The 65,000-nt window shown below is 45.0% G+C and overlaps 1 protein-coding gene across 1 annotated transcript; it reads right to left on the reverse strand.

Annotated features, from left to right (window-relative positions):
* Nucleotides 1–3,584: 3,584 nt before the first annotated feature.
* Nucleotides 3,585–47,735, reverse strand: LOC123730387 (proline-rich protein 36-like). The gene is made up of 7 exons (XM_045706828.1): nt 47,678–47,735; nt 6,551–6,705; nt 6,263–6,416; nt 5,936–6,176; nt 5,610–5,803; nt 5,020–5,481; nt 3,585–4,141 (listed from the first exon to the last, which is right to left on the reverse strand). The coding sequence occupies exons 1-7, from the start codon at nt 47,733–47,735 to the stop codon at nt 3,585–3,587; spliced, it is 1,821 nt and encodes a 606-aa protein (XP_045562784.1).
* Between the last annotated feature and the right edge of the window lie 17,265 nt (nt 47,736–65,000).

Below are 65,000 nucleotides of genomic sequence, written 5' to 3' on the forward strand. Positions count from 1 at the left end.
TGTGATTATTTTTGGCAGGGTACTCTCCTGACGTAATCTAATGTTTTGCTTTCACTGTAAAGCCTTTTTGAAATCGGACAATGTGGTTAGATTAACGAGAGTCTTGTCTTTAAAATGGTGTAAAATAGTCATATGTTTGAGAAATTGAAGTTATAGCATTTTTGAGGTATTTGTATTTCGCGCCACGCGATTCCACTGGCTGTTGACAGAGAAAAGAGTTGGCCCAAGAATTGAACCCTGTGGCACCCCCATAGAGACTGCCAGAGGCCCGGACAACAGGCCCTCCGATTTGACACATTGAACTCTATCAGAGAAGTAGTTGGTGAACCAGGCGAGGCAATCATTTGAGAAACCAAGGCTATTGAGTCTGCCGATGAGGATGTGGTGATTGACAGAGTCGAAAGCCTTGGCCAGGTCAATGAATACGGCAGCAAAGTATTGTTTCTTATCGATGGCGGTTACGATATGGTTTAGACCTTGAGCGTGGCTGAGGTGCACCCATGACCAGCTCTGAAACCAGATTGCATAGCGGAGAAGGTGCGGTGGGATTCGAAATGGTTGGTAATCTGTTTGTTGACTTGGCTTTCGAAGACCTTAGAAAGGCAGGGTAGGATAGATATAGGTCTGTAGCAGTTTGGGTCAAGAGTGTCCCCCCCTTTGAAGAGGGGGATGACCGCAGCTGCTTTCCAATCTTTGGGAATCTCAGACGACACGAAAGAGAGGTTGAACAGGCTAGTAATAGGGGTTGCAACAATTTCGCGAGATAATTTTAGAAAGAAAGGGTCCAGATTGTCTAGCCCGGCTGATCTGTAGGGGTCCAGATTTTGCAGCTCTTCCAGAACATCAGTTGACTGGATTTGGGAGAAGGAGAAATGGGGAAGGCTTGGGCGAGTAGCTGTGGGGGGTGCAGTGCTGTTGACCACGGTAGGGGTAGCCAGGTGGAAAGCATGGCCAGCCGTAGAAAAATGCTTATTGAAATGTTCAATTATAGTGGATTTATCGGTGGTGACAGAGTTTCCTATCCTCAGTGCAGTGGGCAGCTGGGAGGAGGTGTTCTTATTCTCCATGGACTTTACAGTGTCCCAGAACCTTTTTGAGTTTTTGTTGCAGGAAGCAAATTTCTGCTTTAAAAAGCTAGCCTTGGCTTTTCTAACTGCCTGTGTATATTGGTTTCTAACTTCCCTAAAAAGTTGCATATCATGGGGGCTGTTCGATGCTAATGCAGAACGCCACAGGTTGTTTTTGTGTTGGTTAAGGGCAGTCAGTTCTGGAGAGAACCAAGGGCTGTATCTGTTCCTGGTTCTAAATTTCTTGAATGGGGCATGCTTATTTAAGATGGTGAGGAAGGCATTTAAAAAAAAAAAACAGGCATCCTCTACTGATGGGATGAGGTCAATATCCTTCCAGGATACCCGGGCCAGGTCGATTAGAAAGGCTTGCTCGCTGAAGTGTTTCAGGGAGCGTTTGACAGTGATGAGTGGAGGTCGTTTGACCGCTGACTCATTACGGATGCAGGCAATGAGGCAGACACACACCTCTGTCTCTCACACACCTCTCTCTCTCACACACACCTGTCTCTCACACACCTCTCTCTCTCTCACACACACCCCTGTCTCTCACACACACACCCCTGTCTCTCTCACACACCTCTCTCTCTCCCATAGACATTCCTGTCTTTTCTATAGATGTTATATCCTTGTATTCGTACTGCTGTAATCATCAAAGGTGCTGTCTAACTTCTATGGGCTAGGTGGGACGGTAGCGTCCCACCTGTGGGACACAGCCAGTGAAATATCAGGACAGAAAATTCAAAAACAACAAAATGTCATAATTCAACTTTCTCAAACATATGACTATTTTACACCATTTTAAAGATACACTTCTCGTTAATCTAACCACATTGTCCGATTTCAAAAAGGCTTTACAGCGAAAGCAAAACATTAGATTATGTTAGGAGAGTACATAGATAAAAATAATCACACAGCCATTTTCAAAGCAAGGACATGTGTCAATAAAACCCAAAACACAGTGAAATGAAGCACTAACCTTTGACGATCTTCATCAGATGACACTCCTAGGACATTATGTTACACAATACATGTATGTTTTGTTCGATAAAGTTCATATTTATATCCAAAAACAGCATTTTACATTGGCGCGTGATATTCAGAAAATGTATTCCCACCAAAACGTCCGGTGAATGTGCACATCAATTTACAAAAATACTCATCATAAACGTTGACAAAATACATAACAATTATTTTAAGAATTATAGATAGACTACCCCTGGATGCAACCGCTGTGTCAGATTATAAAATAGCTTTACGGAGAAAGCACATTTTTCAATATTCTGAGTACATAGCTCAGCCATCACGGCGAGCTATTCACACACCCTATTCACGCAACCTAAACTCAGAATTAGTAATAGAAATATTGTATTACCTTTGCTGATCTTCGTCAGAATGCACTCCCAGGACTGCTACTTCCACAAGAAATTTTGTTTTTGTTCCAAATAATCCATTTACCTCCGTTTTGTTCGTGCGTACAGATCACTTATCCAAAGGCATAACGCGCGAGCGCGGAACGAGAGACGAAAAGTCTAAATGTTCCATTACCATACTTAGAAGCATGTCAAACGCTGTTTAAAATCAATATTTATGGTATTTTTAACGTAAAATTGCGATAATATTCCAACCGGACAATAGCATATTCATTCAAAAAGAAAAAGGGGGGGCGCGCTCACGGGACCACGCATATCCAATCCCTTTGTTGCCAGGCAGACCACTCAGTAACTGAGCTCCTATTATCTGCCCAGTGACAGGAGCTCAAACCACTTTCTGAAGGCTTTAGACAGCCAATGGAAGCCTTAGGAAGTGCAACGTCACCCCACAGACACTGGAGCTTCGATAGAGAATCAAAAGAAGAACTACAATTCTCAGACTTTTCACTTCCTTCTTGGATTTTTCTCAGGTTTTTGCCTGCCATATGAGTTCTGTTATACTCACAGACATCATTGAAACAGTTTTAGAAACTTCAGAGTGTTTTCTATCCAAATCTACTAATAATATGCATATTCTAGTTTCTGGGCCAGAGTAGTAACCTGTTTAAATTGGGTACGTTTTTCATCCGGATGTGAAAATACTGCCCCTAGCCCAGACAGGCTAAGTGAGTCTCAGAAATGGCTAATATATTCATATTATCTAAGATTAGCAATTTAGTACCCTGATGAACTTTGTTTCTGAGGCCACATATAATTCTATGAGCTAATGTTAACCCTTTCCTGGGTAGTTTATCTAAAATTAAACTCATATTGTTGTTGTATTTCCAACAATTCTATTTCTGATAATAACAAAGATGGAATTCCTGAATATTTTGAGTAGATAATGTTCGGTAGAAGGTTTGTCTGGTTTAGCTCAACTGCAGCTCTATATATAGCTGTCTTGGTAGACTGTTGCTCTCCTCTGATTGGGATGTTGTCCTGTTAGGATGGAGAGTAGTGGGTGGGGGGGGGTGCATGCTGTCCACTCTGGAAGGAACCTGATGCAGGGTGGTGTTGGCTTCTCCGTAGGGTGGTGCTGGTCTCTCTAAATGGGGCCTGGTGATGTAGGTCTCTCTGGATGGGGCCTGGTGGTGCAGGTCTCTCTGGATGGGGCCTGGTAGTATAGGGTGGTGCAGGTCTCTCTGGATGGAGCCTGGTGGTGCAGGTCTCTATGGATGGAGCCTGGTGGTGCAGGTCTCTCTGGATCGGGCCTGGTGGTGCAGGTCTCTCTGGATGGGGCCTGGCGGTGTAGGTCTCTCTGGATAGGGCCTGGTGGTGTAGGTCTCTCTAGATGGGGCCTGGTGGTGTAGGTCTCTCTGGATGGGGCCTGGTGGTGCAGGTCTCTCTGGATGGGGCCTGGTGGTGCAGGTCTCTCTGGATGGGGCCTGGTGGTGCAGGTCTCTCTGGATCGGGCCTGGCGGTGCAGGTCTCTCTGGATCGGGCATGGCGGTGCAGGTCTTTCTGGATGGGGCCTGGTGGTGCAGGTCTTTCTGGATGGGGCCTGGTGGTGTAGGTCTCTCTGGATGGGGCCTGGCGGTGCAGGTCTCTCTTTATGGGGCCTGGCGGTGCAGGTCTCTCTGGACGGGGCCTGGAGTTCGTGATCTTGTATGACAGAGTTCCTCTAATTTAGTTTTTGTTTCGTACCAGTGCTGTGTTTCAGTTTCCTAGCCAACACCTTGACACCCTGTTTGTTCAAGTGTACTCGGTGGTACTACATCTGGGGGTGAATGTCACGGTGGTTTGCTAGGTAAACATTGTCCAGGAGAGCACAGCTTCTAGACAGCTCAGCGTTGTTACTCTGAATAATGTGGAAGGGCTCATCTCCTCTAGACAGCTCAGCGTAGTTACTCTGAATAATATGGAAGGGCTCATCTCCTCTAGACAGCTCAGCGTTGTTACTCTGAATAATGTGGAAGGGCTCATCTCCTCTAAACAGCTCAGCGTTGTTACTCTGAATAATGTGGAAGGGCTCATCTCCACGTGGCAACAGGGTAATAAGTATTTTAATGTTAGGACATCTCTCTGCAGCTCTGGCTGCCACTTGATGCATTGCAGTAGCTACATGTCTTCTCATTGCCATCATATCATTAGTACCTGTGGGAAATATAATATGTTTGGCCCCCATTTCATTTTTCCCTTGATAGACTTTTCAAGGCACTTTTTGTTGTTGGGCACCATAGCTTTCTGACTGACATGCTAGGGAAAAGCATATTACAAGACACGGCATATGATGGTGCAGTGAGTTACCTGATAGCTTGGATGATACTTTTATCGTCAGTCATCTCGGGGGAAAAAACAAACAAAATACTTAAAACTGTAAATCAACCAATCATCATCCATTGTTAACACAACGGAAAAAGGTCAAATGCTTTATTATCTGAATGTTGAAAGTGCGTGTGGACAAAGGAGAGAAACAAAATGGCGCAGTTTGAGGTCATGTGGCGGAAGGTGATGCCGGTGCTGGAGATGGGGGTGTGAACAGGTGGGTCTGGAGGTGGGGGGGAGCAGGTGGGTCTGGAGGGGGGGGGTGAGCAGCTGGGTCTGGAGGTGGGGGGTGAGCAGGTGGGACTGGAGGTGGGGGGTGAGCAGGTGGGTCTGGAGGTGGGGGGGTGAGCAGGTGGGACTGGAGGTGGGGGGTGAGCAGGTGGGACTGGACAGGGGGTGAGCAGGTGGGTCTGGAGGTGGGGGGTGAGCAGGTGGGACTGGAGGTGGGGGGGTGAGCAGGTGGGTCTGGAGGTGGGGGGTGAGCAGGTGGGACTGGAGGTGGGGGGTGAGCAGGTGGGACTGGAGGTGGGGGGTGAGCAGGTGGGACTGGAGGTGGGGGGTGAGCAGGTGGGTCTGGAGGTGGGGGGTGAGCAGGTGGGACTGGAGGGGGGGTGAGCAGGTGGGACTGGACAGGGGGTGAGCAGGTGGGACTGGAGGTGGGGGGTGAGCAGGTGGGTCTGGAGGTGGGGGGGGTGAGCAGGTGGGTCTGGAGGTGGGAGGTGAGCAGGTGGGACTGGACAGGGGGTGAGCAGGTGGGTCTGGAGGTGGGGGGGTGAGCAGGTGGGTCTGGAGGTGGGGGGTGAGCAGGTGGGTCTGGAGGTGGGGGTGAGCAGGTGGGACTGGAGGTGGGGGGTGAGCAGGTGGGACTGGACAGGGGGGTGAGCAGGTGGGACTGGACAGGGGGGTGAGCAGGTGGGTCTGGAGGTGGGGGTGAGCAGGTGGGACTGGAGGTGGGGGGTGAGCAGGTGGGACTGGAGGTGGGGGGGTGAGCAGGTGGGACTGGACAGGGGGGTGAGCAGGTGGGTCTGGAGGTGGGGGGTGAGCAGGTGGGTCTGGACAGGGGGTGAGCAGGTGGGTCTGGACAGGGGGGTGAGCAGGTGGGTCTGGAGGTGGGGGGTGAGCAGGTGGGACTGGAGGTGGGGGGGTGAGCAGGTGGGACTGGACAGGGGGGTGAGCAGGTGGGTCTGGACAGGGGGGGTGAGCAGGTGGGACTGGAGGTGGGGGGTGAGCAGGTGGGACTGGAGGTGGGGGGTGAGCAGGTGGGTCTGGAGGTGGGGGGTGAGCAGGTGGGACTGGAGGTGGGGGGTGAGCAGGTGGGACTGGAGGTGGGGGGTGAGCAGGTGGGACTGGACAGGGGGGTGAGCAGGTGGGTCTGGACAGGGGGGTGAGCAGGTGGGTCTGGAGGTGGGGGGTGAGCAGGTGGGACTGGAGGTGGGGGGTGAGCAGGTGGGACTGGACAGGGGGGTGAGCAGGTGGGACTGGACAGGGGGGTGAGCAGGTGGGTCTGGAGGTGGGGGGTGAGCAGGTGGGACTGGAGGTGGGGGGTGAGCAGGTGGGACTGGAGGTGGGGGGGTGAGCAGGTGGGACTGGACAGGGGGGTGAGCAGGTGGGTCTGGAGGTGGGGGGTGAGCAGGTGGGTCTGGACAGGGGGTGAGCAGGTGGGTCTGGACAGGGGGGTGAGCAGGTGGGTCTGGAGGTGGGGGGTGAGCAGGTGGGACTGGAGGTGGGGGGGTGAGCAGGTGGGACTGGACAGGGGGGTGAGCAGGTGGGTCTGGACAGGGGGGTGAGCAGGTGGGACTGGAGGTGGGGGGTGAGCAGGTGGGACTGGAGGTGGGTGAGCAGGTGGGACTGGAGGTGGGGGGTGAGCAGGTGGGACTGGACAGGGGGGTGAGCAGGTGGGTCTGGAGGTGGGGGTGAGCAGGTGGGTCTGGACAGGGGGGTGAGCAGGTGGGTTTGGACAGGGGGGACGTTGTGGATGTTGGTGAGCGTCTGTATGCTGTCGTTCCGGAGGTTGACCTTGAGAAGCAGTGGTACTGCCGATGAGGGGACGTGAGGGTGTGGTAGTGAGGGTTGTGGTAGTGAGGGTTGTGAGGGTGTGGTTGTGAGGGTTGTGGTAGTGAGGGTTGTGGTAGTGAGGGTAGTGAGGGTTGTGGTAGTGAGGGTTGTGAGGGTTGTGGTTGTGAGGGTGTGGTTGTGGTAGTGAGGGTTGTGGTAGTGAGGGTAGTGAGGGTTGTGGTAGTGAGGGTTGTGAGGGTTGTGGTTGTGAGGGTGTGGTTGTGGTAGTGAGGGTTGTGGTAGTGAGGGTAGTGAGGGTTGTGGTAGTGAGGGTTGTGATTGTGAGGGTGTGGTAGTGAGGGTTGGGGTAGTGAGGGTTGTGAGGGTTGTAGTTGTGAGGGTGTGGTAGTGAGGGTTGGGGTAGTGAGGGTTGTGAGGGTGTGGTAGTGAGGGTTGGGGTAGTGAGGGTTGTGGTAGTGAGGGGTGGGTGTGAGGGTGTGGTTGTGGTAGTGAGGGTTGTGGTAGTGAGGGTAGTGAGGGTTGTGGTAATGAGGGTTGTGAGGGTTGTGGTTGTGAGGGTGTGGTTGTGGTAGTGAGGGTTGTGGTAGTGAGGGTAGTGAGGGTTGTGGTAGTGAGGGTTGTGATAGTGAGGGTTGTGAGGGTGTAGTAGTGAGGGTTGGGGTAGTGAGGGTTGTGGTAGTGAGGGTTGTGAGGGTTGTGGTTGTGAGGGTGTGGTAGTGAGGGTTGGGGTAGTGAGGGTTGTGAGGGTGTGGTAGTGAGGGTTGGGGTAGTGAGGGTGTGGTAGTGAGGGTTGTGGTAGTGAGGGTTGTGAGGGTGTGGTAGTGAGGGTTGGGGTAGTGAGGGTTGTGGTAGTGAGGGTTGTGAGGGTGTGGTAGTGAGGGTTGTGAGGGTTGTGGTAGTGAGGGTTGTGGTAGTGAGGGTAGTGAGGGTTGTGGTAGTGAGGGTTGTGAGGGTTGTGGTTGTGAGGGTGTGGTTGTGGTAGTGAGGGTTGTGGTAGTGAGGGTAGTGAGGGTTGTGATAGTGAGGGTTGTGAGGGTGTGGTAGTGAGGGTTGGGGTAGTGAGGGTTGTGGTAGTGAGGGTTGTGAGGGTTGTGGTTGTGAGGGTGTGGTAGTGAGGGTTGGGGTAGTGAGGGTTGTGAGGGTGTGGTAGTGAGGGTTGGGGTAGTGAGGGTGTGGTAGTGAGGGTTGTGGTAGTGAGGGTTGTGAGGGTGTGGTAGTGAGGGTTGGGGTAGTGAGGGTTGTGGTAGTGAGGGTAGTGAGGGTTGTGGTAGTGAGGGTAGTGAGGGTTGTGGTAGTGAGGGTTGTGAGGGTTGTGGTTGTGAGGGTGTGGTTGTGGTAGTGAGGGTTGTGGTAGTGAGGGTTGTGAGGGTTGTGGTAGTGAGGGTTGTGATAGTGAGGGTTGTGAGGGTGTGGTAGTGAGGGTGTGGTAGTGAGGGTTGTGGTAGTGAGGGTTGTGAGGGTTGTGGTTGTGAGGGTGTGGTAGTGAGGGTTGGGGTAGTGAGGGTTGTGAGGGTGTGGTAGTGAGGGTTGGGGTAGTGAGGGTGTGGTAGTGAGGGTTGGGGTTGTGAGGGTTGTGAGGGTGTGGTAGTGAGGGTTGGGGTAGTGAGGGTTGTGGTAGTGAGGGTTGTGAGGGTGTGGTAGTGAGGGTTGGGGTAGTGAGGGTGTGGTAGTGAGGGTTGTGAGGGTGTGGTAGTGAGGGTTGTGGTAGTGAGGGTGTGGTAGTGAGGGTTGTGAGGGTGTGGTAGTGAGGGTTGTGGTAGTGAGGGTGTGGTAGTGAGGGTTGTGAGGGTGTGGTAGTGAGGGTTGTGATAGTGAGGGTTGTGGTAGTGAGGGTGTGGTAGTGAGGGTTGTGAGGGTGTGGTAGTGAGGGTTGTGGTAGTGAGGGTGTGGTAGTGAGGGTTGTGAGGGTGTGGTAGTGAGGGTTGTGGTAGTGAGGGTGTGGTAGTGAGGGTGTGGTAATGAGGGTGTGGTAGTGAGGGTTGTGAGGGTAGGGTAGTGATGGTTGTGGTAGTGAGGGTTGTGGTAGTGAGGGTGTGGTAGTGAGGGTTGTGATAGTGAGGGTTGTGATAGTGAGGGTTGTGATAGTGAGGGTTGTGGTAGTGAGGGTTGTGATAGTGAGGGTTGTGGTAGTGAGGGTTGTGGTAGTGAGGGTGTGAGGGTGTGGTAGTGAGGGTAGTGAGGGTGTGGTAGTGAGGGTTGTGAGGGTGTGGTAGTGAGGGTTGTGGTAGTGAGGGTTGTGGTAGTCTTTTGGTCTGTCAAAATTGCTTGAAATGTATAATTTACAGGGGGCACCGGGACAGAATCAATGTGTGGGGGCACCGGTTAGTGGAGTTAGTTGAGGTAATATGTTCATGTAGGTAGAGTTAAAGTGACTATGCATAGATAATAAACAGAGAGTAGCAACAGCGTAAAAGAGAGGTCTGGGTAGCCCTTTGATTAGCTGTTCAAGAGTCTTATTGCTTGGGGTTAGAAGCTGTAAAGAAGCCTTTTGGGCCTAGATTTGGCGCTCCGGTATTGCTTGCCGTGCGATAGCAGAGAGAACAGTCTATGACTAGGGTGGCTGGAGTCTTTATCCATTTTTAGGGCCTTCCTCTGACAACTCCTGGTGTAGAGGTCCTGTATGGCAAAAAGCTTGGCCCCAATGATGTATTGGGCGTACGCACTACCATCTGTAGTGCCTTGCGGTTGGATGCCGAGCAGTTGCCATACCAGGCGGTGAAGCAAACAGTCAGGATGCACTCGATGGTGCAGCTGTAGAACCTTTTGAGGATCTGGGGATCCCAGCCAAATCGTTTCAGTCTCCTGAGGGGGAATAGGCTTTGTCGTGCCCTGTTCACGACTGTCTTAGTGTGTTTGGACCATAATAGTTTGTTGGTGATGTGGACACCAATGAACATTGAAGTTCTCAACAACCTGATGTCACAGGAAGGCCAAAAAGATAATCAAGGACATCAACCACCCGAGCCACTGCCTGTTCACCCCGCTATCATCCAGAAGGTGAGGTCAGTACAGGAGCATCAAAGCTGGGACCGAGAGACTGAAAAACAGCTTCTATCTCAAGGCCATCAGACTGTTAAATAGCCATCACTAGCCGGCTACCATCCGGTTTTACAACCCTGCACCTTAGAGGCTGCTGTACATACATTTGAAGTCGGAAGTTTACATACACTTAGGTTGGAGTCATTAAAACTCGTTTTTCAACCACTCCACAAATTTCTTGTTAACAAACTATAGTTACGGCAAGTCGGTTAGGACATCTACTTTGTGCATGACACAAGTAATTTTTCCAACAATTGTTTACAGGCAGATTATTTCACTTATAACTCACTGTATCAAAATTCCAGTGGGTCAGAAGTTTACATACACTAATTTGACTGTGCCTTTAAACAGCTTGGAAAATTCCAGAAAATGTCATGGTTTTAGAACCTTCTGATCGTCTAATTGACATCATTTGAGTCAATTGGAGGTGTACCTGTGGATATATTTCAAGGCCTACCTTCAAACTCAGTGGCTCTTTGCTTGACATCATGGGAAAATCAAAAGAAATCAGCCAAGACCTCAGAAAAAAAATGGTAGACCTCCACAAGTCTGGTTCATCCTTGGGAGCAATTTCCAAACGCCTGAAGGTACCACGTCCATCTGTACAAACAATAGTACGCAAGTATAAACACCATGTGACCACGCAGCCATCATACCGCTCAGGAAGGAGTGTCTCCTAGAGATGAACGTACTTTGTTGCGAAAAGTGCAAATCAATCCCAGAACAACAGCAAAGGACCAGTAAAACGAGTCCTATATCGACATAACCTGAAAGGCTGCTCAGCAAGGAAGAAGCTACTGCTCCAAAACCACCATAAAAAAGCCAGACTACGGTTTGCAACTGCACATGGAGACAAATATCGTACTTTTTGGAGAAATGTCCTCTGGTCTGATGAAACAAAAATGGAACTATTTGGCCATAATGACCATCGTCATGTTTGGAGGAAAAAGGGGGAGGCTTGCAAGCCGAAGAACACCATCCCAACCGTGAAGCACGGGGGTGGCAGCATCATGTTGTGGGGGTGCTTTGCTGCAGGAGGGACTGGTGCACTTCACAAAATGGATGGCATCATGAGGATGGAAATTATGTGGATATATTGAAGCAACATCTCAAGTCATCATTCAGGAAGTTAAAGCTTGGTCGCAAATGGGTCTTCCAAATGGACAATGACCCCAAGCATACTTCCAAAGTTGTGGCAAAATGGCTTAAGGACAACAAAGTCAAGGTACTGGAGTGGCCATTACAAAGCCATGACCTCAATCCTATAGAAAATTTGTTGGCAGAACTGAAAAAGCCTGTGCAAGAAAGGAGGCCTACAAACCTGACTCAGGTACACCAGCTCTGTCAGGAGAAATGGGCCAAAATTCACCCAACTTATTGTGGGAAGCTTGTGGAAGGCTACCTGAAACGTTTGATCCAAGTTAAACAATTTAAAGGCAATGCTACCAAATACTAATTGAGTGTAGGTAAACTTCTGACCCACTGGGAATGTGATGAAAGAAATAAAAGCTGAAGTAAATAATTCTCTCTACTATTATTCTGACATTTCACATTCTTAAAGTGAAGTGGTGATCCTAACTGACCTAAAACTGGGCATTTTTATTAGGATTAAATGTCAGAAATTGTGAAAAACTGAGTTTGAAAGACTTGGCATCACTGGTCATGTCACGACTTCCGCCGAAGTCGGCTCCTCTCCTTGTTCGGGCGGTGTTCGGCGTTCGACGTCACCGGCCTTCTAGCCGTCGCCTCTCCATTTTTCATTGTTCCATTTGTTTTGTCTTGTTCACCGCACACCTGGTTTACATTCCCTAATCACACTGCATATATATATTCCTCTGTTTCCCCCCCCATGTCTTTGTGTGGAATTGTTTTGTTACATGTTTCGGGTTAGGCACCAGACTGTTTTTTTTCCCGGGTATCGTGTTTTGACCCGTAGTATGTTTATTGTCATACATTTGCATTATTGTGAGTGTTTTCGTGCTTATTCACTTTTGCCATTGGCTGGAGGTTTTTTGACACAGTTGCGTCTGTCTTTTGTGCTTCTGCCAAATAAAGTGCACCTGATCACAACTCTCTGCTCTCCTACACCTGACTTCTTACCAGTAGCGCACAACCTTGACAGGTCACTTTAATAATGTTTACATACTGTTTTAGTCATTTCATATGTATACTGTGTTATACTGTATTTTAGTCAATTCCACTCCAACATTGCTCGTCCTAATATTTATATATTTCTAAATTCCATTCTTTTACTTTTACATTTTACTTTTACATTTTGCTACACCCGCAATAACATCTGATAAATATGTGTATGTGACCAGTAAAAATGTGATTTGATGTCACAATGATAGAGAGATAGAGAGAGAAAAATATGTGATGTGCTGTACTATATAAGAGACTGGTCTCTACGGGATCATTACTGGTCTCTAATGATTCTCTACTGGTCTCTACTGGTTTCTACTGAGTCTACTGGTCTCTACTGGTCTCTACTGGTCTCTACTGGTTTCTACTGAGTCTACTGGTCTCTACTGGTCTCTACTGGTCTCTACTGATCTCTACTGGTCTCTACTAGTGTCTAGTGGTCTCTACTGGACTCTACTGGTTTATACTGGTTTCTACTGAGTCTACTGGTCTCTACTGGTCTCTACTGGTCTCTACTGGTCTCTACAGAGTCTACTGGTCTCTACTGGTCTCTACTGATCTCTACTAGTGTCTAGTGGTCTCTACTGATCTCCACTGATCTCCACTAGTGTCTAGTGGTCTCTACTGGTCTCTACTGGTCTCTACTGGTCTCCACTGGTCTCTACTAGTGTCTAGTGGTCTCTACTGGTCTCTACTGGTCTCTACTGGTTTATACTGGTTTCTACTGGTTTAAATTGGTCTCTACTGAGTCTAGTGGTCTCTACTGGTCTCTACTGGTCTCCACCGGTCTCTACTGGTCTCTACTGGTCTCTACTGGTTTATACTGGTTTAAATTGGTCTCTACTGGTCTCTACTGATCTCCACTGGTCTCTACTGGTCTCTACTTATCTCCACTGGTCTCTACTGGTCTCTAGTGGTCTCTACTGGTTTCTACTGGTTTCTACTGGTCTCTACTGGTCTCTAGTGGTCTCTACTGGTTTCTACTGGTTTCTACTGGTTTCTACTGGTCTCTACTGGTCTCTACTGGTCTCTACTGGTCTCTAGTGGTTTCTACTGAGTCTACTTGTTTCTACTGGTCTCTACTCCTCTCTAGTGGTATCTACTGGTCTCTACTGGTCTCTACTGGTCTCTACTGTTCTCTGCTGGTATCTATTGGTCTCCAATGGATCTCTACATACGTACCACCCCTTGCCACCCCCCCAACACTCTCATTAACATACAACAGATAACCACACACAAACTCACCCCTCCAAACACACGCACCCCTCTCCCCCCACCAACTGACATCACAACATGCATAATCCTTTATGCACTATGTCCAGACTGACCAGGCTGAGATTAACGACTCCTCTCTACTCCTTTATAATGTCTCTCCCAGGGCCTCCTCTCTACTCCTTTATAATGTCTCTACCAGGGCCTCCTCTCTACTCCTTTATAATGTCTCTCCCAGGGCCTCCTCTCTACTCCTTTATAATGTCTCTCCCAGGGCCTCCTCTCTACTCCCTTTATAATGTCTCTACCAGGGCCTCCTCTCTACTCCTTTATAATGTCTCTCCCAGGGCCTCCTCTCTACTCCTTTATAATGTCTCTCCCAGGGCCTCCTCTCTACTCCTTTATAATGTCTCTCCCAGGGCCTCCTCTCTACTCCTTTATAATGTCTCTCCCAGGGCCTCCTCTCTACTCCTTTATAATGTCTCTACCAGGGCCTCCTCTCTACTCCTTTATAGTGTCTCTCCCAGGGCCTCCTCTCTACTCCTTTATAAGGTCTCTCCCAGGGCCTCCTCTCTACTCCTTTATAATGTCTCTCCCAGGGCCTCCTCTCTACTCCTTTATAATGTCTCTCCCAGGGCCTCCTCTCTACTCCTTTATAATGTCTCTCCCAGGGCCTCCTCTCTACTCCTTTATAATGTCTCTCCCAGGGCCTCCTCTCTACTCCTTTATAATGTCTCTCCCAGGGCCTCCTCTCTACTCCTTTATAATGTCTCTCCCAGGGCCTCCTCTCTACTCCTTTATAATGTCTCTCCCAGGGCCTCCTCTCTACTCCTTTATAATGTCTCTCCCAGGGCCTCCTCTCTACTCCTTTATAATGTCTCTCCCAGGGCCTCCTCTCTACTCCTTTATAATGTCTCTCCCAGGGCCTTCTCTCTACTCCTTTATAAGGTCTCTCCCAGGGCCTCCTCTCTACTCCTTTATAATGTCTCTACCACGGCCTCCTCTCTACTCCTTTATAATGTCTCTCCCAGGGCCTCCTCTCTACTCCTTTATAATGTCTCTACCACGGCCTCCTCTCTACTCCTTTATAATGTCTCTCCCAGGGCCTCCTCTCTACTCCTTTATAATGTCTCTCCCAGGGCCTCCCCTCTACTCCCTTTATAATGTCTCTCCCAGGGCCTCCTCTCTACTCCTTTATAATGTCTCTACCAGGGCCTCCTCTCTACTCCTTTATAATGTCTCTACCAGGGCCTCCTCTCTACTCCTTTATAATGTCTCTCCCAGGGCCTCCTCTCTACTCCTTTATAATGTCTCTACCAGGGCCTCCTCTCTACTCCTTTATAATGTCTCTACCAGGGCCTCCTCTCTACTCCTTTATAATGTATCTCCCAGGGCCTCCTCTCTACTTCTTTATAATGTCTCTCCCAGTGCTACTCATTTACATAGAGCAGATAACCACACACACACACACACACACACACACACACACACACACACACACACACACACACACACACACACACACACACACACACACACACACACACACACACACACACACACCCCCATCTCCAGGACCATTTCCACAGACAACCCGGTAGGATAAAACATTTCCATTAGACAAAGGTGAAATGGATCAATTTCCTCTGCCAAGATAAATCTCACGTTTTACACCGACAGGGTCATTACGCCGGGGCACATCTCAGAAATAATGTATTTAAATATCGAGACGACAGTGGAGAATGTTTTCCCCCCACTCTCCAATTACCTTTAAAGAAAAGCTTATTCTGTGGACAATAAAGCACATTACGGCACAATATGATACAGTCCATAAAGACCCTGGTGTTTGATGAGAGGGGTTAGAGACGGCTCAGCAATATGATACAGTCCATATAGACCCTGGTGTTTGATGAGAGGGGTTAGAGACGGCTCAGCAATATGATACAGTCCATATAGACCCTGGTGTTTGATGAGAGGGTTAGAGACGGCTCAGCAATATGATACAGTCCATAAAGACCCTGGTGTTTGATGAGAGGGTTAGAGAAAGCTCAGCAATATGATACAGTCCATATAGACCCTGGTGTTTGATGAGAGGGGTTAGAGACGGCTCAGCAATATGATACAGTCCATAAAGACCCTGGTGTTTGATGAGAGGGTTAGAGACGGCTCAGCAATATGATACAGTCCATAAAGACCCTGGTGTTTGATGAGAGGGGTTAGAGAAAGCTCAGCAATATGATACAGTCCATATAGACCCTGGTGTTTGATGAGAGGGGTTAGAGACGGCTCAGCAATATGATACAGTCCATATAGACCCTGGTGTTTGATGAGAGGGGTTAGAGACGGCTCAGCAATATGATACAGTCCATATAGACCCTGGTGTTTGATGAGAGGGTTAGAGACAGCTCAGCAATATGATACAGTCCATATAGACCCTGGTGTTTGATGAGAGGGGTTAGAGACGGCTCAGCAATATGATACAGTCCATATAGACCCTGGTGTTTGATGAGAGGGGTTAGAGACGGCTCAGCAATATGATACAGTCCATATAGACCCTGGTGTTTGATGAGAGGGTTAGAGACAGCTCAGCAATATGATACAGTCCATAAAGACCCTGGTGTTTGATGAGAGGGGTTAGAGACGGCTCAGCAATATGATACAGTCCATATAGACCCTGGTGTTTGATGAGAGGGGTTAGAGACGGCTCAGCAATATGATACAGTCCATAAAGACCCTGGTGTTTGATGAGAGGGTTAGAGAAAGCTCAGCAATATGATACAGTCCATAAAGACCCTGGTGTTTGATGAGAGGGGTTAGAGACGGCTCAGCAATATGATACAGTCCATATAGACCCTGGTGTTTGATGAGAGGGGTTAGAGAAAGCTCAGCAATATGATACAGTCCATAAAGACCCTGGTGTTTGATGAGAGGGGTTAGAGACGGCTCAGCAATATGATACAGTCCATAAAGACCCTGGTGTTTGATGAGAGGGGTTAGAGACGGCTCAGCAATATGATACAGTCCATATAGACCCTGGTGTTTGATGAGAGGGGTTAGAGACGGCTCAGCAATATGATACAGTCCATATAGACCCTGGTGTTTGATGAGAGGGGTTAGAGACGGCTCAGCAATATGATACAGTCCATATAGACCCTGGTGTTTGATGAGAGGGTTAGAGACGGCTCAGCAATATGATACAGTCCATATAGACCCTGGTGTTTGATGAGAGGGTTAGAGAAAGCTCAGCAATATGATACAGTCCATAAAGACCCTGGTGTTTGATGAGAGGGGTTAGAGACGGCTCAGCAATATGATACAGTCCATATAGACCCTGGTGTTTGATGAGAGGGGTTAGAGACGGCTCAGCAATATGATACAGTCCATATAGACCCTGGTGTTTGATGAGAGGGGTTAGAGACGGCTCAGCAATATGATACAGTCCATATAGACCCTGGTGTTTGATGAGAGGGGTTAGAGACGGCTCAGCAATATGATACAGTCCATAAAGACCCTGGTGTTTGATGAGAGGGGTTAGAGACGGCTCAGCAATATGATACAGTCCATATAGACCCTGGTGTTTGATGAGAGGGTTAGAGAAAGCTCAGCAATATGATACAGTCCATATAGACCCTGGTGTTTGATGAGAGGGTTAGAGACGGCTCAGCAATATGATACAGTCCATATAGACCCTGGTGTTTGATGAGAGGGGTTAGAGAAAGCTCAGCAATATGATACAGTCCATATAGACCCTGGTGTTTGATGAGAGGGGTTAGAGACGGCTCAGCAATATGATACAGTCCATAAAGACCCTGGTGTTTGATGAGAGGGGTTAGAGACGGCTCAGCAATATGATACAGTCCATATAGACCCTGGTGTTTGATGAGAGGGGTTAGAGACGGCTCAGCAATATGATACAGTCCATAAAGACCCTGGTGTTTGATGAGAGGGTTAGAGACGGCTCAGCAATATGATACAGTCCATAAAGACCCTGGTGTTTGATGAGAGGGGTTAGAGACGGCTCAGCAATATGATACTGTCCATATAGACCCTGGTGTTTGATGAGAGGGGTTAGAGACGGCTCAGCAATATGATACAGTCCATATAGACCCTGGTGTTTGATGAGAGGGTTAGAGACGGCTCAGCAATATGATACAGTCCATAAAGACCCTGGTGTTTGATGAGAGGGGTTAGAGACGGCTCAGCAATATGATACAGTCCATATAGACCCTGGTGTTTGATGAGAGGGGTTAGAGACGGCTCAGCAATATGATACAGTCCATATAGACCCTGGTGTTTGATGAGAGGGGTTAGAGACGGCTCAGCAATATGATACAGTCCATATAGACCCTGGTGTTTGATGAGAGGGGTTAGAGACGGCTCAGCAATATGATACAGTCCATATAGACCCTGGTGTTTGATGAGAGGGTTAGAGACGGCTCAGCAATATGATACAGTCCATATAGACCCTGGTGTTTGATGAGAGGGTTAGAGACGGCTCAGCAATATGATACAGTCCATATAGACCCTGGTGTTTGATGAGAGGGTTAGAGACGGCTCAGCAATATGATACAGTCCATAAAGACCCTGGTGTTTGATGAGAGGGTTAGAGACGGCTCAGCAATATGATACAGTCCATATAGACCCTGGTGTTTGATGAGAGGGTTAGAGACAGCTCAGCAATATGATACAGTCCATAAAGACCCTGGTGTTTGATGAGAGGGTTAGAGAAAGCTCAGCATATTTAGGAAGAGATGAAACTGTCCTGTAGTTATCACTGACACCTCCCTCAGCACCTCATGCAAATCTCCCATTACATCCCAGTCTACATAGATTAACCGGCCTGCTGGATAGATGAACAGGCCTTCAAGGTGGTGGGATTGACAGGCCTGCAAGGTGGTGGGATTGACAGGCCTTCAAGGTGGTGGGATTGACAGGCCTTCAAAGTGGTGGGATTGACAGGCCTTCAAGGTGGTGGGATTGACAGGCCTTCAAGGTGGTGGGATTGACAGGCCTTCAAGGTGGTGGGATTGACAGGCCTTCAAGGTGGTGGGATTGACAGGACTTCAAGGTGGTGGGATCGACAGACCAGCAAGGTGGTGGTGACGCTACCAGACCTGCAAGGTGGTGGTGATGCTACCAGACCAGCAAGGTGGTGGTGATGCTACCAGACCATCAAGGTGGTGGTGATGCTACCAGACCTGCAAGGTGGTGGGTGACGCTACCAGACCTGCAAGGTGGTGGTGATGCTACCAGACCAGCAAGGTGGTGGTGATGCTACCAGACCTGCAAGGTGGTGGTGATGCTACCAGACCAGCAAGGTGGTGGTGATGCTACCAGACCAGCAAGGTGGTGGTGACGCTACCAGACCAGCAAGGTGGTGGTGATGCTACCAGACCAGCAAGGTGGTGGTGATGCTACCAGACCTGCAAGGTGGTGGTGATGCTACCAGACCTGCAAGGTGGTGGTGATGCTACCAGACCTGCAAGGTGGTGGTGATGCTACCAGACCTGCAAGGTGGTGGTGATGCTACCAGACCTGCAAGGTGGTGGTGATGCTACCAGACCAGCAAGGTGGTGGTGATGCTACCAGACCAGCAAGGTGGTGGTGACGCTACCAGACCAGCAAGGTGGTGGTGATGCTACCAGACCTTCGCGGCTCCGGGCAGAAAGAGAGAAAGAGAATAAAAATCTCATCAGAGCTCTTCCACCCCAATCCATGGCTCCCACATTGACCTTGAGTCTCCCCCTCCCTGCTTCCCTCCCTCCCTCCTTCCCTCTCTCTTCTCTCCTCTTTTAGGTGGACCAGGAGCCCAGGGGCCTTATTCTCCTCCCTTCCTTCCTTCTCTCTCTCCCTCCATCCCTCCCTCCCTCTTCCCTCCCTCCCTCCCTCCCTCCCTCCCTCCCTCTTCCCTCCCCTGTTAGTTGAACCAGGAGAATGGGAGGGGTTCTGGCGAGGATGACGATGCCCTGGGTCTTTGCTGGGCTGAGTGATGTGTTGGCGTGTGGGGTGGCGAGAGGAGAGGTGAGGAGTGAGGCGTTGGAATTAGTGCCAATCCCACAGACAGCTAGCTCAGAGACAAGGCATTCCTGGGGCGAAGGGTTATGGGCCACTTCCCCCTTCCGCTCCCTCTCTCTCTCTCTCTCTCTCTCTCTCTCTCTCTTTGTTTCTTTCTCTCTTTCCATTTCTCTCTCCTGTCTTTATTTTTCTATTTCTCTATGTACTGAATGAAGTCAAGAGACTCTTTCTCTATGTACTGTAGGATGTCTCAATAAAGACAGAATGAAGTCAAGAGACTCTCAATGTACTGTATGATGTCTCAATAAAGACAGAATGAAGTCAAGAGACTCTCAATGTACTGTATGATGTCTCAATAAAGACAGAATGAAGTCAAGAGACTCTCTCATCCCCCATCTCTCTCTCTCTTACTCTCACCCCCCATCTCTCTCTCACCCCCCATCTCACTGTCTTTCTCCATGAGACAGACAGGACACATGACCCAACCCTGGTGACAGATGGCTGATGGGTAAAGACTTTTCTCAGTTTGGGGTGCCTGGATACAAATCTGTGACTCCCAGTCTCCCATCTCTTTCAATCATCTCATATCTCATCCCAACATGAAGACGCATCCTACCTTGCGCGCACACACACACACACACACACACACCCTAACTTTGCATCATTTTGTAACAGCTAAGTGAGTTGTTATTTTCCCTGGCATGCAGACTACACTAAACGCAGGGTGACGCACAGAGATCCACTGTGGTGAAACAAAGACATCAACAATGCAAGGTTCTTCTCTTTCAGACAGACAGACAGACAGACAGACAGACAGACAGACAGACAGACAGACAGACAGACAGACAGACAGACAGACAGACAGACAGACAGACAGACAGACAGACAGACAGACAGACAGACAGACAGACAGACAGACAGACAGACAGACAGACAGACAGACAGACATAACAGCCATTGCGTTGATCTCATTGGACAGGATCTATTTTAGTACTGGAATGCGTGACATATAATAATGATTTTCAAAACAGCATTCCATCACTAAGTAGGATTTTTTTTCACCCATGAGAAAATCCACTTTGCAGGTTTATAAATGAAACATATTAATATATAATTCCACCTCTGACAAACGGGTAATAAAATCCCAATCTGCTTTGTTTAAATATGGGTGTCTTTACAAGATGAAATCCATCTATCTATTTTTTTTCATAGTCAGTCCAGTGGACCAGGGTCCCAGTCCTGTCAATCTCTTCATCACAACACCATATCATCGCGGCTTTGTAATGGACTCACTGTTCAATTAATCATACGAGATAGAAACATCACTGTGTCAAGGCCTTCACTTGACAAAGAGATATGGATCTCAACGTGACTATCCTGTGGTTTAATTAACAGATAAAATAAATAAAGAATAATCTCGCTGGCTTTCTAAAAGGGGGAATAATGGGGTGGGGATCACTGCTTTGCTTTGAGAGCGACACATTATAGTACTCTAGTCCTGTACATCCACAAGACAGTGGTGAAGTGACGGTTTGCTCATCGTGTTAGTGCTGTCAAAGCGCCACCTAGTGGTCAATTCAGCCAACATCAGCATGTGTTTGTTAGATGTTCTCTGTAGATACAGAGTGACACCTACAGGATGCTACAACTACTGCAGCCTGATTCACGACTGCTGATGCAACTAGAAATTGGGAAGAATCTGGCTAATATTACTACAATTGAGTGGGTAATCCAGAGTTTATTTCACCCTTATTATTGTTATTATTATTATTATTATTATTTCTATCCTGATGCCTAGTCACTTTACCCCTACCTACATATCTACCCAAGGTATCTATCCCATATCTACCTACTCCCCAAGGTGGGAAACAAATCTGCTGTGCTGCCCTTGAGCAAGACAGTTAACCCCCAACAACTGCTCCCCGGGTGCCGATAACGTCGATTATGGCAGCCCCCCCGTGGGTGTTGGGTTAAATGCGGGTAGACACATTTCAGTTGAATACATTCAGTTGTATTAACTGACTAGGTATTCCCCTCTTCCTGTCTACACCCGTGGTATTCGGTGCATGTAATAAATACTATTTGACGGTGGTAAAAGTATAATAATTAACTAATTACACAAGAAGCTTTATTTAAGGTCTACTTCCGTGTTTGAAAATGTGTTGTATTAATTTAACTTTAACAAATAGGATAAATGTATAGCCGTGTCTACTTCAATGATAGTCTTGATTTGAGACCTGTGGATTTCTAGAAAGCAATAATGCAATTTGCATGAATAAAGCTGAGAACATCTAATCCTATAGATTTATGTTATTAACCTTAATTAGTTTAATTAGTTATTAACCAGATATTAACCTTCAGGTTGACTATGATATTTATGACCTGGATAAAACTCATAATTGTCTATATATAAAAAATTTTTCAAAAGCAATAGTACTTCAGAAGTTTGGACAAAAAAATGGTATGATGCTTTTTAAAAATCTGATTATGCTTTTCACCAAAAATATAGATTAGACTTTTTATCTTTAAAATTAACTTTTATTGTTCTTTCACAAACATATTTTTGATATCAGGGCATTTAAAAAAAAAAAATACAGTTATTTTATAAAAATCTCCTTTGAAAACACTAGAAAAATCTACTTTTCATGTAGCCCCGCAGAGGTTAAAAGAGCAATATGAGCAATATGTACATACAGTATAATCTGAAATCAGTTTTATAGTAAAGTGCTTATTTTGGGCATTGATGTAAAATAAGTTTGCAGCATAGAGAACCAGTCCAAAAATTGGACACACCAACTAATTCAAGGGTCTTTAAACAACAAGATTCTTCAAAGTAGGCACCCTTTGCCTTGATGATAGCTTTGCACACTCTTGGCATTCTCCTGGTGGCAAAAAAAAGCTTAGAATGGCTGTATTTTCCGTCAGCAACATGGGTGGGCATATCATTTGATGTTTTGAGGACACACACACACACACACACACACGCACACACACACACACACACACACACACACACACACACACACACACACACACACACACACACACACACACACACACACACACACACACACACACACACACACACACACACACTGAAGTTTAGCCTTGTAGGTGGCAAAAGTGACACACAACAATCCATTGTATGATTTTAGAGTATATTAATGGTGTTCCAGTGGCTGCTAAAGGCTGTGGAACAATTACAATACTCACCCTAGACCTTCCAACCTCATCTCTCGCTTATTGTAAAAAAAATATATATATTTTTTTCTTTCAGACTTGGGGGGAATTAAAAGACTCAGAGACAGATGAACAGATTAGCATCTAATTAGTATTAACTAGTAATATTGTTATAAGGAAGAAACTTCTTGAAAATGTCAGGAAGACATGTTATTCTGTAAAGTTGCTTTATGATCCAAGTTAAATGTGTGTTGAATTATTGTACAATATAGCGAACTGCTGGGGAAAAGGTTTTTGGTCATATGATTTTGCTATATATATATTTTAATTTTTTTGTGAATGTTGGTTTGCAGGGTGATGTAGACCTACTTTTTCTGTAATGAGACATTTGTAAAAAATTAAAATAAAAAAAAACATTTGGTACATTAGTCATACTTATTGTGTTCTCAGCTAGGAATTTATTCTGAAAAGCCATGGATATTTGTCAAAATAAAATGTATTTTCTTAGTTATTCTTTTCAGGAACTAGTAAACAAAGGACATTTTTTGCTCTCTCTCTCTCTCTCTCTCTCTCTCTCTCTCTCTCACTCTTTTTCTCTCTCTCTCCATCTCTCTCTTTCTCTCTCTCTCCGTCTCTCTCGCTTTCACTCTCTTTCTCTCTCTCTCTCCGTCTCTCTCGCTCTCTCTCTCACTTCATCCCAGCTCTGTGAGGAGAGAAAATACCTGTCCCTACCATTTTTTGTAAAAGCCAGCAGAGTGGGTTAGAGCGAAAGAGCGAGACATCCTACTGCTATGGATAGAGAAGGAGAAAGAGAAGGAGAGAGAGAGAGAAACAGAGAGAGAGAAGACGGACCCGCCATTCCACATCAGACGGCTGCAGAAGCAGAACTGCACTCAACAATAGTTACATACAGCAGCGACCAGACTGCTGATGTCACAAGTAACACTGACTCTTGCTAACCTAGAGACTACCATTCTGTCTTATATCATCTGCATGTCTTATTATTTTACTTATCAGCATGTCTTATTATTTTACTTATCTGCATGTCTTATTATTTTAATTATCAGCATGTCTTATTATTTTACTTATCTGCGTGTCTTATTATTTTACTTATCTGCGTGTCTTATTATTTTACTTATCTGCGTGTGTTATTATTTTACTTATCTGCATGTCTTATTATTGTACTTATCTGCATGTCTTATTATTGTACTTATCAGCATGTCTTATTATTTTACTTATCTGCATGTCTTATTATTTTACTTATCAGCATGCCGTATTATTTTACTTACCAACATGTCTTATTTAACTCAGCGGCATGTCTTATTATTTAACTTATCTGCATGTCTTACTGTTTTGGTTGATAAGTATATCAGATGCTGAGTCTGGTTGATAAGTACATCAGATGCTGAGTCTGGTTGATAAGTACATCAGATGCTGAGTCTGGTTGATAAGTACATCAGGTGCTGAGTCTGGTTGATAAGTACATCAGGTGCTGAGTCTGGTTGATAAGTACATCAGATGCTGAGTCTGGTTGATAAGTATATCAGGTGCTGAGTCTGGTTGATAAGTACATCAGATGCTGAGTCTGGTTGATAAGTACTTCAGGAGCTGAGTCTGGTTGATAAGTACATCAGATGCTGAGTCTGGTTGATAAGTATATCAGATGGTGAGTCTGGTTGATAAGTATATCAGGAGCTGAGACTGGATAAGGTGGATCAGTCAGAGTGCCAGTTTGGAGAGCTGTCAGGCTGCTGGTTGGTTTGGAGAGCTGTCCGGCTGCTGGTTGGTTTGGAGAGCTGTCAGGCTGCTGGTTGGTTTGGAGAGCTGTCCGGCTGCTGGTTGGTTTGGAGAGCTGTCAGGCTGCTGGTTGGTTTGGAGAGCTGTCTGGCTGCTGGTTGGTTTGGAGAGCTGTCAGGCTGCTGGTTGGTTTGGAGAGCTGTCAGGCTGCTGGTTGGTTTGGAGAGCTGTCAGGCTGCTGGTTGGTTTGGAGAGCTGTCAGGCTGCTGGTTGGTTTGGAGAGCTGTCTGGCTGCTGGTTGGTTTGGAGAGCTGTCTGGCTGCTGGTTGGTTTGGAGAGCTGTCAGGCTGCTGGTTGGTTTGGAGAGCTGTCAGGCTGCTGGTTGGTTTGGAGAGCTGTCAGGCTGCTGGTTGGTTTGGAGAGCTGTCAGGCTGCTGGTTGGTTTGGAGAGCTGTCAGGCTGCTGGTTGGTTTGGAGAGCTGTCAGGCTGTTGGTTGGTTTGATGGCCATGTGGCCTTTGGTTGTACATCTATTTTGTCACCATCGTAACACAACAGTCCGCTTGCACTGGCCGACCATGAGGTTAAGAGGGAGCTGACTGACCAAGAGGTTAAGAGGGAGCTGGCCGACCAAGAGGTTAAGAGGAGCTGGCCGACCAAGAGGTTAAGAGGGAGCAGGCCGACCAAGAGGTTAAGAGGGAGGAGGCCGACCAAGAGGTTAAGAGGGAGCTGGCCGACCAAGAGGTTAAGAGGGAGCTGGCCGACCAAGAGGTTAAGAGGGAGCTGGCCGACCAAGAGGTTAAGAGGGAGCTGGCCGACCAAGAGGTTAAGAGGGAGCTGGCTCAGTAAGTTGTTGTCTCCAGGGCACATGGGTATCCAACACGGTCCTCAAATACTGATGTCTCACATACATGCACACAGACCATGTAGCTAGGACTAGGACCCCTAGACATAATGAGTCAGGTTACAGACCATGTAGCTAGGACCCCTAGACATAATGAGTCAGGTTACAGAACATGTAGCTAGGACCACTAGACATAATGAGTCAGGTTACAGACCATGTAGCTAGGACTAGGACCCCTAGACATAATGAGTCAGGTTACAGACCATGTAGCTAGGACCCCTAGACATAATGAGTCAGGTTACAGACCATGTAGCTAAGACCCCTAGACATAATGAGTCAGGTTACAGACCATGTAGCTAGGACCCCTAGACATAATGAGTCAGGTTACAGACCATGTAGCTAGGACCCCTAGACATAATGAGTCAGGTTACAGACCATGTAGCTAAGACCCCTAGACATAATGAGTCAGGTTATAGACCATGTAGCGAGGTACCCTAGACATAATGAGTCAGGTTACAGACCATGTAGCTAGGACCCCTAGACATAATGAGTCAGGTTACAGACCATGTAGCTAAGACCCCTAGACATAATGAGTCAGGTTATAGACCATGTAACTAGGACTAGGACCCCTAGACATAATGAGTCAGGTAATAGACCATGTAACTAGGACTAGGACCACTAGACATAATGAGTCAGGTTACAGACCATGTAGCTAAGACCCCTAGACATAATGAGTCAGGTTATAGACCATGTAGCTAGGACCCCTAGACATAATGAGTCAGGTTACAGACCATGTAGCTAGGACCCCTAGACATAATGAGTCAGGTTATAGACCATGTAGCTAGGACTAGGACCCCTAGACATAATGAGTCAGGTTATAGACCATGTAGCTAGGACTAGGACCCCTAGACATAATGAGTCAGGTTACAGACCATGTAGCTAGGACCCCTAGACATAATGAGTCAGGTTACAGACCATGTAGCTAGGACTAGGACCCCTAGACATAATGAGTCAGGTTATAGACCATGTAGCTAGGACCCCTAGACATAATGAGTCAGGTTACAGACCATGTAACTAGGACCCCTAGACATAATGAGTCAGGTTATAGACCATGTAACTAGGACCCCTAGACATAATGAGTCAGGTTACAGACCATGTAACTAGGACCCCTAGACATAATGAGTCAGGTTACAGACCATGTAGCTAGGACCCCTAGACATAATGAGTCAGGTTACAGACCATGTAGCTAGGACTAGGACCCCTAGACATAATGAGTCAGGTTATAGACCATGTAGCTAGGACCCCTAGACATAATGAGTCAGGTTACAGACCATGAAGCTAGGACCCCTAGACATAATGAGTCAGGTTACAGACCATGTAGCTAGGACCCCTAGACATAATGAGTCAGGTTACAGACCATGTAACTAGGACCCCTAGACATAATGAGTCAGGTTACAGACCATGTAGCTAGGACCCCTAGACATAATGAGTCAGGTTACAGACCATGTAGCTAAGACCCCTAGACATAATGAGTCAGGTTACAGACCATGTAGCTAGGACCCCTAGACATAATGAGTCAGGTTATAGACCATGTAGCTAGGACCCCTAGACATAATGAGACAGGTTACAGACCATGTAGCTAAGACCCCTAGACATAATGAGTCAGGTTACAGACCATGTAACTAGGACCCCTAGACATAATGAGTCAGGTTATAGACCATGTAGCTAGGACCCCTAGACATAATGAGTCAGGTTACAGACCATGTAGCTAGGACCCCTAGACATAATGAGTCAGGTTACAGACCATGTAGCTAGCACCCCTAGACATAATGAGTCAGGTTACAGACCATGTAGCTAAGACCCCTAGACATAATGAGTCAGGTTATAGACCATGTAACTAGGACTAGGACCCCTAGACATAATGAGTCAGGTTACAGACCATGTAACTAGGACCCCTAGACATAATGAGTCAGGTTACAGACCATGTAGCTAGGACCCCTAGACATATTGAGTCAGGTTATAGACCATGTAGCTAGGACCCCTAGACATAATGAGTCAGGTTACAGACCATGTAGCTAGGACCCCTAGACATAATGAGTCAGGTTATAGACCATGTAACTAGGACTAGGACCCCTAGACATAATGAGTCAGGTTACAGACCATGTAACTAGGACCCCTAGACATAATGAGTCAGGTTACAGACCATGTAGCTAGGACCCCTAGACATAATGAGTCAGGTTATAGACCATGTAACTAGGACTAGGACCCCTAGACATAATGAGTCAGGTTACAGACCATGTAGCTAGGACCCCTAGACATAATGAGTCAGGTTACAGACCATGTAGCTAGGACCCCTAGACATAATGAGTCAGGTTACAGACCATGTAGCTAAGACCCCTAGACATAATGAGTCAGGTTACAGACCATGTAGCTAGGACCCCTAGACATAATGAGTCAGGTAACAGACCATGTAGCTAGGACCCCTAGACATAATGAGTCAGGTTGAAGACCATGTAACTAGGACCCCTAGACATAATGAGTCAGGTTACAGACCATGTAACTAGGACTAGGACCCCTAGACATAATGAGTCAGGTTACAGACCATGTAGTTAGGACTCCTAGACATAATGAGTCAGGTTACAGACCATGTAGCTAGGACCCCTAGACATAATGAGTCAGGTTATAGACCATGTAGTTAGGACCCCTAGACATAATGAGTCAGGTTACAGACCATGTAGCTAGGACCCCTAGACATAATGAGTCAGGTTATAGACCATGTAGCTAGGACCCCTAGACATAATGAGTCAGGTTACAGACCATGTAGCTAGGACCCCTAGACATAATGAGTCAGGTTACAGACCATGTAACTAGGACTAGGACCCCTAGACATAATGAGTCAGGTTACAGACCATGTAGCTAGGACCCCTAGACATAATGAGTCAGGTTACAGACCATGTAGCTAGGACCCCTAGACATAATGAGTCAGGTTAAAGACCATGTAGCTAGGACCCCTAGACATAATGAGTCAGGTTATAGACCATGTAACTAGGACCCCTAGACATAATGAGTCAGGTTATAGACCATGTAGCTAGGACTAGGACCCCTAGACATAATGAGTCAGGTTACAGACCATGTAACTAGGACTAGGACCCTTAGACATAATGAGTCAGGTTACAGACCATGTAACTAGGACTAGGACCCCTAGACATAATGAGTCAGGTTACAGACCATGTAGCTAGGACTAGGACCCCTAGACATAATGAGTCAGGTTACAGACCATGTAGCTAGGACTAAGACCCCTAGACATAATGAGTCAGGTTATAGACCATGTAACTAGGACCCCTAGACATAATGAGTCAGGTTACAGACCATGTAACTAGGACCCCTAGACATAATGAGTCAGGTTACAGACCATGTAACTAGGACCCCTAGACATAATGAGTCAGGTTACAGACCATGTAGCTAGGACTCCTAGACATAATGAGTCAGGTTACAGACCATGTAGCTAGGACGCCTAGACATAATTAGTCAGGTTACAGACCATGTAGCTAGGACCCCTAGACATAATGAGTCAGGTTATAGACCATGTAACTAGGACTAGGACCCCTAGACATAATGAGTCAGGTTACAGACCATGTAACTAGGACCCCTAGACATAATGAGTCAGGTTACAGACCATGTAGCTAGGACTCCTAGACATAATGAGTCAGGTTACAGACCATGTAGCTAGGACGCCTAGACATAATTAGTCAGGTTACAGACCATGTAGCTAGGACCCCTAGACATAATGAGTCAGGTTATAGACCATGTAACTAGGACTAGGACCCCTAGACATAATGAGTCAGGTTACAGACCATGTAGCTAGGACCCCTAGACATAATGAGTCAGGTTATAGACCACGTAGCTAGGACCCCTAGACATAATGAGTCAGGTTACAGCCCATGTAGCTAGGACTAGGACCCCTAGACATAATGAGTCAGGTTATAGACCATGTAGCTAGGACCCCTAGACATAATGAGTCAGGTTACAGACCATGTAGCTAGGACTAGGACCCCTAGACATAATGAGACAGGTTACAGACCATGTAGCTAGGACCCCTAGACATAATGAGTCAGGTTACAGACCATGTAGCTAGGACCCCTAGACATAATGAGTCAGGTTATAGACCATGTAACTAGGACCCCTAGACATAATGAGTCAGGTTACAGACCATGTAGCTAGGACTCCTAGACATAATGAGTCAGGTTATAGACCATCTAACTAGACCTAGGACCCCTAGACATAATGAGTCAGGTTATAGACCATCTAACTAGGACTAGGACCCCTAGACATAATGAGACAGGTTACAGACCATGTAGCTAGGACCCCTAGACATAATGAGTCAGGTTATAGACCATTTAACTAGGACTAGGACCCCTAGACATAATGAGTCAGGTTACAGACCATGTAACTAGGACCCCTAGACATAATGAGTCAGGTTACAGACCATGTAGATAGGACCCCTAGACATAATGAGTCAGGTTACAGACCATGTAGCTAGGACCCCTAGACATAATGAGTCAGGTTACAGACCATGTTGCTAGGACCCCTAGACATAATGAGTCAGGTTACAGACCATGTAGCTAGGACCCCTAGACATAATGAGTCAGGTTACAGACCATGTAGCTAGGACCCCTAGACATAATGAGTCAGGTTATAGACCATGTAGCTAAGACCCCTAGACATAATGAGTCAGGTTACAGACCATGTAGCTAAGACCCCTAGACATAATGAGTCAGGTTACAGACCATGTAGCTAGGACCCCTAGACATAATGAGTCAGGTTACAGACCATGTAGCTAAGACCCCTAGACATAATGAGTCAGGTTATAGACCATGTAGCTAAGACCCCTAGACATAATGAGTCAGGTTACAGACCATGTAGCTAGGACCCCTAGACATAATGAGTCAAGTTACAGACCATGTAGCTAGGACCCCTAGACATAATGAGTCAGGTTACAGACCATGTAGCTAGGACCCCTAGACATAATGAGTCAGGTTAAAGACCATGTAGCTAGGACCCTAGACATAATGAGTCAGGTTATAGACCATGTAACTAGGACCCCTAGACATAATGAGTCAGGTTATAGACCATGTAGCTAGGACTAGGACCCCTAGACATAATGAGTCAGGTTACAGACCATGTAACTAGGACTAGGACCCCTAGACATAATGAGTCAGGTTACAGAGCATGTAGCTAGGAACCCTAGACATAATGAGTCAGGTTACAGACCATGTAACTAGGACCCCTAGACATAATGAGTCAGGTTACAGACCATGTAACTAGGACCCCTAGACATAATGAGTCAGGTTACAGACCATGTAGCTAGGACTCCTAGACATAATGAGTCAGGTTACAGACCATGTAGCTAGGACTCCTAGACATAATGAGTCAGGTTACAGACCATGTAGCTAAGACCCCTAGACATAATGAGTCAGGTTACAGACCATGTAGCTAGGACCCTAGACATAATGAGACAGGTTACAGACCATGTAACTAGGACTAGGACCACTAGACATAATGAGTCAGGTTACAGACCATGTAGCTAGGACGCCTAGACATAATTAGTCAGGTTACAGACCATGTAGCTAGGACCCCTAGACATAATGAGTCAGGTTATAGACCATGTAACTAGGACTAGTACCCCTAGACATAATGAGTCAGGTTACAGACCATGTAACTAGGACCCCTAGACATAATGAGTCAGGTTACAGACCATGTAGCTAGGACTCCTAGACATAATGAGTCAGGTTACAGACCATGTAGCTAGGACGCCTAGACATAATTAGTCAGGTTACAGACCATGTAGCTAGGACCCCTAGACATAATGAGTCAGGTTATAGACCATGTAACTAGGACTAGGACCCCTAGACATAATGAGTCAGGTTACAGACCATGTAGCTAGGACCCCTAGACATAATGAGTCAGGTTATAGACCACGTAGCTAGGACCCCTAGACATAATGAGTCAGGTTACAGACCATGTAGCTAGGACTAGGACCCCTAGACATAATGAGTCAGGTTATAGACCATGTAGCTAGGACCCCTAGACATAATGAGTCAGGTTACAGACCATGTAGCTAGGACTAGGACCCCTAGACATAATGAGACAGGTTACAGACCATGTAGCTAGGACCCCTAGACATAATGAGTCAGGTTACAGACCATGTAGCTAGGACCCCTAGACATAATGAGTCAGGTTATAGACCATGTAACTAGGACCCCTAGACATAATGAGTCAGGTTACAGACCATGTAGCTAGGACTCCTAGACATAATGAGTCAGGTTATAGACCATCTAACTAGACCTAGGACCCCTAGACATAATGAGTCAGGTTATAGACCATCTAACTAGGACTAGGACCCCTAGACATAATGAGACAGGTTACAGACCATGTAGCTAGGACCCCTAGACATAATGAGTCAGGTTATAGACCATTTAACTAGGACTAGGACCCCTAGACATAATGAGTCAGGTTACAGACCATGTAACTAGGACCCCTAGACATAATGAGTCAGGTTACAGACCATGTAGCTAGGACCCCTAGACATAATGAGTCAGGTTACAGACCATGTAGCTAGGACCCCTAGACATAATGAGTCAGGTTACAGACCATGTAGCTAGGACGCCTAGACATAATTAGTCAGGTTACAGACCATGTAGCTAGGACCCCTAGACATAATGAGTCAGGTTATAGACCATGTAACTAGGACTAGGACCCCTAGACATAATGAGTCAGGTTACAGACCATGTAGCTAGGACCCCTAGACATAATGAGTCAGGTTATAGACCACGTAGCTAGGACCCCTAGACATAATGAGTCAGGTTACAGACCATGTAGCTAGGACTAGGACCCCTAGACATAATGAGTTAGGTTATAGACCATGTAGCTAGGACCCCTAGACATAATGAGTCAGGTTACAGACCATGTAGCTAGGACTCCTAGACATAATGAGTCAGGTTACAGACCATGTAGCTAGGACTCCTAGACATAATGAGTCAGGTTACAGACCATGTAGCTAAGACCCCTAGACATAATGAGTCAGGTTACAGACCATGTAGCTAGGACCCTAGACATAATGAGACAGGTTACAGACCATGTAACTAGGACTAGGACCACTAGACATAATGAGTCAGGTTACAGACCATGTAGCTAGGACGCCTAGACATAATTAGTCAGGTTACAGACCATGTAGCTAGGACCCCTAGACATAATGAGTCAGGTTATAGACCATGTAACTAGGACTAGTACCCCTAGACATAATGAGTCAGGTTATAGACCATGTAGCTAGGACTAGGACCCCTAGACATAATGAGTCAGGTTACAGACCATGTAGCTAGGACTCCTAGACATAATGAGTCAGGTTACAGACCATGTAGCTAGGACGCCTAGACATAATTAGTCAGGTTACAGACCATGTAGCTAGGACCCCTAGACATAATGAGTCAGGTTATAGACCATGTAACTAGGACTAGGACCCCTAGACATAATGAGTCAGGTTACAGACCATGTAGCTAGGACCCCTAGACATAATGAGTCAGGTTATAGACCACGTAGCTAGGACCCCTAGACATAATGAGTCAGGTTACAGACCATGTAGCTAGGACTAGGACCCCTAGACATAATGAGTCAGGTTATAGACCATGTAGCTAGGACCCCTAGACATAATGAGTCAGGTTACAGACCATGTAGCTAGGACTAGGACCCCTAGACATAATGAGACAGGTTACAGACCATGTAGCTAGGACCCCTAGACATAATGAGTCAGGTTACAGACCATGTAGCTAGGACCCCTAGACATAATGAGTCAGGTTATAGACCATGTAACTAGGACCCCTAGACATAATGAGTCAGGTTACAGACCATGTAGCTAGGACTCCTAGACATAATGAGTCAGGTTATAGACCATCTAACTAGACCTAGGACCCCTAGACATAATGAGTCAGGTTATAGACCATCTAACTAGGACTAGGACCCCTAGACATAATGAGACAGGTTACAGACCATGTAGCTAGGACCCCTAGACATAATGAGTCAGGTTATAGACCATTTAACTAGGACTAGGACCCCTAGACATAATGAGTCAGGTTACAGACCATGTAACTAGGACCCCTAGACATAATGAGTCAGGTTACAGACCATGTAGCTAGGACCCCTAGACATAATGAGTCAGGTTACAGACCATGTAGCTAGGACCCCTAGACATAATGAGTCAGGTTACAGACCATGTAGCTAGGACGCCTAGACATAATTAGTCAGGTTACAGACCATGTAGCTAGGACCCCTAGACATAATGAGTCAGGTTATAGACCATGTAACTAGGACTAGGACCCCTAGACATAATGAGTCAGGTTACAGACCATGTAGCTAGGACCCCTAGACATAATGAGTCAGGTTATAGACCACGTAGCTAGGACCCCTAGACATAATGAGTCAGGTTACAGACCATGTAGCTAGGACTAGGACCCCTAGACATAATGAGTTAGGTTATAGACCATGTAGCTAGGACCCCTAGACATAATGAGTCAGGTTACAGACCATGTAGCTAGGACTAGGACCCCTAGACATAATGAGACAGGTTACAGACCATGTAGCTAGGACCCCTAGACATAATGAGTCAGGTTACAGACCATGTAGCTAGGACCCCTAGACATAATGAGTCAGGTTATAGACCATGTAACTAGGACCCCTAGACATAATGAGTCAGGTTACAGACCATGTAGCTAGGACTCCTAGACATAATGAGTCAGGTTATAGACCATCTAACTAGACCTAGGACCCCTAGACATAATGAGTCAGGTTATAGACCATCTAACTAGGACTAGGACCCCTAGACATAATGAGACAGGTTACAGACCATGTAGCTAGGACCCCTAGACATAATGAGTCAGGTTATAGACCATTTAACTAGGACTAGGACCCCTAGACATAATGAGTCAGGTTACAGACCATGTAACTAGGACCCCTAGACATAATGAGTCAGGTTACAGACCATGTAGCTAGGACCCCTAGACATAATGAGTCAGGTTACAGACCATGTAGCTAGGACCCCTAGACATAATGAGTCAGGTTACAGACCATGTAGCTAGGACCCCTAGACATAATGAGTCAGGTTACAGACCATGTAGCTAGGACCCCTAGACATAATGAGTCAGGTTACAGACCATGTAGCTAGGACCCCTAGACATAATGAGTCAGGTTATAGACCATGTAGCTAAGACCCCTAGACATAATGAGTCAGGTTATAGACCATGTAGCTAAGACCCCTAGACATAATGAGTCAGGTTATAGACCATGTAGCTAAGACCCCTAGACATAATGAGTCAGGTTACAGACCATGTAGCTAGGACTAGGACCCCTAGACATAATCAGTCAGGTTATAGACCATGTAGCTAGGACTAGGACCCCTAGACATAATGAGTCTGGTTACAGACCATGTAACTAGGACTAAGACCCCTAGACATAATGAGACAGGTTATAGACCATGTAACTAGGACCCCTAGACATAATGAGTCAGGTTACAGACCATGTAGCTAGGACCCCTAGACATAATGAGTCAGGTTACAGACCATGTAACTAAGACCCCTAGACATAATGAGTCAGGTTACAGACCATGTAGCTAGGACTAGGACCCCTAGACATAATGAGTCAGGTTACAGACCATGTAGCTAGGACCCCTAGACATAATGAGTCAGGTTATAGACCATGTAACTAGGACCCCTAGACATAATGAGTCAGGTTACAGACCATGTAACTAGGACCCCTAGACATAATGAGTCAGGTTACAGACCATGTAGCTAGGACTCCTAGACATAATGAGTCAGGTTATAGACCATCTAACTAGGACTAGGACCCCTAGACATAATGAGTCAGGTTACAGACCATGTAGCTAGGACCCCTAGACATAATGAGTCAGGTTACAGACCATGTAGCTAGGACTAGGACCCCTAGACATAATGAGTCAGGTTACAGACCATGTAGCTAAGACCCCTAGACATAATGAGTCAGGTTACAGACCATGTAACTAGGACCCCTAGACATAATGAGTCAGGTTACAGACCATGTAGCTAGGACCCCTAGACATAATGAGTCAGGTTATAGACCATGTAGCTAAGACACCTAGACATAATGAGTCAGGTTACAGACCATGTAGCTAGGACCCCTAGACATAATGAGTCAGGTTATAGACCATGTAGCTAGGACTAGGACCCCTAGACATAATGAGTCAGGTTATAGACCATGTAACTAGGACTAGGACCCCTAGACATAATGAGTCAGGTTACAGACCATGTAACTAGGACTAGGACCCCTAGACATAATGAGTCAGGTTACAGACCATGTAACTAGGACCCCTAGACATAATGAGTCAGGTTATAGACCATGTAGCTAGGACTAGGACCCCTAGACATAATGAGTCAGGTTACAGACCATGTAGCTAGGACTCCTAGACATAATGAGTCAGGTTACAGACCATGTAGCTAAGACCCCTAGACATAATGAGTCAGGTTACAGACCATGTAGCTAGGACCCCTAGACATAATGAGACAGGTTACAGACCATGTAACAAGGACTAGGACCCCTAGACATAATGAGTCAGGTTATAGACCATGTAGCTAGGACCCCTAGACATAATGAGTCAGGTTACAGACCATGTAGCTAGGACCCCTAGACATAATGAGTCAGGTTACAGACCATGTAGCTAGGACTAGGACCCCTAGACATAATGAGTCAGGTTACAGACCATGTAGCTAGGACCCCTAGACATAATGAGTCAGGTTACAGACCATGTAGCTAGGACCCCTAGACATAATGAGTCAGGTTATAGACCATGTAACTAGGACCCCTAGACATAATGAGTCAGGTTACAGACCATGTAGCTAGGACCCCTAGACATAATGAGTCAGGTTATAGACCATGTAGCTAGGACCCCTAGACATAATGAGTCAGGTTATAGACCATCTAACTAGACCTAGGACCCCTAGACATAATGAGTCAGGTTATAGACCATCTAACTAGGACTAGGACCCCTAGACATAATGAGTCAGGTTACAGACCATGTAACTAGGACCCCTAGACATAATGAGTCAGGTTACAGACCATGTAGCTAGGACCCCTAGACATAATGAGTCAGGTTACAGACCATGTAGCTAGGACCCCTAGACATAATGAGTCAGGTTACAGACCATGTAACTAGGACCCCTAGACATAATGAGTCAGGTTACAGACCATGTAGCTAGGACCCCTAGACATAATGAGTCAGGTTACAGACCATGTAGCTAGGACCCCTAGACATAATGAGTCAGGTTACAGACCATGTAGCTAGGACCCCTAGACATAATGAGTCAGGTTACAGACCATGTAGCTAGGACCCCTAGACATAATGAGTCAGGTTATAGACCATGTAGCTAAGACCCCTAGACATAATGAGTCAGGTTATAGACCACGTAGCTAAGACCACTAGACATAATGAGTCAGGTTATAGACCATGTAGCTAAGACCCCTAGACATAATGAGTCAGGTTATAGACCATGTAGCTAAGACCCCTAGACATAATGAGTCAGGTTATAGACCATGTAGCTAAGACCCCTAGACATAATGAGTCAGGTTACAGACCATGTAGCTAGGACTAGGACCCCTAGACATAATGAGTCAGGTTATAGACCATGTAGCTAGGAATAGGACCCCTAGACATAATGAGTCAGGTTATAGACCATGTAGCTAGGACCCCTAGACATAATGAGTCAGGTTACAGACCATGTAACTAGGACTAAGACCCCTAGACATAATGAGACAGGTTATAGACCATGTAACTAGGACCCCTAGACATAATGAGTCAGGTTACAGACCATGTAGCTAGGACCCCTAGACATAATGAGTCAGGTTACAGACCATGTAACTAAGACCCCTAGACATAATGAGTCAGGTTATAGACCATGTAGCTAGGACTCCTAGACATAATGAGTCAGGTTACAGACCATGTAGCTAGGACTAGGACCCCTAGACATAATGAGTCAGGTTACAGACCATGTAGCTAGGACCCCTAGACATAATGAGTCAGGTTATAGACCATGTAACTAGGACTAGGACCCCTAGACATAATGAGTCAGGTTACAGACCATGTAACTAGGACCCCTAGACATAATGAGTCAGGTTACAGACCATGTAGCTAAGACCCCTAGACATAATGAGTCAGGTTACAGACCATGTAACTAGGACCCCTAGACATAATGAGTCAGGTTATAGACCATGTAGCTAGGACCCCTAGACATAATGAGTCAGGTTACAGACCATGTAGCTAGGACCCCTAGACATAATGAGTCAGGTTATAGACCATGTAGCTAAGACCCCTAGACATAATGAGTCAGGTTACAGACCATGTAGCTAAGACCCCTAGACATAATGAGTCAGGTTACAGACCATGTAACTAGGACTAGGACCCCTAGACATAATGAGTCAGGTTATAGACCATGTAGCTAGGACTAGGACCCCTAGACATAATGAGTCAGGTTACAGACCATGTAACTAGGACCCCTAGACATAATGAGTCAGGTTATAGACCATGTAGCTAGGACTAGGACCCCTAGACATAATGAGTCAGGTTACAGACCATGTAACTAGGACTAGGACCCCTAGACATAATGAGTCAGGTTATAGACCATGTAGCTAGGACCCCTAGACATAATGAGTCAGGTTACAGACCATGTAGCTAAGACCCCTAGACATAATGAGTCAGGTTACAGACCATGTAGCTAGGACCCCTAGACATAATGAGTCAGGTTACAGACCATGTAGCTAGGACGCCTAGACATAATGAGTCAGGTTACAGACCATGTAGCTAGGACCCCTAGACATAATGAGTCAGGTTATAGACCATGTAACTAGGACTAGGACCCCTAGACATAATGAGTCAGGTTACAGACCATGTAGCTAGGACCCCTAGACATAATGAGTCAGGTTACAGACCACGTAGCTAGGACCCCTAGACATAATGAGTCAGGTTACAGACCATGTAGCTAGGACTAGGACCCCTAGACATAATGAGTCAGGTTATAGACCATGTAGCTAGGAACCCTAGACATAATGAGTCAGGTTACAGACCATTTAGCTAGGACCCCTAGACATAATGAGTCAGGTTACAGACCATGTAGCTAGGACTAGGACCCCTAGACATAATGAGTCAGGTTATAGACCATGTAACTAGGACCCCTAGACATAATGAGTCAGGTTACAGACCATGTAGCTAGGACCCCTAGACATAATGAGTCAGGTTATAGACCATCTAACTAGACCTAGGACCCCTAGACATAATGAGTCAGGTTATAGACCATCTAACTAGGACTAGGACCCCTAGACATAATGAGTCAGGTTATAGACCACGTAGCTAGGACCCTAGACATAATGAGTCAGGTTACAGACCATGTAGCTAGGACTAGGACCCCTAGACATAATGAGTCAGGTTATAGACCATGTAGCTAGGAACCCTAGACATAATGAGTCAGGTTACAGACCATGTAGCTAGGACCCCTAGACATAATGAGTCAGGTTACAGACCATGTAGCTAGGACTAGGACCCCTAGACATAATGAGTCAGGTTACAGACCATGTAGCTAGGACCCCTAGACATAATGAGTCAGGTTACAGACCATGTAGCTAGGACCCCTAGACATAATGAGTCAGGTTATAGACCATGTAACTAGGACCCCTAGACATAATGAGTCAGGTTACAGACCATGTAGCTAGGACCCCTAGACATAATGAGTCAGGTTATAGACCATCTAACTAGACCTAGGACCCCTAGACATAATGAGTCAGGTTATAGACCATCTAACTAGGACTAGGACCCCTAGACATAATGAGTCAGGTTACAGACCATGTAGCTAGGACCCCTAGACATAATGAGTCAGGTTACAGACCATGTAGCTAGGACCCCTAGACATAATGAGTCAGGTTACAGACCATTTAGCTAGGACCCCTAGACATAATGAGTCAGGTTACAGACCATGTAGCTAGGACTAGGACCCCTAGACATAATGAGTCAGGTTATAGACCATGTAGCTAGGACTAGGACCCCTAGACATAATCAGTCAGGTTATAGACCATGTAGCTAGGACTAGGACCCCTAGACATAATGAGTCTGGTTACAGACCATGTAACTAGGACTAAGACCCCTAGACATAATGAGACAGGTTATAGACCATGTAACTAGGACCCCTAGACATAATGAGTCAGGTTACAGACCATGTAGCTAGGACCCCTAGACATAATGAGTCAGGTTACAGACCATGTAACTAAGACCCCTAGACATAATGAGTCAGGTTACAGACCATGTAGCTAGGACTAGGACCCCTAGACATAATGAGTCAGGTTACAGACCATGTAGCTAGGACCCCTAGACATAATGAGTCAGGTTATAGACCATGTAACTAGGACCCCTAGACATAATGAGTCAGGTTACAGACCATGTAACTAGGACCCCTAGACATAATGAGTCAGGTTACAGACCATGTAGCTAGGACTCCTAGACATAATGAGTCAGGTTATAGACCATCTAACTAGGACTAGGACCCCTAGACATAATGAGTCAGGTTACAGACCATGTAGCTAGGACCCCTAGACATAATGAGTCAGGTTACAGACCATGTAGCTAGGACTAGGACCCCTAGACATAATGAGTCAGGTTACAGACCATGTAGCTAAGACCCCTAGACATAATGAGTCAGGTTACAGACCATGTAACTAGGACCCCTAGACATAATGAGTCAGGTTACAGACCATGTAGCTAGGACCCCTAGACATAATGAGTCAGGTTATAGACCATGTAGCTAAGACACCTAGACATAATGAGTCAGGTTACAGACCATGTAGCTAGGACCCCTAGACATAATGAGTCAGGTTATAGACCATGTAGCTAGGACTAGGACCCCTAGACATAATGAGTCAGGTTATAGACCATGTAACTAGGACTAGGACCCCTAGACATAATGAGTCAGGTTACAGACCATGTAACTAGGACTAGGACCCCTAGACATAATGAGTCAGGTTACAGACCATGTAACTAGGACCCCTAGACATAATGAGTCAGGTTATAGACCATGTAGCTAGGACTAGGACCCCTAGACATAATGAGTCAGGTTACAGACCATGTAGCTAGGACTCCTAGACATAATGAGTCAGGTTACAGACCATGTAGCTAAGACCCCTAGACATAATGAGTCAGGTTACAGACCATGTAGCTAGGACCCCTAGACATAATGAGACAGGTTACAGACCATGTAACAAGGACTAGGACCCCTAGACATAATGAGTCAGGTTATAGACCATGTAGCTAGGACCCCTAGACATAATGAGTCAGGTTACAGACCATGTAGCTAGGACCCCTAGACATAATGAGTCAGGTTACAGACCATGTAGCTAGGACTAGGACCCCTAGACATAATGAGTCAGGTTACAGACCATGTAGCTAGGACCCCTAGACATAATGAGTCAGGTTACAGACCATGTAGCTAGGACCCCTAGACATAATGAGTCAGGTTATAGACCATGTAACTAGGACCCCTAGACATAATGAGTCAGGTTACAGACCATGTAGCTAGGACCCCTAGACATAATGAGTCAGGTTATAGACCATGTAGCTAGGACCCCTAGACATAATGAGTCAGGTTATAGACCATCTAACTAGACCTAGGACCCCTAGACATAATGAGTCAGGTTATAGACCATCTAACTAGGACTAGGACCCCTAGACATAATGAGTCAGGTTACAGACCATGTAACTAGGACCCCTAGACATAATGAGTCAGGTTACAGACCATGTAGCTAGGACCCCTAGACATAATGAGTCAGGTTACAGACCATGTAGCTAGGACCCCTAGACATAATGAGTCAGGTTACAGACCATGTAACTAGGACCCCTAGACATAATGAGTCAGGTTACAGACCATGTAGCTAGGACCCCTAGACATAATGAGTCAGGTTACAGACCATGTAGCTAGGACCCCTAGACATAATGAGTCAGGTTACAGACCATGTAGCTAGGACCCCTAGACATAATGAGTCAGGTTACAGACCATGTAGCTAGGACCCCTAGACATAATGAGTCAGGTTATAGACCATGTAGCTAAGACCCCTAGACATAATGAGTCAGGTTATAGACCACGTAGCTAAGACCACTAGACATAATGAGTCAGGTTATAGACCATGTAGCTAAGACCCCTAGACATAATGAGTCAGGTTATAGACCATGTAGCTAAGACCCCTAGACATAATGAGTCAGGTTATAGACCATGTAGCTAAGACCCCTAGACATAATGAGTCAGGTTACAGACCATGTAGCTAGGACTAGGACCCCTAGACATAATGAGTCAGGTTATAGACCATGTAGCTAGGAATAGGACCCCTAGACATAATGAGTCAGGTTATAGACCATGTAGCTAGGACCCCTAGACATAATGAGTCAGGTTACAGACCATGTAACTAGGACTAAGACCCCTAGACATAATGAGACAGGTTATAGACCATGTAACTAGGACCCCTAGACATAATGAGTCAGGTTACAGACCATGTAGCTAGGACCCCTAGACATAATGAGTCAGGTTACAGACCATGTAACTAAGACCCCTAGACATAATGAGTCAGGTTATAGACCATGTAGCTAGGACTCCTAGACATAATGAGTCAGGTTACAGACCATGTAGCTAGGACTAGGACCCCTAGACATAATGAGTCAGGTTACAGACCATGTAGCTAGGACCCCTAGACATAATGAGTCAGGTTATAGACCATGTAACTAGGACTAGGACCCCTAGACATAATGAGTCAGGTTACAGACCATGTAACTAGGACCCCTAGACATAATGAGTCAGGTTACAGACCATGTAGCTAAGACCCCTAGACATAATGAGTCAGGTTACAGACCATGTAACTAGGACCCCTAGACATAATGAGTCAGGTTATAGACCATGTAGCTAGGACCCCTAGACATAATGAGTCAGGTTACAGACCATGTAGCTAGGACCCCTAGACATAATGAGTCAGGTTATAGACCATGTAGCTAAGACCCCTAGACATAATGAGTCAGGTTACAGACCATGTAGCTAAGACCCCTAGACATAATGAGTCAGGTTACAGACCATGTAACTAGGACTAGGACCCCTAGACATAATGAGTCAGGTTATAGACCATGTAGCTAGGACTAGGACCCCTAGACATAATGAGTCAGGTTACAGACCATGTAACTAGGACCCCTAGACATAATGAGTCAGGTTATAGACCATGTAGCTAGGACTAGGACCCCTAGACATAATGAGTCAGGTTACAGACCATGTAACTAGGACTAGGACCCCTAGACATAATGAGTCAGGTTATAGACCATGTAGCTAGGACCCGTAGACATAATGAGTCAGGTTACAGACCATGTAGCTAAGACCCCTAGACATAATGAGTCAGGTTACAGACCATGTAGCTAGGACCCCTAGACATAATGAGTCAGGTTACAGACCATGTAGCTAGGACGCCTAGACATAATGAGTCAGGTTACAGACCATGTAGCTAGGACCCCTAGACATAATGAGTCAGGTTATAGACCATGTAACTAGGACTAGGACCCCTAGACATAATGAGTCAGGTTATAGACCATCTAACTAGACCTAGGACCCCTAGACATAATGAGTCAGGTTATAGACCATCTAACTAGGACTAGGACCCCTAGACATAATGAGTCAGGTTATAGACCACGTAGCTAGGACCCCTAGACATAATGAGTCAGGTTACAGACCATGTAGCTAGGACTAGGACCCCTAGACATAATGAGTCAGGTTATAGACCATGTAGCTAGGAACCCTAGACATAATGAGTCAGGTTACAGACCATGTAGCTAGGACCCCTAGACATAATGAGTCAGGTTACAGACCATGTAGCTAGGACTAGGACCCCTAGACATAATGAGTCAGGTTACAGACCATGTAGCTAGGACCCCTAGACATAATGAGTCAGGTTACAGACCATGTAGCTAGGACCCCTAGACATAATGAGTCAGGTTATAGACCATGTAACTAGGACCCCTAGACATAATGAGTCAGGTTACAGACCATGTAGCTAGGACCCCTAGACATAATGAGTCAGGTTATAGACCATCTAACTAGACCTAGGACCCCTAGACATAATGAGTCAGGTTATAGACCATCTAACTAGGACTAGGACCCCTAGACATAATGAGTCAGGTTACAGACCATGTAGCTAGGACCCCTAGACATAATGAGTCAGGTTACAGACCATGTAGCTAGGACCCCTAGACATAATGAGTCAGGTTACAGACCATTTAGCTAGGACCCCTAGACATAATGAGTCAGGTTACAGACCATGTAGCTAGGACTAGGACCCCTAGACATAATGAGTCAGGTTATAGACCATGTAGCTAGGAACCCTAGACATAATGAGTCAGGTTACAGACCATGTAGCTAGGACCCCTAGACATAATGAGTCAGGTTACAGACCATGTAGCTAGGACCCCTAGACATAATGAGTCAGGTTACAGACCATGTAACTAGGACCCCTAGACATAATGAGTCAGGTTACAGACCATGTAGCTAGGACCCCTAGACATAATGAGTCAGGTTACAGACCATGTAGCTAGGACCCCTAGACATAATGAGTCAGGTTACAGACCATGTAGCTAGGACCCCTAGACATAATGAGTCAGGTTACAGACCATGTAGCTAGGACCCCTAGACATAATGAGTCAGGTTATAGACCATGTAGCTAAGACCCTAGACATAATGAGTCAGGTTATAGACCACGTAGCTAAGACCACTAGACATAATGAGTCAGGTTATAGACCATGTAGCTAAGACCCCTAGACATAATGAGTCAGGTTATAGACCATGTAGCTAAGACCCCTAGACATAATGAGTCAGGTTATAGACCATGTAGCTAAGACCCCTAGACATAATGAGTCAGGTTACAGACCATGTAGCTAGGACTAGGACCCCTAGACATAATGAGTCAGGTTATAGACCATGTAGCTAGGACTAGGACCCCTAGACATAATGAGTCAGGTTATAGACCATGTAGCTAGGACCCCTAGACATAATGAGTCAGGTTACAGACCATGTAACTAGGACTAAGACCCCTAGACATAATGAGACAGGTTATAGACCATGTAACTAGGACCCCTAGACATAATGAGTCAGGTTACAGACCATGTAGCTAGGACCCCTAGACATAATGAGTCAGGTTACAGACCATGTAACTAAGACCCCTAGACATAATGAGTCAGGTTATAGACCATGTAGCTAGGACTCCTAGACATAATGAGTCAGGTTACAGACCATGTAGCTAGGACTAGGACCCCTAGACATAATGAGTCAGGTTACAGACCATGTAGCTAGGACCCCTAGACATAATGAGTCAGGTTATAGACCATGTAACTAGGACTAGGACCCCTAGACATAATGAGTCAGGTTACAGACCATGTAACTAGGACCCCTAGACATAATGAGTCAGGTTACAGACCATGTAGCTAAGACCCCTAGACATAATGAGTCAGGTTACAGACCATGTAACTAGGACCCCTAGACATAATGAGTCAGGTTATAGACCATGTAGCTAGGACCCCTAGACATAATGAGTCAGGTTACAGACCATGTAGCTAGGACCCCTAGACATAATGAGTCAGGTTATAGACCATGTAGCTAAGACCCCTAGACATAATGAGTCAGGTTACAGACCATGTAGCTAAGACCCCTAGACATAATGAGTCAGGTTACAGACCATGTAACTAGGACTAGGACCCCTAGACATAATGAGTCAGGTTATAGACCATGTAGCTAGGACTAGGACCCCTAGACATAATGAGTCAGGTTACAGACCATGTAACTAGGACCCCTAGACATAATGAGTCAGGTTATAGACCATGTAGCTAGGACTAGGACCCCTAGACATAATGAGTCAGGTTACAGACCATGTAACTAGGACTAGGACCCCTAGACATAATGAGTCAGGTTATAGACCATGTAGCTAGGACCCCTAGACATAATGAGTCAGGTTACAGACCATGTAGCTAAGACCCCTAGACATAATGAGTCAGGTTACAGACCATGTAGCTAGGACCCCTAGACATAATGAGTCAGGTTACAGACCATGTAGCTAGGACGCCTAGACATAATGAGTCAGGTTACAGACCATGTAGCTAGGACCCCTAGACATAATGAGTCAGGTTATAGACCATGTAACTAGGACTAGGACCCCTAGACATAATGAGTCAGGTTACAGACCATGTAGCTAGGACCCCTAGACATAATGAGTCAGGTTATAGACCACGTAGCTAGGACCCCTAGACATAATGAGTCAGGTTACAGACCATGTAGCTAGGACTAGGACCCCTAGACATAATGAGTCAGGTTATAGACCATGTAGCTAGGAACCCTAGACATAATGAGTCAGGTTACAGACCATTTAGCTAGGACCCCTAGACATAATGAGTCAGGTTACAGACCATGTAGCTAGGACTAGGACCCCTAGACATAATGAGTCAGGTTATAGACCATGTAACTAGGACCCCTAGACATAATGAGTCAGGTTACAGACCATGTAGCTAGGACCCCTAGACATAATGAGTCAGGTTATAGACCATCTAACTAGACCTAGGACCCCTAGACATAATGAGTCAGGTTATAGACCATCTAACTAGGACTAGGACCCCTAGACATAATGAGTCAGGTTATAGACCACGTAGCTAGGACCCCTAGACATAATGAGTCAGGTTACAGACCATGTAGCTAGGACTAGGACCCCTAGACATAATGAGTCAGGTTATAGACCATGTAGCTAGGAACCCTAGACATAATGAGTCAGGTTACAGACCATGTAGCTAGGACCCCTAGACATAATGAGTCAGGTTACAGACCATGTAGCTAGGACTAGGACCCCTAGACATAATGAGTCAGGTTACAGACCATGTAGCTAGGACCCCTAGACATAATGAGTCAGGTTACAGACCATGTAGCTAGGACCCCTAGACATAATGAGTCAGGTTATAGACCATGTAACTAGGACCCCTAGACATAATGAGTCAGGTTACAGACCATGTAGCTAGGACCCCTAGACATAATGAGTCAGGTTATAGACCATCTAACTAGACCTAGGACCCCTAGACATAATGAGTCAGGTTATAGACCATCTAACTAGGACTAGGACCCCTAGAAATAATGAGTCAGGTTACAGACCATGTAGCTAGGACCCCTAGACATAATGAGTCAGGTTACAGACCATGTAGCTAGGACCCCTAGACATAATGAGTCAGGTTACAGACCATTTAGCTAGGACCCCTAGACATAATGAGTCAGGTTACAGACCATGTAGCTAGGACTAGGACCCCTAGACATAATGAGTCAGGTTATAGACCATGTAGCTAGGACCCCTAGACATAATGAGTCAGGTTACAGACCATGTAACTAAGACTAAGACCCCTAGACATAATGAGTCAGGTTACAGACCATGTAGCTAGGACCCCTAGACATAATGAGTCAGGTTATAGACCATGCAGCTAGGACCCCTAGACATAATGAGTCAGGTTATAGACCATGTAGCTAGGACCCCTAGACATAATGAGTCAGGTTACAGACCATGTAGCTAAGACCCCTAGACATAATGAGTCAGGTTACAGACCATGTAGCTAAGACCCCTAGACATAATGAGTCAGGTTACAGACCATGTAGCTAGGACCCCTAGACATAATGAGTCAGGTTACAGACCATGTAGCTAAGACCCCTAGACATAATGAGTCAGGTTATAGACCATGTAGCTAGGACCCCTAGACATAATGAGTCAGGTTATAGACCATGTAGCTAGGACCCCTAGACATAATGAGTCAGGTTACAGACCATGTAGCTAAGACCCCTAGACATAATGAGTCAGGTTATAGACCATTTAGCTAGGACTAGGACCCCTAGACATAATGAGTCAGGTTATAGACCATCTAACTAGACCTAGGACCCCTAGATCTAATGAGTCAGGTTATAGACCATCTAACTAGGACTAGGACCCCTAGACATAATGAGTCAGGTTACAGACCATGTAGCTAGGACCCCTAGACATAATGAGTCAGGTTACAGACCATGTAGCTAGGACTAGGACCCCTAGACATAATGAGTCAGGTTACAGACCATGTAGCTAGGACTAGGACCCCTAGACATAATGAGTCAGGTTACAGACCATGTAGCTAGGACCCCTAGACATAATGAGTCAGGTTACAGACCATGTAGCTAAGACCCCTAGACATAATGAGTCAGGTTACAGACCATGTAGCTAGGACCCCTAGACAAAGCCAGTGCAACAATATCCATAGGCTAGTTCTAGGTTTCGTAACATAGTCCAAACTCCTAGCCTACCTATAAGTTCCTAACTGGGCTCTTAGGCAACATTTCACACCGCTCGGACGCACCTTTAGACGTTAGTAAATTAAAAAAGATAAACGAATCAACAACTGCTTTTGAACCTGTTGTATCTTTTCTAAACGTGTAACTTGTAATAAAGAACCGTTGATTGTACATTGCTTGTCTCTGTGGTTGTGTTTGAATCTTAGAACGCCACTGTAGACACAGACCGCATAAAATTAAACAACAGCTCTCAGATCCAGAAAACAACGGGCCCTACCGACGGAGCGGCCCCTGGGAGACACAACACGCTGCGAAGCCGTCCGCTGTATTCCCATCGCGTTAATCAGGACGAACAGCGATCTGAGACGACGTCTATCCGATTGGTTCAACATGCAGCTGGACAGAGGGCAGCATGGCGACGTCTCCTCCCTATGGGTCACTTAAATGGCAACCTATTCCCTATGTAGTGCACTACTTTAGACCAGAGCCCTATTCCCTATGTAGTGCACTACTTTAGACCAGAGCCCTATTCCCTATATGTAGTGCACTACTTTAGACCAGAGTCCTATTCCCTATATAGTGCACTACTTTAGACCAGAGCCCTATTGCCTATATAGTGCACTACTTTAGACCAGAGCCCTATCCCCTATATAGTGCACTACTTTAGACCAGATCCCTGTGTGTTGGTCCTGGCCAAAACTAGAGCACCATAAAGGGAATAGGGTGCCATTTGAGACACACTCAAACCTGTCTCCTCTCCTCTCCACTGCACTCCACTCCCCTCCACTACCCTCCTCTCCTCTCCTCTCCACTACCCTCCTCTCCACTCTCCTCTCCTCTCCTCTCCACTCCACTCCCCTCCACTCCCCTCCTCTCCTCTCCACTACCCTCCTCTCCACTCCACTCCACTCTCCTCTCCACTCCTCTCCTCTCCTCTCCACTACCCTCCTCTACCCTCCTCTACACTCCTCTCCACTACCCTCATCTCCTCTCCACTATCATCCTCTCCTCTCCTCTCCACTACCATCCTCTCCTCTCCTCTCCTCTCCTCTCCTCCTCTCCTCTCCTCTCCTCTCCTCTACCCTCCTCTCCTCTACCCTCCTCTCCTCTCCACTTCCCTCCACTTCCCTCTACCCTCCTCTCCTCTCCACTACCCTCCTTTCCTCACCTCTCCTCTCCTCCTTTCCCCTCCTCTACCCTCCTTTCCCCTCCTCACCTCTCCTTTCCCCTCCTCTCCTCTACCCTCCTCTCCCCTCCTCTACCCTCCATGACACTGACCGAATGTCTGCCTCCTAATGTATCGTCTAGGAGAGGTTGATATGCTCCTCTGTGTGGATACGGGGGGATGGAGCCGAGACTGAGGCAGATGTCTCCTGGCATAGTCCAACTAGAACTGTTGCAGATGATATCGGTGGGCCAGTGATGCTGCCCTGCCATGTAGCCTGGCAGTCTGGTTGGACAGGGCATATTAGATATGCTGCCCTGCCATACAGCCTGGCAGCCTGGTTGGACAGGGCATGTTAGATATGCTGCCCTGCCATGCAGCCTGGCAGTCTGGTAGGACGGGGCATGTTAGATATGCTGCCCTGCCATACAGCCTGGCAGTCTGGTTGGACGGGGACATGTTAGATATGATGCCCTGCCATACAGCCTGGCAGTCTGGTTGGACGGGGACATGTTAGATATGATGCCCTGCCATACAGCCTGGCAGCCTGGTTGGACAGGGCATGTTAGATATGCTGCCCTGCCATGCAGCCTGGCAGTCTGGTAGGACGGGGCATGTTAGATATGCTGCCCTGCCATACAGCCTGGCAGTCTGGTTGGACGGGGACATGTTAGATATGATGCCCTGCCATACAGCCTGGCAGTCTGGTAGGACGGGGCCTGCTAGATGGGACTGTCCTGTGTCTCGTCGCAGTCTGCACGCTAACCCTAGGCGGGGCCGTACAACGTTAGGCAGTAAGACAGGCACCAGACTGGGGCCTGCCCCTCTTGTAATGGGCCACAGCGAATGAGGTACCAAAGTAGTGGGTGGGACTTGAGAGTAAAATAAGGGTCACATCTGTCTCTAGACCTACTTCCCCTGTACATTGTAATCTATGGGGCTTGTCCTTGCGTTGCGTTATCATCTTGGCATAGCACTTGACAGTTAGTGGAAGTGGAGACGCTGAGAGGTACATTAGTAGTGCTAATGAAGACACACTCCCACAAAGCAATGAACTGACTCGGTGTTAAAATACAATAGGTGTGAGGGAGGGAGGGAGGGAGGGAGGGAGGGAGGGAGGGAGGGAGGGAGGGAGGGGTACAATGTGTGACTCTACTCCTGAGATGGTGCTACCGTACAGCAGCTCACACCTGAAATGTCTACGGAGAATGAAGACATCTTGATGGGAATGTGTGTCCACTACAGTGTGTCGACGCACCCAAATATCCAAGAAAGATCACAAACTCAGTTGACTCACACAACCACAAATTAAGTTAAAGAATGTCCCCTGTACGGTCATGATTTCATTGTACATCATATCACATCATATTTCTTTATAGTTTATATATTTTTTTATATTTTATCGTAGGCTATAGAATATTTGCATGCATCATCAATCAACATTTTGTCAATGACTAAGATCATTGAATTCAGATAATAACTGAAATATAGGCTCTCTTTTATTCTATTCTATAATAACTGAAAGACATTTAATGAGAATAACAACTATTATTGGTTTTATCATGTGGAAAGATAGGCTAGGCTACCACGTCCATGTTCCCTCAGCCCTGTGTTCCCTCAGCCCTATGTTCTCTCAGCTCTATGTTCCCTCAGCTCTATGTTCCCTCAGCTCTGTGTTCCCTCAGCTCTATGTTCCCTCAGCTCTATATTCCCTCAGCTCTATGTTCCCTCAGCTCTGTGTTCTCTCAGCTCTATGTTCCCTCAGCTCTATGTTCCCTCAGCTCTGTGTTCCCTCAGCCCTATGTTCTCTCAGCTCTATGTTCCCTCAGCTCTGTGTTCCCTCAGCTCTATGTTCCCTCAGTTCTATATTCCCTCAGCTCTATGTTCCCTCAGCTCTATGTTCCCTCAGCTCTATGTTCCCTCAGCTCTGTGTTCCCTCAGCTCTATGTTCCCTCAGCTCTATATTCCCTCAGCTCTTGTTCCCTCAGCTCTATATTCCCTCAGCTCTATGTTCCCTCAGCTCTGTGTTCCCTCCGCTCTATATTCCCTCAGCTCTATATTCCCTCAGCTCTATGTTCCCTCAGCTCTATGTTCCCTCAGCTCTGTGTTCCCTCAGCTCTATGTTCCCTCAGCTCTATATTCCCTCAGCTCTATATTCCCTCAGCTCTATGTTCCCTCAGCCCTATGTTCCCTCAGCTCGATATTCCCTCAGCTCGATGTTCCCTCAGCTCTGTCTTCTAAACCAGGGATCGGCAACCCAAAAGAGAAGAAGAGTACCCTGTTTGAGAGGGAACATGGAAAAGAGGAGATTATAGACAAAAACTGGATTTTATGTGATGACAAATATTTTACATACCGTATATATTTTTCACACCCTTGATGTACACGGGTATTTTGGTGAGTTGATCCACTGTTGCATGAATGAATGAATAAGGACCATCAATACCGGATCAGACGCATGTTTATTGTAACACATCATTTTTCAATAAATGTGATGGTCATATACAATAAAGTCAGGTCATTACCTCCAATGAACATTTCCGGTTACTGTGACCTTGACCTTCTGCCAAGTACATATTCTTTAGATAATTATTTTGTCTGCCCAATTGGCATTGCTTATTTTGTGCCAAATATGATTGAAATAGCTTCTTTAAATGGCGAAATAAATAAATCGCTTATTCAACTCAGAAATGTGTTTTTTGTCACCAATGATTAAATAGTGTAGTGGGTCCTAGGCCATATCATTTTACATATTTATGCCAATCATTATAAAAATGTACTGAGTAGATGTTGAGATAAACATTTAAGAAAACTCTATATGAGGTGCTGCAAAACTGAATATATTCAGAAGGTCCCATATTTGTATTTATTATGGATCCCCGTTAGTTCCTGCTGAGCTGCTGCTCTTCCTGGGGTTTATTATGGATCCCCGTTAGTTCCTGCCAAGCTGCTTCTCTTCCTGGGGTTTATTATGGATCCCCGTTAGTTCCTGCTGAGCTGCTTCTCTTCCTGGGGTTTATTATGGATCCCCACTAGCTCCTGCCAAGCTGCTGCTCTTCCTGGGGTTTATTATGGATCCCCGTTAGTTCCTGCTGAGCTGCTGCTCTTCCTGGGGTTTATTATGGATCCCCGTTAGTTCCTGCCAAGCTGCTTCTCTTCCTGGGGTTTATTATGGATCCCCGTTAGTTCCTGCTGAGCTGCTGCTCTTCCTGGGGTTTATTATGGATCCCCGTTAGTTCCTGCCAAGCTGCTTCTCTTCCTGGGGTTTATTATGGATCCCCGTTAGTTCCTGCCAAGCTGCTTCTCTTCCTGGGGTTTATTATGGATCCCCACTAGTTCCTGCTGAGCTGCTGCTCTTCCTGGGGTTTATTATGGATCCCCGTTAGTTCCTGCCAAGCTGCTTCTCTTCCTGGGGTTTATTATGGATCCCCGTTAGTTCCTGCCAAGCTGCTTCTCTTCCTGGGGTTTATTATGGATCCCCATTAGTTCCTGCTGAGCTGCTGCTCTTCCTGGGGTTTATAATGGATCCCCATTAGTTCCTGCTGAGCTGCTGCTCTTCCTGGGGTTTATTATGGATCCCCATTAGTTCCTGCCGAGCTGCTGCTCTTCCTGGGGTTTATTATGGATCCCCATTAGTTCCTGCTGAGCTGCTTCTCTTCCTGGGGTTTATTATGGATCCCCATTAGTTCCTGCTGAGCTGCTGCTCTTCCTGGGGTTTATAATGGATCCCCATTAGTTCCTGCTGAGCTGCTGCTCTTCCTGGGGTTTATTATGGATCCCCATTAGTTCCTGCCGAGCTGCTGCTCTTCCTGGGGTTTATAATGGATCCCCATTAGTTCCTGCTGAGCTGCTTCTCTTCCTGGGGTTTATTATGGATCCCCATTAGTTCCTGCTGAGCTGCTGCTCTTCCTGGGGTTTATAATGGATCCCCATTAGTTCCTGCTGAGCTGCTGCTCTTCCTGGGGTTTATTATGGATCTCCATTAGTTCCTGTCAAGGCAGCAGCTACTCTTCCTGGGGTTTATTATGGATCCCCATTAGTTCCTGCCAAGGCAGCAGCTACTCTTCCTAGGGTTTATTATGGATCCCCATTAGTTCCTGTCAAGGCAGCAGCTACTCTTCCTGGGGTTTATTATGGATCCCCATTAGTTCCTGCCAATCCAGGTGTAAGTGTGTGTTTGTATGTGTGTGTGTGTGACTCTTCACAGGCCTCGCTGTTCCATAAGGTGTATTTTTAAATCAGATTTTTCTGCTTGCATCAGTTACCTGATGTGGAATAGAGTTCCATGTAGTCATGGCTCTATGTAGTACTGTGCACCTCCCATAGTCTGTTCTGGACTTGGGGACTGTGAAGAGACCTCTGGTGACATGTCTTGTGGGGTATACTTGGGTGTCTGAGCTGTGTGCTAGTAGTTTAAACAGACAGCTCGGTACCTTCAGCTTGTCAACAACTCTTACAAAAACAAGTAGTGATGAAGTCAATCGCTCCTCCTCCATACGTGTACATTTAAGGGCCAGGCGTGCTGCCTCATCAGTAGTGTGCTGTATCGATGACTACCCATCGAATCAAATCACCAAAGCAATGATCACTGATAGATTAAAACATGCTAGCTACCACAAATAAAACAAAACTATATCTGGGTTTAACACAACTAGCATGAGGCAGCATGGCTAGCTAACGGTAGTTTACCAACGTGTCTAGCTATATTACAATCCAAGGCTAATCCCAGGGTGCGCTGCACAATCAATAGAAGCCATCATTTGTGACACTGGATCATTGGAAAGTAATTTATCGAGCTGTAGAACACCATTGAGTACCTCTTAAGTTATGGTAGAATGTCTGTAAGACATTATATAGGCGGACTACGTATGTTCTGTTGCCCAGTGATCAGATGCAGTCAGAATATCGTAACATATAATCAATCTACTATAATTATACGGCTCATCAGAAAATAGACAAAAAACTCTAAAGGTTTGTACATTTATTAAATGCCTGTTAGCATGGTGCAAAATATAGAACATATCAAGAACATTTTATCGCAACCTGGAAGAACACATTACCCATGCATCCCCACAATAAGGGGCGGGGCAGCAAGTAGCCTAGTGGTTAGAGCGTTGGACTAGTAACTGAAAGGTTGCACGATCGAATACCTGAGCTGACAAAGTAAAATAAATCTGTAGTTCTGCACCTGAACAAGGCAGTTAACCCACTGTTCCTAAGCCGTCATTGAAAATAAGAATTTGTTCTTAACTGACTTGCCTAGTTAAATAAAGGTAAAATAAAAAAAACTGGAAAATGGTCCAGAAAGGCATGCATCACATGTAACATTAGAGACAAGCTTCAAAAGATCAATCAGGTTTAAGAGGGCAGCAACTGAAAATGTTCCATAGGATAGAGTGTGAGTCTGTATTCTAATGTTCCATAGGATAAAGTGAGTCTTTATTCTAATGTTCCATAGGATAAAGTGAGTCTTTATTCTAATGTTTCAGAGGATAAAGTGTGAGTCTGTATTCTCTAATGTTCCATAGGATAAAGTGAGTCTTTATTGTAATGTTCCATAGGATAAAGTGTGAGTCTGTATTCTAATGTTTCAGAGGATAGAGTGTGAGTCTGTATTCTAATGTTCCATAGGATAAAGTGAGTCTTTATTCTAATGTTCCATAGGATAGAGTGTGAGTCTGTATTCTAATGTTCCAGAGGATAAAGTGAGTCTTTATTCTAATGTTCCATAGGATAAAGTGTGAGTCTGTATTCTAATGTTCCATAGGATAAAGTGTGAGTCTTTATTCTAATGTTCCAGAGGATAGAGTGTGAGTCTGTATTCTAATGTTCCATAGGATAAAGTGAGTCTTTATTCTAATGTTTCAGAGGATAAAGTGTGAGTCTGTATTCTAATGTTCCATAGGATAAAGTGTGAGTCTTTATTCTAATGTTCCATAGGATAGAGTGTGAGTCTGTATTCTAATGTTCCATAGGATAAAGTGAGTCTGTATTCTAATGTTCCATAGGATAAAGTGTGAGTCTGTATTCTCTAATGTTCCATAGGATAAAGTGAGTCTTTATTCTAATGTTCCATAGGATAAAGTGAGTCTTTATTCTAATGTTTCAGAGGATAAAGTGTGAGTCTGTATTCTAATGTTCCATAGGATAAAGTGTGAGTCTGTATTCTCTAATGTTCCATAGGATAAAGTGAGTCTTTATTCTAATGTTCCATAGGATAAAGTGAGTCTTTATTCTAATGTTTCAGAGGATAAAGTGTGAGTCTGTATTCTAATGTTCCATAGGATAAAGTGTGAGTCTGTATTCTAATGTTCCATAGGATAGAGTGTGAGTCTGTATTCTAATGTTCCATAGGATAAAGTGTGAGTCTTTATTCTAATGTTTCAGAGGATAAAGTGTGAGTCTGTATTCTAATGTTCCATAGGATAAAGTGAGTCTGTATTCTAATGTTCCATAGGATAGAGTGTGAGTCTGTATTCTAATGTTCCATAGGATAAAGTGAGTCTGTATTCTAATGTTCCATAGGATAAAGTGAGTCTGTATTCTAATGTTCCATAGGATAGAGTGTGAGTCTGTATTCTAATGTTCCATAGGATAAAGTGTGAGTCTGTATTCTAATGTTCCATAGGATAAAGTGTGAGTCTGTATTCTCTAATGTTCCATAGGATAAAGTGTGAGTCTTTATTCTCTAATGTTCCATAGGATAAAGTGAGTCTTTATTCTCTAATGTTCCATAGGATAAAGTGTGAGTCTTTATTCTAATGTTTCAGAGGATAAAGTGTGAGTCTGTATTCTCTAATGTTCCATAGGATAAAGTGAGTCTTTATTCTAATGTTTCAGAGGATAGAGTGTGAGTCTGTATTCTCTAATGTTTCAGAGGATAAAGTGTGAGTCTGTATTCTAATGTTCCATAGGATAAAGTGAGTCTTTATTCTAATGTTCCATAGGATAGAGTGTGAGTCTGTATTCTAATGTTCCATAGGATAAAGTGTGAGTCTGTATTCTCTAATGTTCCATAGGATAAAGTGTGATTCTTTATTCTAATGTTCCATAGGATAGAGTGAGTCTTTATTCTAATGTTTAGCAATTAAAGATGCATCGTTATTGTTTTATATCAACAGGTTTAAAGTCTTGAACGGTCTATTTTTGAAGGAGAGGACAGGGAAGCAGATGTAGGAGATTTAGGTGAGAAACACAGAGAGAACAAGAGAGTGAAGGAGAACGCAGACCCAGCTCCAGTAGAGGAAGCAGGAGATGCTGAATTTAGTTGAGGTGGTCTGCAGGAGGTGGTCTGTCAGGTGACAGAGGTGGTGGAAGGAGGCGTCCTCACGAGCATACAGGAGGACGCTCAGGTGACAGGAGGCTTCCTCGCGAGCGTACAGGAGGACGCTCAGGAGGCTTCCTCGCGAGCATACAGGAGGACGCTCAGCTGACAGGAGGAAGCAGCATGTAGCACCGGTGTCATGCAGGAGGAAACCATCCTCCAATAGAAGGAGGTCTACAGTATAATAATAAATAATAATAATAATAATATACACACATTGATTAATTGACCACATTGAAACAAAAATATCACAAAGTTGATCTCATACAGATGTTTCCTTTTTTTTTTAAAGAGAGAATACAGCTCCTGGAAAAGAAGCTGTCAAAAATCACACAAAAAACAACAGGCAAATGCAAAGCAGGCATGCTGCAAGACTAAAAGCCATCTTAACCGAGTACATCTAATAGATTGGAATAAGACATATGTTGACTTCTAAAAGACAACATTAGGATTGATTATACCATTATATGGTGATTTCATCATGCATCTATCCTCTTTATAATTTGTAGAACAAAACAAGATCCAGTGATGGAGGGCCATGGAGTCACTACCTCCACATCTAAAGGACTTCTACAAACTACAGTGATGGACGGCCATGGAGTCACTACCTCCACATCTAAAGGACTTCTACAGTGATGGAGGGCCATGGAGTCACTACCTCCACATCTAAAGGACTTCTACAGTGATGGAGGCCATGGAGTCACTACCTCCACATCTAAAGGACTTCTACAGTGATGGAGGCCATGGAGTCACTACCTCCACATCTAAAAGGACTTCAAACTACAGGAACTCCCTGTCAAAAATATGAGAACAGAAAAAAATGTATCCCTAATGTCTGATGAAACTGCAATTAAAAAACATCTAGATTACAATCGCGAAAGGGACGCTTAATTTTAACCATCAAGGGAGATGTTGCTAAGCAGCCAATGGTTGTTATGGTTAGGAGTGTCGTATCCAAGTGGAAACAGGTAACTATGTGACTGAGCTATCAGACAACTACATCACTATTTGTTTAACTTTCCTAAAATTCCACTCCCTAATAAGACACTAAATTCACTTACCCCTGCCTTGTTTACATTTCCCCACGCAGGCATATGGCTATTCCCTGGCTAAATCGACAATGACAGCCCAAGAGACTGCTGATATTGCGGCTGAGGCAATAAAGAGACTAAAAAGCATAGGACTAACTAAGTAACAATGTCTATATACACAATAATTCAGTTCCATCACTACTATATATTTGGGATTTACAGTAATTACTTTAAATGTGACAGGTGATCAATGTTGTATGTGACCAGTCACCCTGTAATATGAAAATCCTTGAAACAAGTCTAAATGCTGAGGACGACACTGACAGGGCGCACTGCACCACCGTTGAAGATCACAGAATCCCCACCATCTATGATGTTCCGCACTAGGTCAATCCAGTGGGGTACAACTTCAAGCGTCATGGGATGAAAGGTAGATTCAAAGATGTTATAATTACAATTAAATGGAAAATATAATTTTTTGGAACAATTAAAAAAAAAAAAATGTAATTCCTTTTTACCTCACCAGATCGGAGACGATGAAATCCTTTGGAACCATCTGGTGTGGTTTTACAAGATGGACAAATGGCACCCAAATCAGGATGGTACCAAAGCTGACGGACAAACACATTCATCTGCCACCCTTCACAAACATACGAGTGAAGCTGGCAACACAGGTGTTTAGCCACACTGTCTCTGCAGGTTAAAAAGCACTTAACATCAATATAGACAATAACTTACTATTTTCATACACTTTACACATTTAAGACACTAACCTGTTATTACTTGAAAATACTGTACTACCACATAACTATACAAATATTAATGTTGGCTTGAAAAGATAGTAGTAGATAGTACTACTAATGAATGCTTTACTTCCTCAAGGAATGCTAACTATGATGCAGCTAAGCTAACTGTCTAAGGAATGCAAACTATCATGCAGCTAGGCTAACTGCCTAAGGAATGCTAACTATCGTGCAGCTAGGCTAACTGCCTAAGGAATGCTAACCATCATGAAGCTAGGCTAACTGCCTAAGGAATACTAACTATGATGCAGCTAGGCTAACTGCCTAAGGAATGCTAACTATGATGTAGCTAGGCTAACTGCCTAAGGAATGCTAACTATGATGCAGCTAGTCTAACTGCCTAAGGAATGCTAACTATGATGCAGCTAAGCTAACTGCCTAAGGAATGCTAACTATGATGCAGCTAGGCTAACTGCCTAAGGAATGCGAACTACGATGCAGCTAGGCTAACTGCTTAAGGAATGCTAACTATCATGCAGCTAGGCTAACCTAGGCCAATATGCCCCAAAAAACATGCAGGCAAATTAATCTCTACACATCGAAATAATTCATCATGCATTCCCTGAGCATGTTACCAGTGGTTCCCAAACTTTTTATAGTCCCGTACCCCTTCAAACATTCAACCTCCAGCTGCGTACCCCCTCTAGCACCAGGGTTAGCGCACTCTCAAATGTTGTTTTTTGCCATCTTTGTAAGCCTGACACACACTCTATACAATACATTTATTAAACATAAGAATGAGTGTGAGTTTTTGTCACAACCCGGCTCGTGGGAAGTGACAAAGAGCTCTTATAGGACCAGGGCACAAATAATAATATAATAATAATCATCAATCATTTTGCTCCTTATTTAGCCATCTTACATATAAAACCTTATTTGTTCATCAAAGATTGTGAATAACTCACCACAGGTTAATGAGAAGGGTGTGTTTGAAAGGATTCACATAACTCTGCAATGTTGGGTTTTATTGGAGAGAGTCTCAGTCTTAAATCATTTTCCACACACAGTCTGTGCCTGTATTTAGTTTTCATTTTAGTGAGGGCTGAGAATCCACTGTCACATAGTACGTGGTTGCAAAGGGCATCGGTCTTAACAGCGCGATTTGCCAAGGCGAGAAACTCTGAGCGCAGCCCAATCCAAAAATCTGGCATTGGCTTCTGATTAATTTCAATTTTCACAGAACCTCTTGTTGCAATTTCGATGAGGCTCCCTTGTTCAGATATCGGTAAGTGGACTGGAGGCAGAGCATGAAAGGAATAATAAATCCAGTTGTTTGTGTCATCCATTTCGGGAAAGTACCTGAAGTAATTGAGCACCCAACTCACTCAGGTGCTTCGCTATATCACATTTGACATTGTCCGTAAGCTTGAGTTCATTTGCACACAAAAAAATCATACAATGATGGAAAGACCTGTGTGTTGTCCTTGTTAATGCAGACAGAGAATAGCTCCAACTTCTTAATCATAGCCTCAGTTTTATCCTGCACATTGAATATAGTTGCAGAGAGTCCCTGTAATCCTAGATTCAGATCATTCAGGTGAGAAAAAACATCACCCAGATAGGCCAGTCATGTGAGAAACTCGTCATCATGCAAGCGGTCAGACAAGCGAAAATTATGGTCAGTAAAGATTAATTTAAGCTCCTCTCTCAATTAAAAAACCAGTGCACTTCAGTATGTTGCAAAAGCTTTACATGGTCACTGCCCATATCATTGCATAACGCAGAAAATACACAAAAGTTCAGGGGTCTTGCTTTAACAAAGTTAACCATTTTCACTGTAGTGTCCAAAACATCTTTCAAGCTGTCAGGCAGTCCCTTGGCAGGAAGAGCCTCTCAGTGGATGCTGCAGTGTACCCTAAGTAGCGTAGGGAGCAACTGCTTGCATGTGCGTTAACACTCCACTATGTCTCCCTGTCATGGCTTTAGCGTCATCAGTACAGATACCAACACACCCTGACCACCAAAGTCCATTTGATATCACAAAGCTGTCCAGTACTTTAAAAATATCCTCTCCTGTTGCAGAAGAGGATGTCTTCCTTAATTGATGTGTCATGAAACAGTGTTGTTTGATGAAGATATTGTCTATATAGTTTTTTGGGGCCTTTTCCCCCAGTATTGTGCCAGCCATATCCGTGGCAGCAGGAATAATTAAGTCCTCCACAATAGTATGGAGCTTGCCTGTCCTAGCCATTCGGTAGCTCACCATATAAGTCACTTCTAGCCCCTTCTTATTAAAGGTATCTGTTGCTTTTATACATGTCTTACTACTCGAAAGTCGTCTTTATTCTCGGTCAAAAAACTCCTGTGGCTTATTTTTCAAATTGTCAAGTTTCGTTTCAAAATGTATGCGCAAGAGTGAAGGTTTCCCGTGAGAGAGTAACGGTTAATGTGATTGGATGTTAATTATTTGACTAGGCTACCTGTATTTTTACATTGTGTTGTTATTTCGCTGAACACTAGATGGTTTAATTTTAATTTTTTGGCAGTGAAACGAGGCGACTCAGGCGAGAAAAAAAAATTCACCCAAATGTATATAGCCCTGTTGGAAAATAAATGTGATTCACATTTTTATTTGGTGTACCCCCGACGGCATTGTGCGTACATACCCCAGTTCGGGAATACCTCTGCTAGATGGTATAGCTAACTTCTTTCATGTCTTACTCGGCACTGGAAAAAAGACAGCCTAGAGCCCTCTCGCTTAGCTACCCTGCTTCGGTGTACAGCTATTTCATACCTGATTCACTGAACGAGGGAATTATTGAATTAGACATTTTTTTCTAATGTCATAATAGCCCCAGAAGAGTTACTGAGAGTTACAGGCTTTTGTTCCAGCCCTACTCTAACACACCAGATTCTACAACTGTTCAACAGGACCTTGTTAAGCTGACTCGGGTGTGTCTGAACAGTGCTCGGTCAAAAGCCTGCACACCCAGTGGCAGAGTTGACCAGGTGTTTTATACAGTGCTGTATATTTCACTTCAAGGCATTCTTCCACGCTGGTATTATTATTATTATTATTATTATTATTATTATTATTATTATTATGGTATTGACTCATTATACTAAGCTGGTATTGGTAAGCGAATACAAAATGCTGAACACTTAAGGGTTTGTGATCTAGACAATGACTAGCCCATTGGGTTAGACTAAACAAATGGCCAAGTAGCCTAGCCGCTATGCTACTACATCCATTAACCATCTATAGCCTAGCCACTATGCTACTACATCCATTAACCATCTATAGACTAGCCACTATGCTACTACATCCATTAGCCATCTATAGACTAGCTGCTATGCTACTACATCCATTAGCCATCTAAATACTAGCCACTATGCTACTACATTCATTAGCCATCTATAGCCTAGCCGCTATGCTACTACATCCATTAACCATCTATAGCCTAGCCACTATGCTACTACATCCATCAGCCATCTATAGCCTAGCCGCTATGCTACTACATCCATCAGCCATCTATAGCCTAGCCACTATGCTACTACATCCATTAGCCATCTATAGCATAGCCGCTATGCTACTACATCCATTAGCCATCTAAATACTAGCCACTATGCTACTACATCCATTAGCCATCTATAGCCTAGCCACTATGCTACTACATCCATTAGCCATCTAAATACTAGCCACTATGCTACTACATCCATTAGCAATCTATAGACTAGCCGCTATGCTACTACATCCATTAGCCATCTATAGCCTAGCCACTATGCTACTACATCCATCAGCCATCTATAGCCTAGCCACTATGCTACTACATCCATTAGCCATCTATAGACTAGCCACTATGCTACTACATCCAGCCATCTATAGCCTAGCCACTATGCTACTACATCCATTAGCCATCTATAGACTAGCCGCTATGCTACTACATCCATCAGCCATCTATAGACTAGCCACTATGCTACTACATCCATCAGCCATCTATAGCCTAGCCACTATGCTACTACATCCATTAGCCATCTATAGAATAGCCACTATGCTACTACATCCATTAACCATCTATAGACTAGCCACTATGCTACTACATCCATTAGCCATCTATAGACTAGCCACTATGCTACTACATCCATTAGCCATCTATAGACTAGCCACTATGCTACTACATCCATTAGCCATCTATAGCCTAGCCACTATGCTACTACATCCATTAGCCATCTATAGCCTAGCCACTATGCTACGACATCCATTAGGCTACATGATAATATGAGCCACGTAGATTTTGGTAAAAGAGCCAAAATACAACTTTTTGCCAACATGGGCTAATTTCTGGGGAGAAACATTAGCAGGAGTGTGGCGTGTGCAGATCCCAACATTTGTATTAAATTGTATTACAAGTGGCGTTAAAAAAGGTCTTAAATTCAACTTCATGGAACCTGCAGATACCCCGAATAGGCTACACAATAGGTTTTGTAACTATATTTCAGAAGTAACATTTAAGAAAAACGTATTTAAACCTACAAACCAGCAGTGTGCCGATTCAACTGCACACTGAAGATAGTTTGAGAACAGAAGTGTGGACAGCGACCGCCAGCGCTCACTGAAGATTCAGTCCAGCACCTTGGCGAGCGCCACTGCAGCTGTCAAAGCATGTAAAACCTGTCAATGTTTTAGCAACTACAAAAACAAAGTAGGTTAACTGACTGTTTTCAGGTGGCATGTCATATTCGTTGTCGAACTACGCTAAGCAAAACCCGATGTTTGCAAAGTTTGCATTCTGCCTTTTTTTTGGCGTCATCCTTTTACTACATGTTGTCGTAAGGAGGCCTGAAGGCCTAATAACAGGATCAAGTAGTGCCCGTATGTACCGGTAAATAAGTCTTTGGCTACAATTAGGCTCATGTGCAAAAAAAAACTAAAAATCTGGCAGATACACTAGAATTGTTTAAAAACAATATTACTCTGCCATTTTTTTTTAAAGTCATGCCCTCCCCCTCCTCCGTCCTTGACTAGTCCTAAATAAGTCTATAAAGCACAGTGTCATTGTTAGAATCTTAATATCACACATAACTGGAGTTATAACCAGTTTTAGGAGGGGTGTTATTTTTGGAGTGGTTATCCCCCCGTTTTCCCCTCCTCCTTCTCTAGACAGTGATAATCATCTTGATAATTGCCTTCAAACTACACTGAACAAAAAATATAAATGCAACATGCAACAATTTCAAAGATTTTACTGAGTTGCAGTTAATATAAGGAAAATAGTCAATAGAAATACATTAATTAGGCCCTAATCTATGGATTTCACATGACTGGAAAGGGCGCAGCCATGGGAAGCCAGGCCCAGCCAATCAGAATTTTCCCCCACAAAAGGGCTTGATTACAGTTTAAATATTCCTCAGCATTGGAGGCGACGTATGGTAAAGAAATTAACATGAAATTCTCTGGCAACAGCTCTGGTGGACATTACTGCAGTCAGCATGCCAGTTGCACACTCCCTCAAAACTTGAGATATCTGTGGTGTTGTGTTGTGGTGACAAAACTGCCAATTTTAGAGTGACCGTTTATTGTCCCCAGCACAAGGTGCACCTGTGTAATGATCATGCTATTTAATCAGCTTCTTGATATGCCAAACCTGTCAGGTGGATGGATTATCGTGGCATAGTAGAAATGCTCACTAACATGGATGTAACGCATTTATGCACAACATTTTAGAGAAATAAGCTTTATGTGCTTATCAAAAATTTCAGGGATTTTTTTTTAATTTCAGCTCATGAAATATGGGACCAACACTTTACATGTTGCGTTTATATTTCTGTTCAGTATAATTTCACACATAACAGATAAAAACCAATGAAGAAGAAGTATGATGAGTGAGGGGAAGCAAACAATGCATAATTATGTAATCACCAATTGTGAATGAAGAACAGGGCAGCCCGTTCTATTGTATTGATCTATTCAAATGATAATATCAAAATGGTATGTACCCTATATCAGTCCACCAAATCCAAATAGTCGTATCAGTCTACTTCCGGATTACTTGTACTGCACAGTGACAGCGTGCGTAATTTACAATGGCAAGAAGCCCAAGACTAATGGATGCAAGTGCTGCTACAAAATCCGAATGAAAATAACTCAGACGGTGGAGGAATAAATTAATCATGACATCTCTGATGATTATTCTTCTGATTCTGAGCCTCAAGCTTCAACCTCCTAAACGCAAAACAAAAAGCCAGAACGGTGAGCAATGAGCAGGTGCCCGTGCCACCACCAACAGGGTTGGGGAGTAACGGATTACATGGAATCCGTTACATATAAGGGATTACAACAAAAAAATAAAAAACGGTAACTGTAATTCATTACGTTACCAGCAAAAATATTGTAATCAGATTACAGTAGATGATTACTTCAAGGATTACTTTTAAATTCAGAAAAAGGATGTTTGCGAGAAAAAAAATAATGTCTGTTTTCTCAATGACATTCAAATCAGCATTTAAAAAAGGCGCAAGTTTCAGTTTGTTCCACCTGAGTGAATCTGACCATAAATCAGAGACCACCAATTGAGACTGTGTGGCTCAGTTGGTAGAGCATGGTGTTTGCAACGCCAGGGTTGTGGATTCGATTCCCACGGGGGGACCAGAAAGAAAAAAAAATGTATGCATTCACTACTGTAAGTCGCTCTGGATAAGAGCGTCTGCTAAATGACTAAAAATGTTTTAAAAAATAATAATTAAATGACACCAAATGTGTTTGATGGATTGCAGGAATAGACCTTTTTTAGGCTACAGTCCAAGCTATGTCTTCCAATGGCGAGACTGCTGTCGGCATCCAAAGATTATCCAACTTGAATAAACACTTGGAGGTAAGGATGACAGCAGTGGTGTAGTCTACTGTACATTGCGCATTGATGTGAATCACACTGCTGCTCTCTCATTTAGTTATTTGCGCCTTAAGGATTGTGGTTGTTGTGGATGGCTGTTCACAAATCTAAATGTGTATTTAAACCCGATAATGGTGGAATTCAAGAAGTTTAAGCTGCGTATCAATCATTGTTTTTGAAACCAGTGGACAGCCAGTGAAAAAATGTGCTCTTGCAACATACATACACACACACACACACACAATACATACATAGATTCTTGAAGAATATAACTTATAAATCCCTCATGAGCTTAGTTCAACTGTCATAACACTGTATAGCCCCATAACATGGTTATAACTATAATGTTGATGGTCAGTCCTGTATAGCCTCATAACATGGTTATAACTATAATGTTGATATCATGGATGGTCAGTCCTGTATAGCCTCATAACATGGTTATAACTA

This window comes from Salmo salar, chromosome ssa24 (genome assembly GCF_905237065.1).
Source record: "Salmo salar chromosome ssa24, Ssal_v3.1, whole genome shotgun sequence".
Taxonomy (NCBI): Eukaryota; Metazoa; Chordata; class Actinopteri; order Salmoniformes; family Salmonidae; genus Salmo; species Salmo salar.

Excerpts from the sequence above, each read along its gene's own strand:
- LOC123730387 (XM_045706828.1), bottom strand. The coding sequence starts at position 47,735 with ATGGGAATACAGCGGACGGCTTCGCAGCGTGTTGTGTCTCCCAGGGGC. Across the intron at positions 5,804-5,935 it reads TGCTCACCCCCCCACCTCCA|TCCCACCTGCTCACCCCCCC; the intron begins GTCCCACCTGCT and ends CCCCCTGTCCAG. Across the intron at positions 4,142-5,019 it reads CCCCACCTCCAGACCCACCT|ATCACGAACTCCAGGCCCCG; the intron begins GTTCACACCCCC and ends CTGTCATACAAG.